General features: G+C 31.8%; 1 protein-coding gene, 2 long non-coding RNA genes and 2 pseudogenes across 3 annotated transcripts; 2 read left to right on the top strand and 3 right to left on the bottom strand.

Annotated features, from left to right (window-relative positions):
- Positions 1-21,321: 21,321 nt before the first annotated feature.
- LOC120173524 lies at positions 21,322-22,048 on the bottom strand. Its single transcript, XR_005521071.1, has 3 exons — positions 21,842-22,048; positions 21,544-21,662; positions 21,322-21,423 (listed from the first exon to the last, which is right to left on the bottom strand). It is a non-coding gene; the product is annotated as an uncharacterized LOC120173524 (long non-coding RNA).
- A 777-nt stretch (positions 22,049-22,825) lies between these two features.
- On the bottom strand, positions 22,826-23,195 carry LOC120173543. Its single transcript, XR_005521075.1, has 2 exons — positions 23,037-23,195; positions 22,826-22,953 (listed from the first exon to the last, which is right to left on the bottom strand). It is a non-coding gene; the product is annotated as an uncharacterized LOC120173543 (long non-coding RNA).
- Positions 23,196-33,544: 10,349 nt separating this feature from the next.
- LOC120173542 (protein KAKU4-like) lies at positions 33,545-39,642 on the top strand. The gene is given in 14 exon segments (XM_039180678.1): positions 33,545-33,916; positions 34,475-34,539; positions 34,742-34,821; positions 35,090-35,154; positions 35,290-35,426; positions 36,349-36,531; positions 37,341-37,527; positions 37,530-37,589; positions 37,732-37,808; positions 37,949-37,985; positions 38,430-38,493; positions 38,668-38,753; positions 39,035-39,137; positions 39,226-39,642. Coding segments are annotated over 14 exon segments (1,749 nt in total). The 5' UTR covers positions 33,545-33,651; the 3' UTR covers positions 39,566-39,642.
- A 359-nt stretch (positions 39,643-40,001) lies between these two features.
- LOC120173504 lies at positions 40,002-41,132 on the top strand (annotated as a pseudogene).
- Positions 41,133-41,376: 244 nt separating this feature from the next.
- Positions 41,377-42,533, bottom strand: LOC120173503 (annotated as a pseudogene).
- Positions 42,534-72,089: the final 29,556 nt, after the last annotated feature.

Below are 72,089 nucleotides of genomic sequence, written 5' to 3'. Positions count from 1 at the left end.
CGCGTAGACCCTCGACTCTTGGCATGCCAACTATACCCCTAGCTCTCATGACACAAGACATGGGCATTATTATCTATGTCATTTCATATTCACATATTCATAACACTTATCTCTTATCGCATGTCTGATCTCTTATAATCATGTAATCACATAGCTCATGTCATTTCTTGTGAAATCATACATATCATGTAAGATATATCAGGCATGTGCACACAAATCACTTCCATATAATTCACATGATTTATTATCCCGTAGATCATATAATATTTTCATACAATTTCACAAATCATTGTCGTATATGGGTATCACATTTTTATTTAATAACATAGATAATGTTATATAGCACTAAAATCCCACAGTTCTTATTTCGTAGCTTATATATATTGTTCTTATATCTTTTTATAGACCTATAAACACTTAGATCATAGTTCCTAATTTATTGTACATAATCATATCATCATTTATATTCATAACCCCTAGCTCATATTTTGTTCTCTTATGCTTACATAGATCCTATAACATATATTGTAGCATACTAACATATATCACTTATATAAATGCATTTATATGCAAATTTCTTATATTCTCTTACTTCAAGTTTACATTACTCTTATAACTTTTTCCTATGACTTCATAGATCTTTACCATGTAATTTTTATATCATAGCTCATCTAAGCACATTAATCTTTCTCCTACAGCTTATCTCTCTTATGATTATCATTATTTATGTACAGATCTCCTAATTGATATTTTATTTTCATATTGTCCTATAAATCAATGCTAGTTAGCTTATCTCACTTTTCATTTAATACTCTAAGTAAATTATAATAGTTTCCATAAACTTGACTTATGTAATTTATGTTTTGTTATTATATCTTCATCTAAACATATATTTACATGTTCATGATCACTTAACTTATTTCCTTTCTATGGTTATCACATACAACATTTACTATTATACATGATTCGTGACCTTATAACTTATTTCACATATTCATACAGCTCATAAGGTTCACATATAGTTACCTATTTTATTTCCAAATAACCCATATCATATAAATTCACACCTCATAACATATAATATGAACAAAGCATATACACATAATACAAACTTAATCATGTTTCCATTCATGCAAACATATAAAATATTCGAAATAGACTTATCACAAGTCTAATTTCCATATAATAATATACACAATCTAATAATATGCACTCACCTTGGCCTCACTAAGTTCCAATCCACTTTTATGATTTCCTTGCTTTCAATCGAATCTTAACTTGAGGATCGTTCCGGACCTTGTTCGTGTTCGATATCTACATAATCATACATTGATACATATCAGTATCCCATTGATATACTCTAATCTATCATTTCTTAGACTAAAAGAAATGTCTATTTCAATTTCCCTTGAAGTGCATCGATGTATTCTACAGTGTATCGATGCATCCCTTAACATGTGCATCGATGCACTCCTTATGCATAAATGCATTAATTGCATTCGATGTTTCCATTTATAAGGGGTGCATCGATGCACTTCCTGTGTATCGATTCACACTGAACAATTTCTGGAAATTTACCCTTGATGCATCGGTGCACATTAAATGTGCATCGATGCATATAACCCAGAATTCATTTTTAAGCCCGAAAATCCACTCAAATCAACTCAAATACTTCATCTTTCATCCCCTTTCATGTTCTTAATTCATATACACATGCTTTAACCAATTTATATCCATATAAGCCTTATTTAACTTCAAAATCTTATCTTCCTTATGAAATTCAAGAATCATACTCAATTTCTAACATGTTCCAAATCCAATTTTTTTACTTCATATCTCTTAATTAGATTGATGACAAGTCAAATTTAACTTCCAATTCAAGTTATGAACTCTATTTCAAGATTTCTTCTGAGAACCTCAAATCTTTAATCCCTCCTAACTCCATCATACTTTGATTTTAAGATAACTTAAGCTTTCCTTAAGCTTAGTTATCATCTAATAATCAAAAACCAATCTTAAATTTAACCAAAAACCCAATAATAAAAAAAACTCACCTTTGGCTCTTGGTTTTCACGCGTGAAGAAAGATGAAGAGAACTCTGGAACTTCTTTTCCCTCTTCCCACGTGGTTTCCTTATCTTATAAGGGAAAATAAAAAATCTTTCATGTAAAATGACCATTTTGCCCTTTAATTACTCTAATAATTACTAATAACTTTTATGATTTATTTCCAAATAAATCATTGAACTAATCCATTGTTCTACTCTAGTCACTAAATTCTAAAACTTTACAATTTGATCACTAACCCGATATTGAGGATGTTACAAATCTCCCCTCCTTTTAAGAAAATTCGTCCTCGAATTTTTACTGAACATATCCATAAGAACATATCTTCTAATGTTCTCATGCTACCTCATTTATTTAATATTTCCTTCTTTTATTCTTTTCAACTATCTTTGTCCATTATATGTTAATCTACTATCACTTATCATATAAACAGTAAATAGTAACTTTAATCCATTTATGTATTTTCTTTCCTTCCATTATGCATTTTCCTTTGACCATTCCTAAAATTTCATATAATGTCACTAATCACATAGACAAAAACATCCATTTTCATCACTTAACCTCGTAAATCCATCTCTAATTACCTTATAACAATAACCAAACTCGTTTTCCATCATCATTTGACCAAGACCGCAATATTAAATCTTCTACAAATATGATTAACATACACTTTAAAGAATATTTTCACATCACCTTGCACACTTTTCGTACTTCTATATCAAACTTATCATCTACACTTCCATATAACCTTCATCATATATGATCCTTTAAACTCAATCCTTTTCATTTCTTTATTCCATTATTCCTTTATTCATTCCAAATTGAAATCTCCTTGTCTACATCATAGTTATCTTATCAGAATACACAACTATATTCAAATCCACATCAAAATTGATTAACTCAACTTTATCTTTTCCTCCAATCTTATAACTCTATTACTTTTACACTGATAGCTAATCAATAATATCTATTCAATCTAGGGCACAAGCCCTAGTCAACCAATCATATACATCCTTTCCAAATGAAATTATCTCAAAATTAGTTTATTTATCTTGTCAATTTCACCTCTATTCTCATACATCCTGAAATTTTCATTGCTCAAACTCAACATTCTGACTTCCTTTGTCTTATAATCTTATCATTGATATACTCATTCTTGAACTCTTCTTATCAATCATCAGCTTTACTCAAATATACAAATCCTTATTTCCTTTACTATATCACCTTACTATGGTCCAAATATACAACTTTATCCAGATCCATTTTATATTTGGTTATCATATCCTGAAAATATCTTATAATCTTATACTTCCAGTACATTCCCATCACATGTTCTTGTTAGCCAACGCTAACTTTTTCCTTCTAGAATGCAAAACATCATCCACATCACTTGATCCATTTAAAATACTTCTTATTCTTCACTTTGTATAATTTCTAGCAAAACTCTGAAGTCATTCCTCCAATTTGATCTTTTAACTTGGAACACAACCAATTCCAACCAAGTTTGTAGTTGAAAATCATAATCTCTATCTCTCTTTGATAGTTCTGATTTATGAAATACTAGTTCCTTTAATCATTCTGAGTTCTCTCCAGAACCTTAACACAATAACCACTTTATGAAAAGGAAACCATTTCAACACCTATAGCACTCCTTTTAATCTAGGCACCAACTCTCTACACATCACTTGTATGCATCATTTTCATTTAAATTAGCTTCACAACCTTTCACTCTACTCATCAAACAATACTCTTGTCCATACACATTACGATTTCCCACTATATCAAACTCATAAACTCTGGCTTCATATACCTTATACACTTGTCGCTGATGCACTTATCCTTGAACTCTTTGGCAATTCTAACCCAATCATTTGATCTTCTTAATGTCCTTATGGTGACACTTGTTCACCATATTCTATCTTATTCACTTTATAACAAAACTTCTCCATATCACTTTTTCGATTCGAAACAGTGAAAACCTTTTATCACTATTCAGATATGATTTAAATTTCTGAAATTAACCTTTAATCTTATAAGACACTTTTTGAGATTTCTGCTCTTCATCCTGCCTGGCCAGAGCAGGTGAATTGCTATCACCATCTGTTGAGTTAATCGATCGACGGAATCGGCTAAGAGGGGGGTGAATTGGCAATTAAAAATTTCGTGGAAGCTTTTGCAGAAAATTGAAAGTAATTGCACAACGATTTACAGTGGTTCGACTTTCTCAAACAAAGTCTACGTCCACTACCTTAGCTATCCACACTAAGGATTTTCCAACAAATTCACTAATTTGTTCTTTCTTTTGAGGCCAAAGAGATAACCTTACAAAATCCCTCAAGAGTATACCCCAACTCTTGAGAACACTTTTTTTCCCAAAGAGAAGATTACAAATTTGCAAACTTACAAGAAAAACCTCACAAGGTAAGATGTTTGCACAATTCTAGAACAAGAAAAGAACACTCAAAGATAATTACAAATGAGCACAAATGGTTGTTCTTGAAAGCAAAATGAATATTGAAAGGAAAATTGGCTTGATTTGCACAAACTTGGTGTTTGATGCTTTCTCTCTTGTTTCTCTATAATTTCTTATTGATCAATGGCTCCAGAACTTGTTTAAATACTCCTTGAATCAAATTCTGAACGTTGGTGATAGATAGTGGAGATAATAGAGCCGTTATTGTGTGAAAACAATTAATTTTCAGGGTGGAGCGTCTCATGCATGATCAAGGATGCATCGGTGCATCAGTGTAAAATTCAAATATTTTGACCGTTGGGACACTTAGTGCATCGGTGCACTAAGGATGCATCGATGCATAAAATGCATTCGATGTTTGAAAAATAGCCTGGTGCATCGATGCATTGCTTGTGCATTGATGCATCAAATGCATTCGATGTTTGAAAATATTTCGAGTGCATCGATGCATGGAGAGTGCATCGGTGCATGAAATGCATTCGATGTTTAATTAAATCATAGGTGCATCGATGCATGGTTTGATGCATCGGTGCATCACCTTGAATAATTGTTTTAAGGCTTGATTTTGGTTCAAAATACTTTGTGAAAATTGTTTCAAAAATAGTTTAAGTACAAATCACAATTTTACACATTTAGTAAGGATTAAAATTGATCTTGAAAAAATTGGAGTAATAATTTGATATTCGATTAATTAAATCGAATATAAATTGTAAAATCATTTGTAAAATCTTAAAATTCATTTAACTTAATTTGTTATATCGAAATATCAAAAATGTTTTCAACACTCTCCCCCTTTTTGATATAACAAAACACTTGAGTAATTTTAAGATTTGTTTAATAATTTATTTTTGAAATCGATTTTGAAAAGTTTACTCCCCCTTACTATAGCACATCTTAATTCTTCTCCCCTTTTTTGTTAAATCAAAAAAGACTCCATAAAACGTTTTAAACAAGAATTCTGAAAAAAAAAACATTAGCCAATTGATTTAATAATAAGTTGCTAAGATCACAATCAAAAGAGAGATTAGCCATTAGTTTTCATAAACAATATTCATAATAAAATGTGAAATGGCATAATTTGGTCATAAATTTCTAATGATGCAAAATTAATAAACAGAAAGCGTTAAAAAGTCAAACCAAATATATATAATAAGTTCAAGCATCCTCAAACAAACATCCAACAACTAATCAAGTTCAAAGTACCAAACAAAGCACAAAAATCAAAAATCAATCCAAGTTTTAAAAACAAGAAAACATGACAAGCAAGTCTACTCTATCGGAGGATCGGGAGGAGGAGGATAATGAGCTCGAAATTCAAGAGTTAGAGCATCCATACGATCACGCATCTCCCTCTGAAACTCAGAAATCGTAGACTCAATGGAGGCAAAACGTAGATCAAACGACTCTAGAAAAGATCGGAAATAAGGTGGCGTTTGATCATCTTGCCGAGCTGGTACTTCCTCGTCAATATCTCTCATAAGCCTTTGAAGCTCTGGATCATCATCAGCGTCAGGAGCTGGAGGAGGAGGAGGACCACGAGAAGAACTAGGAGCAGCTCGCGAAGAACTAGCTCCCAGCGTTTGCTTACCGGGTCGAAAAGACCATAGTCTGGTGTTCTCATCCAATTTCCAATCCGATTTCTTTAAGGATGTGATATTGATTGGGTTTTGGAGCAGGATAGGATTGTCAAGGGAGACATCTAGGCCGAGTTTGATAAACAAATTGCTTAGTAGACAACCATAAGGTAGAGTTTCTACATGCTTTGAGGGAATGATGTTTATGATATCGACAAGCGCGCTAAAGACAATATGTGGAAAATTGATTTTCTTTTTGTTCTTTATACAGTGCATCCACCATAAGTCTGTAGTACGTAGTGTGGAGTACCGACTTGCGGATGGTCTAAACCACCAAGAGATCATTAAGTGAAGAAATCGATCGTGGTGAGACCTAAAGGTACTGACACTAGCATTAGGGAGATATGGATATTCCACATCTTCCTTCTCATTAAATAAACCCTCGTCATCTAAACCAAAATGAGATGCGATAGATTCAGAAGTAATAGTGATATATTGTCCTAAAAGATAGGATCTAATAGCTATAGTACCGCACTGAGTTGTGTTCTGAATACAAACCGCATTGGAATAAAAGATGCGGACAAGTTGGTGAAAGACGATGGGTTGAAGAGAAAAGAGTTTATCAAACTTCCATCGGCGAAGAATTGAGAGGTATTCAAATTCAAGTTTTATCATAGCTTGTAGAGAAGGAATACGCTCTTCCCTAATACGATAGGATTGGAAGGAGTTCATGTACCTAGAGTACAATTCATCCCTACGGTTTTCAGGCATGTTAAAACAAGTACTAATGAGGGATGAAGGAATATTGGATGGATTTTGAGGTCTAGGAGCGGGAGGACAGTTTTGGTGAGACCGACTCGAGGATGACCTAGGACGTTTGGGATTAGACATGGTTAGGGAAATCGGAAAAGAAATATCACCTGTAATTTAAAAACACATGTATGCACAAAAATCAATCCCAAAACTCAAATGAGTCCTCAATAATTCAAGGTTCTCTAACATAATCCTAATGGGCAAAGTTTTGAAAACTATTTTAAAATAATATCATAATATGTATAGTTTTCATGAAAACAAAACAATTAAATCAAAACTATCACTTAATTTTAATTTTTTTTTAAATTCGAAATTTTAATTTTGAAAAATTATGTGTTTTTGATGAAATTCGTTGTAGAAACTAGTTTAGAATCATCATATAACCAATGCCCGATAATTATTTCAAACTAGAACTAATCTAAACGAGTCCTAAGTTCAAAAATTAATAAAATAGAGTTTTTGAAAAATTACCTTGAAAAATTCGGATTGAGGGGAATGTGGAGATGTTTTGAGCGATTTAATGATTGTAGCAGGTTTGTAGGATAAAAATCTTGAAGAATCCGATGATTTCCCGAAGATTTTGAGCAAAAATAGAGATTTGAGGGAGAGGGGACGAACGGTCGTGTGTTTAGTGTTTTAGGTTTTGAGAAAAATGAAGAAGATGAAGTATTTTAACCTAAAATCCGACGGATGCATCGGTGCATGGTATTATGCATCGATGCATATTCAAGGCATGCATCGGTGCATCATGGTGATGCATCGATACACATTCAAAGGGATGCATCGATGCATTGTTAAATGCATCGGTGCATAAAGCACAAAAATGTCAAAAATCCATTTTAAACACTTAAAATGCTAAATAATTTGGCTCTAATAGTATTGGCAACTCATATATCATAAATTAATTATGTTCAATCAAACAAATTAATCTTCAAACTTTATTTGAACATAAAATTATTTTTCACTAAGAATCACAAACTCCCCCTAACTAATAGCAGGAATGCAATCAAAAATTATTATTTATAAGCATTTTTCATTTATTCTTAAAAGTGCTAAAATTATTTTAAACACTAAGTGAAGATAGGTCAGTTAAACCTAATTCTCTCCTAAGTGTCCAAAATCTTTCCTTATCTAAGGGTTTTGTAAAAATGTCTGCTAATTGGTGCAAAGTATCAACAAATTATAGAACTATATCTTCCCTAGTGACATGGTCTCTAATGAAGTGATGTCTAATTTCAATGTGTTTAGTTCTAGAGTGTTGGATGGGATTTTTAGTGAGACAAATAGCACTAGTATTGTCACACTTGATAGGAATAGTGCTTACTTTAATTCCATAGTCAAAAAGTTGTTGTTTCATCCATAAAACTTGTGCACAACAACTACCGGCTGAAATGTATTCCGCTTCAGTGGTAGATAATGCAACACAATTTTGTTTCTTTGAAAACCAAGAAATCAGCATATTTCCAAGGAATTGACAAGTACCGGAGGTGCTTTTCCTATTTAATTTACATCCTCCATAATCTGCATCGGAGAAAGTATGCAAGCTAAAACTAGAGTCTCTAGGATACCAAAGTCCTATACTAGGAGTGTCCTTAAGGTATCTAAAGATTCTCTTAACGGCTAGTAAATGTGATTCTTTAGGACATGATTGAAACCTAGCACACAAGCAAACACTAAACATAATATCCGGTCTACTTGCGGTTAGATAAAGCAATGAGCCAATCATGGATCTATATAATTTAATATCAACACATTTACCTCCTTCATCTAAGTCAAGCTTTGTAGAAGAACTCATTGGAGTGGCATAAGGCTTTCCATTTTCCAATCCAAATTTCTTGAGCATATCCTTAACATACTTAGATTGATTGATGAAGATGCCATCTTTTCTTTGCTTGATTTGGAGTCCCAAGAAATATGAGAGCTCCCCCATCATGCTCATCTCGAACTCACTTTGCATTAGCTTAGAAAATTCTTGGCAAAGAGCATCATTAGTAGAACTAAATTTTATATCATCAACATAAATTTGAACTACTAATAAATCTTTACCTTTTCTCTTTAAAAAAACAGTGTAGTGTCAACCTTTCCTTTTGAAAAACCTTTTTCAATTAAAAAATTTGACAATCTTTCATACCAAGCTCTAGGAGCTTGTTTTAAACCATAAAGAGCTTTTGTCAATTTTAAAACATGATCCGAAAAATTTGAATCTTCAAAACCTGGAGGTTGTTCCACATACACTTCTTCTTTTATAAAACCATTTAAAAATGCACTTTTAACATCCATTTGATATAATTTAAATTCTTTGAAACATGCAAATGCCAATAACATTCTAATTGCTTCCATCCTAACTACGGGAGCGTATGTTTCATCATAGTCTATGCCTTCTTCTTGAGTATAGCCTTGAGCAACAAGTCTAGCCTTGTTCCTCACTATATTACCACTTTCATCAAGTTTATTTCTAAAAACCCATCTAGTACCTACAGTAGATTTATTACTAGGCCTTTCAACTAATGTCCATACTTTACTTCTCTCAAATTGATTTAATTCTTCTTGCATAGCCATAATCCAATGTTCATCTTTTAATGCTTCTTTGATGTTCTTAGGCTCTATGCATGAAATAAATGCAACATAATTAAAAATATTTCTAAGAGAAGATCGAGTAGTTATCCCTTTGGATGGATCACTTATAATTTCACCATCCTTGACATAGTTGTACTCTCTTGGAAAAGATACTTCCCTTTCTTCAATGGTTGGATTCTCGAGGGGATCATGAGTTTCCTCATCTTCGTTTCTTCCTTTGATGATGATTCTTCAACGTCATGTCTAACGTCATTTGCTTGTACAATACCTACATCATCATTAACAGAAGAATCCTTCCTCGGAAGGGGATTATCATCGAAAACAACATGTATAGACTCTTATACAACTAAAGTTCTTTTATTAAATACATGATAAGCTTTAGAATTTAAGGAATAACCCAGAAAAATTCCTTCATCACTTTTAGCATCAAATTTGCCAAGGTTTTCTTTACCGTTGTTTAAAACAAAACATTTACATCCAAAAGGATGAAAATAGCTAATGTTAGGCTTTTTATTTTTGAGAATTTCATATGGAGTTTTCTTTAAAATTGGCCTAATCATTACTCGATTTACAACATAACAAGCGGTATTTGTGGCTTCCGCCCAAAAAATATTTTGGCAAATTATTTTCACAAAGCATGGTTCTAGCTATTTCTTCTAAAGTTCGATTTTTCCTCTCAACAACTCCATTTTGTTGAGGAGTTCTAGGTGCTGAAAAATTGTGGCTAATACCATTAGAATTACAAAAATCAATAAATCCAAGATTTTCAAATTCAGTACCATGATCACTCCTAACACTAGTTATAGAGTAACCTTTTTCATTTTGGATTATTTTTTGAAAATGTGATGAAATTTTCTAATGCTTCATCTTTAGTACTTAAGAATATAACCCAAGTATATCTAGAATAGTCATCTACCAAGACAAATGCATATTGTTTTCCTCCCAAGCTAGTAGTTCTGGTTGGCCCAAAAAGATCTAAATGGATCAATTGTAATACTCTACTAGTTGATACATCATTAATAGATTTAAAAGAAACTCGCTTTTGTTTTCCTTTAGCACATGCATCACAGATTTTATCATTATCAAATTTAAGCTTAGGCAGCCCTCTTACTAGGTCTCCTTGAATTAACCGTTGCAAAACACTCATACTGGCATGTCCTAGTCTCCTATGCCATAACCAACTATCATGCTCATCCTTAGCAACTAGGCATAAAAAGTCATGTCAATAGAATGCAAATGCACCATGTATATGTTTCCTATTTATGACCAATAAGCATAATCGAAATAGATGCAATGCCAATCAATTTTGCAAACTTTTAATTTAAAAGAAAATAAGACATTGTATCTTTTTGTCAAAATCATTATTCAAAAGATTATGCTTTAACCCATTCACATATAAAACATTATGCAATGTTGATTATCAAAATTAAGAGCTTATGCATAAAGTTTTACAAAAGATGTTATGCATTAAAGATTGATATCGATATAAAGAGATATCATTAAAACTTTGAAATTACTTGCATAAACATTAAAACAAAATTTAAGGTCAAAAATCAAATTGTTTGAAAATTGATATCAATGGTTTAAAATGAATATCAATTACGTTAAAATTTTGACCAAGTTTTATTATGATGAACTAAAATTCTGAAAAATAAATATAACTTTAAAATGTTCATCATAACCATATTTTCAACATACATGAGAATAAAACAATTATGCAAAATCAACATTTAAAACCTCATGTATGCACAAACTAAATGAGCAACCAAATAAAATAATAACATTAAGTTTAGAGGTTACCCATCCCTTTTTCATGTGTGGCTAGAGCATCTTGAATATCATCATCTTCATCACCATTGCTCCCACACATCTACAAGAGACATTTAAGTGGATTTTGGTATCCAAATTGCTTTGGATCCTTGAACATTAGTTTCAATGCCTCTTGTTCCTTTTGGAACCCATACTTGTCTAATTTTAAATCGTTTTCCTTTCTTTAAAGGACAAGTATGTTCCTTATGACCATGATAATGACAATGTGGGCATATTGTCATTATTTAATTATTTGAAATGATTTCTTTTTCTTTTTTTAGGCATTCAAGCTTAACTTTCAGATCGAAATTTTCTTTTTCAATATTTTCAAACTTCATTCTTGAAAATTCTAAATCCTTCTTCAGCATTTCATTTTGTTTTTCAAACTCCATTTTGATTTCTAAAAGAAGGTTATTTAATTTGAAATTTTCTTTTTCAAAGTTTTCACATTTTATTTTTGAAAGCTCTAACTCATTTTTCAACATTTCATTTTGATTTTCTAAGTCTGTTTTAGCTTTCAAAATAAACTCATTTTTAGCTATAAATTTAGAAATCAATTTATTGTATTTGGAGTTCATGGTCTCAAACTCCAAAAACAATTTATCATAAGCATCTTGTAACTCATTAAAGGATTTTGAATTTAATTTATTTGTGTTAGAAGATACCTTTGGCTCTGTGAGAGCTAATAGAGACATCACTTTTATTGGTTCTTCTTTTTCCTCGTCTCTATAGATCTCCTCAAGCTTTTCCCACAATTCCTTGGCACTTGAACAAGAAGAAACTCCTTTATATATATTAGGATCAATTGCACAACACAATATGTGCATAGCCTTTGAGTTTTGTTGAGCTTCATTCCATTCTTGAACACTCCACTTCTTTGCCTTCTTAGTAGGAGAGGAATATCCTTTCTTGATTATCATCCAAGCTTCCATATCAAAAGCTTTGATGAATATCATCATACACCTCTTCCAACGATGATAATTTGTTCCACTGAAGTGAGGATGCACGTCGATTGGTGTGGATTCTTCCATGGAGAATGAACCGGAAGTGGACGCCATCTTTATCGATTTAACTCTTCCCGGATCTACTCAAGAGGCGATTAAACCTTCAAATGAGTCAGGCTCTGATACCAATTGTTGAGTTAATCGATCGACGGAATCGGCCAAGAGGGGAGTGAATTGGCAATTAAAAATTTCGTGGAAGCTTTTGTAGAAAATTGAAAGTAATTGCACAGCGATTTACAGTGGTTCGACTTTCTCAAACAAAGTCTACGTCCACTACCTTAGCTATCCACACTAAGGATTTTCCAACAAATTCACTAATTTGTTCTTTCTTTTGAGGCCAAAGAGATAACCTTACAAAATCCCTCAAGAGTATACCCCAACTCTTGAGAACACTCTTTTTCCCAAAGAGAAGATTACAAATTTGCAAACTTACAAGAAAAACCTCACAAGGTAAGATGTTTGCACAATTCTAGAACAAGAAAAGAACACTCAAAGATAATTACAAATGAGCACAAATGGTGTTCTTGAAAGCAAAATGAATATTGAAAGGAAAATTGGCTTGATTTGCACAAACTTGGTGTTTGATGTTTTCTCTCTTGTTTCTCTATAATTTCTTATTGATCAATGGCTCCAGAACTTGTTTAAATACTCCTTGAATCAATTCTGAACGTTGGTGATAGATAGTGGAGATAATAGAGCCGTTATTGTGTGAAAACAATTAATTTTTTGGGTGAAGCGTCTCATGCATCGATGCATGATCAAGGATGCATCGGTGCATCAGTGTAAAATTCAAATATTTTGACCGTTGGGACACTTAGTGCATCGGTGCACTAAGGATGCATCGATGCATAAAATGCATTCGATGTTTGAAAAATAGCCTGGTGCATCGATGCATTGCTTGTGCATCGATGCATCAAATGCATTCGATGTTTGAAAATATTCCGAGTGCATCGATGCATGGAGAGTGCATCGGTGCATGAAATGCATTCGATGTTCAATTAAATCATAGGTGCATCGATGCATGGTTTGATGCATCGGTGCATCACCTTGAATAATTATTTTAAGGCTTGATTTTGGTTCAAAATACTTTGTGAAAATTGTTTCAAAAATAGTTTAAGTACAAATCACAATTTTACACATTTAGTAAGGATTAAAATTGATCTTGAAAAACTTGGAGTAATAATTTGATATTCGATTAATTAAATCGAATATAAATTGTAAAATCATTTGTAAAATCTTAAAATTCATTTAACTTAATTTGTTATATCGAAATATCAAAAATGTTTTCAACACCATCAAATTTGTCAGCTATCAATTCACTTTGTCATATCTTATAATCACATTTCTATTGTATTCTATTAAACTTATTCTATCAGCAAGACATCATATTTCTTACAATTTCATATAAGAAATTTTCGCTATTTTGTTGGCATGTATACATTATACAACACTCTAGACTCTGGATTATGCCTAGAATCGACTAAACCGTAGCTCTGATACCATTAAATGTAACACCCTCAGACCCGTACCCGACCTGATTACGAGTCTGAGGTGTCACATTGACTTTTCATACTTTGACTCTTGACCAAAATTCAAAGAAAATTTAAAAATTCCATTAAAAGCGATTTATCTACATAAATTGATCAAAATAACCAAAATCGATCAGAGCATATTCAACTCAATCACTTAGTACATGCCAACTGTATTCAAATTAAACAAACATATTTAAATCATCTATTTTCTGATCTGAAATTTTGTAAAGGAGATGTTGACATGTCTTGCTCTTCTTCGCTTCTCTTCTTGCTTCTGTAACCTCAATCACACGCTAAGTCTATGACTTAGTGAGGCAACTAAACATATAATGCAAACTTTAACTAATAATCATACATAAACAATTACTACTATCATTCATACACTTCATACACTTTTACAGTTAACAAATACATATATCCACATATGTCATTATTATTCATATCTTTTATCTCAAGTTCCGATGATCTCTTATATTTATATCATTTATCTTGTAAACTTGTTACTATATCATCATGTAAATCAATTATAATCATTCACAGATACTTTAACATGTACTCATATATGTCTTATCATAAAACACATACACAAAAGCAACTATATCATCATCTCCATGCTTATCACTATCATTGATTCTGTAATTACCATTTTTAAAATCATATATCACACATAACATTTCACAAGGAAACAAACATATCATCATATCAAGTTTATTAATATTATCTTTTTATTAGCCCATGTACACATGTGAGAACTATAGATATGTGAGTCTATAGAGGTTGTGCACAAATGTTGTCACCACAGCTCGTATAAATGCACCGAAGTGTCGCTTAGAAATGTATTGTAGTGCCACATAGAATTGCACCGAAGTGCCATATAAAATGTCCCTAAGGACCACGTAGAAATAATCATATACATATACAAAGGATCAAGTATATGTCTCAAAAGACATCACACATGTTCCAAGGAATACATATATGTCTCGAAGGACCGCATAGATCCTCGACTCTTGGCATGCCAACTATACCCTAAGCTCTCATGACACATAACATGGGCATTATTATCTCTGTCATTTCATATTCACACATTCATAACACTTATCTCTTATCGCATGTCTGATCTCTTATAATCATGTAATCACATAGCTCATGTCATTTCTTGTGAAATCATACATATCATGTAAGACATATCAGACATGTACACACAAATCACTTCCATATAATTCACATGATTTATTATCCCGTAGATCATATCACATTTTCATACAATTTCACAAATCATTGTCATATATGGATATCACATTTGTACTTAATAACATAGACAATGTTATATAGCACTAAAATCCCACAGTTCCTATTTCGTAGCTTATATATATTGTTCTTATATCTTTTTATAGACCTATAAATACCTAGATCATAATTCCTAATTTATTGTACATAATCATATCATCATTTATATTCATAACCCCTAGCTCATATTTTGTTCTCTTATGCTTACATAGATCCTATAACATATATTGTAGCATACTAACATATATCACTTATATAAATGCATTTATATATAAATTTTCTTATATTCTCTTAATTCAAGTTTACATTACTCTTATAACCTTTTCCTATGACTTCATAGATCTTTACCATGTAATTTCTATATCATAACTCATCTAAGCACATTAATATTTCTCCTACAGCTTATCTCTCATATGATTATCATTATTTATGTACAGATCTCCTAATTGATATTTTATTTTCATATTGTCCTATAAATCAATGCTAGTTAGTTTATCTTACTTTTCATTTAATACTCTAAGTAAATTATAATAGTTTTCATAAACTTGACTCATGTAATTTATGTTTTGCTATTATATCTTCATCTAAACATATATATACATGTTCATGATCACTTAACTTATTTCCTTTCTATGGTTATCACATACAACATTTACTATTCTATTATACATGATTCGTGACCTTATAACTTATTTCACATATTCATACAACTCATAAGGTTCACATATACGCATAATACAAACTTAATCATGATTCCATTCATGCAAACATATAAAATATTGGAAACAGACTTATCACAAGTCTAATTTCCATATAATAATATACACAATCTAATAATATGCACTCACCTTGGCCTCACTAAGTTCCAATCCACTTTTATGATTTCCTTTCTTTCGATCGAATCTTAACTTGAGGATCGTTCCGGACCTTGTTCGTGTTTGATATATACATAATCATACATTGATACATATCAGTATCCCATTGATATACTCTAATCTATCATTTCTTAGACCAAAAGAAATGTCTATTTCAATTTCCCTTGAAGTGCATCGATGCATTCTACAGTGTATCGATGCATCCCTTAATATGTGCATCGATGCACTCCTTATGCATCGATGCATTAATTGCATTCGATGTTTCCATTTTTAAGGGGTGCATCGATGTACTTCCTGTGGATCAATACACACTGAACAATTTCTGGAAATTACCCTTGATGCATCGATGCACATAACCCAGAATTCATTTTTAAGCCCGAAAATCCACTCAAATAAACTCAAATATTTCATCTTTCATCCCCTTTCATGTTCTTAATTCATATACACATGCTTAAACCAATTTATATCCATATAAGCCATCTTTAACTTCAAAATCTTATCCTCCTTATGAAATTCAAGAATCATACTCAATTTCTAAGATGTTCCAAATCCAATTTTATTACTTTATATCTCTTAATTAGATTGATGACAAGTCAAATTTAACTTCCAATTCAAGTTATGAACTCTATTTCAAGATTTCTTCTAAGAACCTCAAATCTTTAATCCCTCCTAACTCCATCATACTTTGATTTTAAGATAAATTAAGCTTTCCTTAAGCTTAGTTATCATCTAATAATCAAAAACCAATCTTAAATTTAACCAAAAACCCAATAATAATAAAAACTCACCTTTGGCTCTTGGTTTTCACGCGTGAAGGAAGAAGAAAGATGAAGAGAACTCTGGAACTTCTTTTCCCTCTTCCCACGTGGTTTCCTTATCTTATAAGGGAAAATAAAAAATCTTTCATTTAAAATGACCATTTTGCCCTTTACTTAATCTAATAATTACTAACAACTTTTATGATTTATTTCCAAATAAATCATTGAACTAATCCATTTTTCTACTCTAGTCACCAAATTCTGAAACTTTACAATTTGATCAGTAACCCGATATTGAGGATGTTACACTTGTCTTTTGAAGAAAGGAAAACGTTTTAAAATTAGACAAGTATGTGTTCCTAAGGGAACAAGGGACATTGAAACTAACGTCAAAGGATCCAAAGTAATTTGGATACCAAAATCGAAATAAATGTCTCTTGTAGGTGTGTGGGAGCAATGGTGATGAAAATGAAGATATCGAGATGCTCTAGCCACACTTGAAAAGGAATGGGTAATCTCTAAGCTTAAAAGCTTTTTAATTTTGTATATTTGGTTGCTCATTTTGGTTTAAGCATGCATGAGTTTTGATTTTTAATAATTATATTTTTTTTTAATCTCATGTACGTTAAGAGGAAATTGTGATGAACATTTTAAGATTTTAATGATTTTTCATAATTTTTAGTTCATCATAATGAATTTTGGTCAAAATTGATTTTCAATGCTAATGATATTTCTCTAACAATTGATATCAACTTTTTTAAATACTTTGATTTTACAAATTTTAAATTTTTGACCTAAATTTAAATGATTATGCATGTGTTTTAAATGAAAAATATATATCTGTAACAATTGATATCAAAATTTTCAAATGCATAACATTTTTGGAAAACTTTATGCATATGCACTTAATTTCAACAATTGTTATTGCATAAATTATTTTAGACTTGGATACATTGAATTTCATGTGCTACTAACATGTTTGTTATTCTTTGTTTAAATTCAATTTTGTTTAAGTGTCAATATTTTAAAGCTAATTTTTGTTTGGAATGCACTTATTGAGGGGGAGCTTTGATTTTTCAAATGTTTTTAATGTTAAATTACCACTTACTCTCCAATGTTGTTTTAGAGCTTTAAAGATTGAATTATTTTTGATATAACAAAAAGGGGGAGAAGTATGGTTTGAAAAAATTCAATTTCTTAATGAAAAATTGGGAGCTTAACATTTTCATATATTTTTCAACAATTGATATCTTTTTCATTAAATATTTTATTAAGGGGAGTTTTGCCAAAAATAATTTTTCAAATGTTTTTTTATTTCAAAAAGGAGGAGAATGTTGAACTATATTTTAATATAACAATTTATGGAAAAATGATTTTAGACTTGAATTGAATTTATTCAAAGTTTTCAAAAATAATTCAAAGTCCATTTAAGTTGGAATTGAGAATAATTTTTTTATGAATAGTACCATATTATATGAATAGTACCATACTGTATGAATAGTACATATACTGTATGCATAGTACCGATACTGTGTGAACAGTAATGAACAATACCAATATTAAAAACATCGAATGCAAAATGAGTATCGATACTGATACAATAGTATTGATACTGCTACAGTAGAATCAAGCTCAACAGTAAAAAATTCAATTATTACAAAGGTAGTATCGATACTCATTGAAGGAGTACCGATACTACTTGTTCTGGGACGTTTTATTTTGCAGAAAATGAATCCCCAACGGCTCCAAAACATCCCCAACGGTTATATACGACTTCAAACTCATTTCAAGCTATAGAAACAAGCCGAGGACACTTGAAGAATATAGAGAACAACTATTCAAGCAATCAAACACAAAAGAAGAGTTTTTCAATCTTATTTCATATTTCTCTTGTAAATATTTTGTTCTTGTGAGCTTAATTATTGTAAACACCTACCTTAGATTGGTTTTCTTGTTTACATTTTCTTTCATTATAAAGGGGTTTTGGTTCTAGCTTAGCCTGTTAAAAGCTAGGGAAAAGTTCTAGTTTAGCCCGTGAAAAACTAGGGAGTTTGTAAAAGTTATCTCTTTTTCCTGTAAAAAAGAGAGAACAAATTAGTGAATTTGTTGGAAAATCCTTGGTGATGAGCTAAGGTAGTGGATGTAGATTTGGTTGAGAAGTTGAACCACTATAAATCACTGTGCAATTTTCTATCTTTCAATCTCCGACCTGACCCCTTTTGGCGAACCCTTTCGGTTGTCGATTCGAGCTTCCGCAAATCCCAACATGTTTATTAGAATAAACATGAATCCAATTACTAGTTTCATGACCTTGCTTTCCCTCAAAATTTATCCATTTTTTGTTCATGGTTTGCACAGTTATCGAAGATGTCGATCCCGCTTTTTTGATAATTAGGTATGTACCGTTTATCTCTCTTTCTTCCCTTTACAAAGCAAACTGTTGATGAGCTTACCTTAAATTTTCACTGGTTTTGTGACAACCCTATGGCTTTGCTTAAAGGGTTGTGTGAATTTTAACCATTCTTTGGCTCAAATTTTTATAGCAGATACATATTGAACAAGTGAAGCTGAGGATTGATCCTGTGCAAGTGGTGAGCAGTTTGGTAATTGCTGCTGCAGACAGTTTTAATTTCTTGAACATGTAAAAACACCTTTGGAGCTTGTTATGCCTGTATCGTGTAAAACTTAATTTCATGTTGTTACGTTCATTCTGTTGCGAAAATTACTTCATTTAGAATATGTGTATATATTTATTGCTACTATCATCCACATAGCTGTTTTCAAATGATAATAAGCAATGGCAACTTAAAAGATAAGATGATTATGGATGAAGAAGAATTATTGGGGGTTAAAAATTTAAAAAGAATGCATACCTGCAGAATGTTATAACCGTAGAATTCTTCCAAACATCTTCATCAATTTTACAGTGATCATTGGATGTCATATGTTTCCTAACCTGCATGCAAAATCATATTCTAATTAGCATATGAAATTGAAGATGCATTAATAGAGAAAAAAACCTTGCGCTTGAGTTTGTAGCATCCGATGAATTTTGTATTACAGGTTGGTCCAGGCATTTCCCTTTTACTTACTACCGGAATGTATAAAATAATATTCCAATCAATTTCCCACCTCATGGCTTTGCATTCGACCTCTTCTAAAGTTATACGTATAGCGGCATTTTTAAGCGCCGCTAAAAACCTTTGTGGCGCAAAAACAAATGCCGCAAAAAGCGCCACTGAAGGCTATGTTTTTGGTGACTTTTTTTGCAAACACCGCAATTTATCTTTTCTTTTATGGCTTTTTGTCCCAAAAGCACCGCTAAATGTTTTGACATATAGTGACGTTTGTGAATGTAAAACGCTACTATTGACTACGTATATAGTGGCGTTTTCTGTAAAAACGCTGCAAAAGATCTAGAACGAAAAATGCCGGTATTGACTATGTATTTAGTGGCATTTTTTTATATAAACGCCGCAAATCAAAACTAGTTTTGCAAATAGGCCTGTAAACGAACCGAACGCACACGAACGGTGGTATGTTAATATTCTTTCATTTAATAAATAAACGAACATAAACGAACACGAACATAAACGAACAAAATTTTTTTTGTTCATGTTCGTTCATTAAGAAATATATCTTGTTCATGTTCGTTCATTTAATAAATAAACGAACACGAACGAACGAACATAAACGAACACAATAAATGAACATAAACGAACAACACAAACAAAAAAAAAACTTATTCGAACACAACAAACGAATGCAAAAAAAAGTAAACAACAAGAATAAAAATTTAAAATTCATTAATATAACCTGCAACTTTAGAGTTAATTTGTACGAATACGACAAAAACATACATAAATCATAAATAAGCTATATGAACATAATAAAGTCTTAAAGTTAATTTATTCAACAAAACAATTTTCTTGAAATCCAAAGAACTTCAATAATCTTTGTAACATATTCAACTTACCCTTTGTTCGAACATAAATGGACGAACATAAATGAATGAACATAAATGAATGAACATATAATCGAACGTTCACGAACGTGAATGAAGGAACGAGCCCTTTGTTCATGTTTGTTCATTTAATTAAACGAACGCAAAATCTTGTTCATGTTCGTTCATTTAATAAATAAACGCACATAAACAAACTTCCCGCAGCACAGTTTATGAACGGTTCGCTGAACGTTCAGTTCATTTACAGACCTATTTGCAAATGTTATTTTCTACTCTTTTGTTACCCAAATTTAACTTGTAGCATTATCTAATAAACTTGACATCCATAACAACAAACTTGAAATCCATAACAAAAACTTGAAATCCATAATAATAAATTAAACTTCATGAAAAAGAAAACACAAGTTTTGAGCACACAGAAAATAGTAACTTCTACCCAAGAAAGCCTTGAGAAACATTATATATAAAGAAGGGAAATTTATTTATTTTTTTATAAAGAAGAAACACTACATCTAATTGGAGTTTTCCAATAACAGATATACAACATTAGATAAGCTTCTCACAATTCAAAAAAAAAAAAAAAAAAACAATGTGCAGACCCCAGAGGATAACCAAGACTTCCATCCTGGTGTGGAGGTGGAAATTTCTCGCTCTTGCTCTTCGCATTCGCGTGTATTATTAATCGTCGTCTCTGTTTCAACCAAACAATTCCACTAAATCAGTAATCGGTCCTTTGTTTCAGCACCATCTCTAGTACAAAATATCATAAAAGTACAAGGTCTAGAGGGAATAGAGTGGATCTATGACATACATCAAGGTTAGCTTGAAGCTCAGCATTTTGCATCTGGAGCAGGAATTGGCCGCTCAGCTCGATCCCATGCACGAGCTTTCTTCACTTCATCTGCATTAGCTCTTCCCCCAGCTCGCAATCTACAACCATGAAGCTCATCTCGTCTCAGTTACAAAGAGAAAGGTGGGGAAGAGCTATCAGATTCATGAACATATGCGGAGTAAAATAGATTTATGCCAAATGAAATTTTGAAACAAAACCAATGTTCAAATTGGCTTAGAATGTGAATCAGAATTTAATGATATTAAATATCATGTACCTTCTAGCTTCTTCATCCCGTAGCTTAGCATCCATTTCCTTGCAAGGAGGGTATTTTGGAAGGCTGGAAGGATCACAAGCATAAGGCTTGGTCATGAAGAACTGCAGAACACATGAACAGTCACAACGACTCTTTCTGACCATATATAATTCAGACCAATCACTGGTTATCCTACTAAACGAAATTGGATTGACTAAAACTCGAGCATTCTTGACATAAAGGATAGAAGCTAACATCCTTCTAAGCAAAGTTTTTATCTAAATAAACTATATTAAATTGTATCAAATCATTATCGCATTAATTAACTTACCACATTTTTTTAAATATGTGATCATAACAGTTACAGAAAGAATCAACACAAACATTCCTTTATAAGATGCCACAATCATTATTACCCAACTTATTTTTTATGGCATCAACACAACATTAGTCGTTCAATTGAATTTCCCTCTTATTTCCTTGGGAAATAATTTAAAACTAGAGTTTAGGTTAAGACTAGAATTTCAGATCAAACTATTACATTTTTATTAGCATTATTTGGATAGAATAAACAAGTTGCATGGATTCTAATATCAATCACTATTTCTTTTTCTCTCGGATCTAACCATATCAACCAAGCTTGTGTTGTATGTGCACACCTCGTTTAACAACTGGACTTTTTCATTTTTTTCTTTGGATATTCCCTTTCCCCAAAGATGGTTGATCCAACTCTCATATTGCTACTGCCCATTTCAATCTGCAAGGACAATGGCAAAATCCATCAGAAAAACAAAGGCTATATATATTATGTAGCTCCCTTTTAGTTCAACTCTTCTTCCTTCTAGGTACAGGCAAAATTAAATATACTCATATCTGACACGCACCCGAGTTCAACTAACATAGCATGACTTTGTGCACATGTGGCAAAGGCACAAACATAGCACAATGTTTTAGTGCTAAAGTTTAAAGAAAGCCAATTTGTTACAACTCCAATATTTTCCTTTCCTAGATGGTAAAATGAAAATAATCCTTTCAGCAAGCTCAAAGCCACTAGACATTCCCATTGATAGTTCACATTGTTCTTCTGGTATTCCAAGAGCCTTGCAGACCTCACTTCGGCAATTTGCTAATGTCTGGCTATATCAAAGAAATGTCGTAAGAAAAACAATGAAACGATTGAAAAGTACATGTAAAACATGGTAAGAAGTTCAACCACCTTGAAATTCTCAGGTGTTGATGTATAATCAGGCATCTCAATTGTCATTAATCCACAAAATTGAAGGTTCGGGCAATTCAGACTAACATGTTTTGCAAGTTCCACACAAGCTGAAGGCTCAACACCGGATTTCGCTACAACAAAATGGTGCAGGGGAATACTATCAAAACGACTCCCAAGCAATTGATAAAGGCAACTTATTTGTCGGCAAATATACTTGAGCTAATCTAACAGCATATGCAGTCCCAACGAACTAGGTTTTTCTATTTCCAATTGCCATATTGATAGAACATGGTATGGAATTAAGAGCTAAAGGAAAAAGACCAGTTTTATCCAGTATAAAGTCATGACAATAAGCTTGAATGTGCAAACCTAAAGTTACTAGTTTTGGTTTATTTTAGTACCTAAACTTTTAATTTTTTCAAAACCATATTTAACATTTACTTTTGTTTCATTTTGATACGCGGTTGTTAAAAATTTAAAGCGTTTAGTACCTAAACTATCAATTTTGGTCCATTTTAGTTCCTAGACTTTCAAATTTTTTTCAAAACTTAACGTTAAACTTTGAATGAGATACTAAAATGAAACAAAAATTAAACTTTAAATATGGTTTTGAAAAAATTAAAAGTTTAAGATAAAAACTAATAGTTTAGATACTAAATGCGTAATTTCCCCTTACATTTAATGTAACACCCCCAACCCGTATCCGCCCGGATACGAGTCCGAAGTGTCACATTGACTGTTCAAACATTTATTCGTATAAAATAGTGAGTAATTTAAAACTTTGATAACATTTAAATTACTTCAAAACGTTTACAATAGATATCAGAGTTCATACCATTTATATCTTTAGACTACATGCCAACTACACTCTGTAAACAGTACATACATTTTCTGATCTGACATTTGGTAAGGAGAACTGACCTGTCTTGCTCCGCATTACTCTTTATTCTTCTCGAAACCTACGTGTGAAACAATCACACGCTAAGTCGTTGACTTAGTGAGGCAATAATTAAACATATAACAATAAATTCATGAACGTGCATTCATACCATTGAATCATGACATCTCAATATGCATATATCTATTGCATGATAACAATATATATATAATCATGTCATACACACACGCAACATATCTTCTTGTATTACTTTCACTTTTCATTTGTCTTCCAATTGCATTGCCCGTGTATATTATTATCTTTATCAACATCCTTATAATTCAAGCAACACATGACATATCACCCTAAGTATATACATCACATATATCTTATACATTACATTCCATGTTATCTCTTATTAGCCCATGTGCACCTGTGAGAACTGTAGATATGTGAGTCTATTGAGGTTGTGCACCACTATGCTATCACCACAGCTCATATAAATGTCCCGAAGGACCTATCCAGAGGTCACACAGACCCCTGTAACTATCCAGAGGTCATAAAGATCCTCGGTAACTGTCCAGAGGTCATAAAGATCCTCGGTAAACTGTCCATATGTTCCTTAGAACATAGGTATACTGTCCATATGTCTCGAAAGACATAGGTAAAACTGTCCATATGTTCCGTAGAACATAGGTAAACCCTCGACTCTTGGCATGCCAACTATACCCCTAGCTCTCATATCACATAACATGGGCATTATCATTTAACAGTTCACATTACTTGTCATTTCTCTTCTTTCACATACCACATGTATCACGTATTGTCTATTCATATGTCATTTCATATAACATATATCATATGTGCATGTAATCGCATAGATCATATCATATAGCTTCATTCATATCACATATTCATATAAGCTCATAGCTTCTTTCACATATACATGTAATCACTTAGTCTATTTTCATGTAATCCTTTTCACTTCTCATATGATTTTATATTCATATCTCACATAGCTTATATCACCTTGCATTGTTCCATATAAACATAGATGTCATATCTTGTTCGCATATATTTTCCATATAACTCATATATCTCATAGTGCTTTCACATAGCTCACTATCATGTTTTCATATCATATATTTTATAATAGATTCTTATATCATCATTTGTTTCCTTTCCACCTATTCATAATCACATATTCACATCAACCATATAATACATATATACAATAACATGTCAACACATATAAATCATACACATAAATACTTCTATTTATGAATTCATGCATTTTACTATGGAAATAGACTTGTCGCAAGTCTTATTTCCATTTAACATCATATAATACTAATATGCACTCACCTTAGCCTTGTTTGAATTGAATCAATTCTAACCCGTCGATTACTTTGAAGCAAAGTCACGTTTAATATCTACATAAACATAATTTTCAAGATGATTATCAGATGCCCAAGTCTTGAAATTAACCTCTAATACCCTACCAATTTAAGGGATTAATAGTTTAGTCTCTCTTCTTTCTTTCTTTTTTCATTATGGGGGATTCGGTTCCCCCCCTGGGGGTATCGATTCCCCTCTAGCATTCTGGAATTCATATTCGTTTGAGGGGGAATCGATTCCCCTTGAATGGGTACCGATTCCCCTAGCCCAGAAATCCCATTTTGAGCTCGAAAATCACCTTATTTTAGCTTAAACCATCCTATTTCACTTCTTTTAATACTCCTAACTTTAATACACATACTTAAACTTATTTCTATTCACTAATCACTTCTTTAACTTCAAATCTAGTCATTCCTATGCAATTGCAAAAATTATACTAGTTTTGCAACATGTTCAAATTCCTATTCTAACACTTCCTATCCCTTAATTGACTTGATGACAAGTCAAATTCAACTTCTAATTCTCAATATAAACTTTATTTCGATATTTCATTCAAAAACTTCCAATCTTTAAATCCTCATAAACTCTTCATTTTGTTGTTTTAAAGCAAATAAATCTTTCCTTAATCTTACTTAGCATCTAATAATCAAAACTAAACTTAAATTTCAGCACATAATCAGCTCAAGAGAAAACTCACCTTTGCTTAGTCTTCCATGGTTGGAGAAGAAGAAGAAATGAAGAAGAAGATAAAATGCATTCATCTCCCACGTTTTTATCTCCTATTAAAGGGGATAAAAATATCTTTAATGTCAATTGACCATTTGCCCTTTAATTCATTGGATAATTACTAAAACTTTCAGGAAATATCCTCAAATAAATCATTGAACTATTCAAGTATTCTACTTTTATCATCAAATTCTGAAATTTTACAATTTGGTCACTAACCCGTAGTTTGGGATGTTACAAATCTCCCCTCCTTATAAGAAAATTCGTCCTCGAATTTTCACTGCACATCTTAATAGGAACATATCTTCTAATGTTCTTATGTTGCTTCCCTGACTTATTCTTTCTTGTCATCATCAGAAACTTACTTTTCAATCCTTTAGTTTTCCAACTATCTTTTTCGTTTATACATTCATCTTCTGTTGCTTATCATATAAACAATAACCAGTAATACCAATCCATTGTTGTCTTTTCTCTCATTCGATTATGCATTTTTCCTTTGACCTTTCTAAAATTCCATATAATGTCACTCATCACGTTGACAGTAACATCCATCTCATCACTCTATATCATAAATCCATCTATTTCTTCATAACTCTCTAATTACCTTATAACCATACCAAACTTGTATTTCGTCATCATTTGACCAAAACACAACTTTAAATCTTCTTCAATTGTGATTAAACATATACTTTAAGGAGTCAAACAATATTTTTCACATCACCTTGCACACTTTTCGTGTTTCTATATCGAACTTATCATTTACACTTCCATACGAATCCTCACTTCATTCACTATATCACATTTACGAAATCAAAATATACAACTATATCCAATACAATTTCATCACAAAATCTTGTTAGTCAACGCTAACTCTTTCATTCTAAAGTACAAATCCTTATCATCTCCACACTTTTTCTTATACACAATAATATCCCTTTGTTTCAAATTCATAACTCTGATTTCATTCATATAATGTTACTTATCCTGTAGACAGTAACATCAATTCTTATCACTCAACATCAAAAATTCATCAATTGATTTCTTTCCTCATTTCCTAATTAATTCACCGCAATCCAAACTTTTACTCATTCTTTCATCCTTGTATGTATTACGATACACATAATCTCTTTATATAACATTACTTACTTTTCTTACTTCTAATCAAACTTATAATCTTCACTTCCTTATAATCCTTTATCATTTTTAAGCCTTTCATTATCAAAATCTTCTTATAACATAACTAAACTATATCTTTTCATAACTTTGATAATCAACTTTACTTGCACAAAACCTTATTCTTTATCATTCTTATACTTATGTTTTCCCCACTTGTTTCAATAATCACCAGATTTCAATACTCATCTAATCCATTTCAAATACTTTTTCTGCTTCGATTTACATAACTCCTAACAGGGCTTTTAACCCAATTCACAAAGGTTGTCTTTAACCCTGACTTATTATCAATTAACTCATTGATTAATCTTCCAATATCATACCCTACTGCTTTAGTTTGACTGACTCTCATCTAATTCGATTCTCTGACGGAGAATACAACTAATTCATATCTTGTTTACAGTTGAAAACCAGAATCTCTACCATTCTTTGATGGTTCTTAACTCTATAAAGCATTAATTCTCTTAATCATCTGAGAGATTTATTCTCCAATCCTTTCATTCTGAGCTTTCTCTAAAGCTTTAACGTAATTAACCATTTCGTTAAATTAGAATAAATTCGAAACCAATAACACTCTTTTAATTTAATGCGCAAGCCCTAAATAACCAATTACATGTATCATTCCTATCCTTTTTAATCAGAATCATCTAAGTAATAAATCTGCTTAACTTATTAAACTTATACTCATACACATGCACGTATAATTCTCTTGCTTCAAGCTCATATATTCGAGCTTATTTGTTTTATGAACTTATCATTCATGTACTTATTCTTGAACTCTTCTACAAATGATAACCACATCACTTGATCTTTTAACATTCTTATGGTGACATTTGTTCACTATACTTTAGCTTGCCCACATATTAACGAAACTACTCAATTTAACTTCTCCACTTTGGAGAAATGAAAATCTTCTAACATTATCTTCCTACCATTTAATCAATTTTCCACAACAATGGAACATTTCTCAAATTCACCCTTGAACTCGGGTGTTCTCAACTCTTTTCAATACATTCATTCTATGAATTATCGAAGTATAAAATTAGAATATATCATAATATCATTCCACATCATTCCACATTCTCTAATCTTGTATAGGCACGCCCTGAGGTTTTTCGCTCTTCTCCCTGCCTGGCCAGGGCAGGTGAATGCTATTACCTGCAGTCTATTGCCTTGTGCTTCACTTTAGAAGCTCTCATATATTCATGTACTAATATCATTTCTTCTATCACATATAACATGTGCATATGATCATCCAATTCATATAATTTAACATATGTCATTTGCATATGTTCACAGATCATCTATCATATAAACATATATATCTCATAAATCATCATCATGTATTCACTTATCTTATATAACATAACAATTTAACTCTATTTACAAGACAGTATACTCCTTACACTATCATATCAGAATTTTTTTTTTCACTTTATGTTGGCATGTATACTTTTTAAAGCACTTTTGACTTCGGTTTATGCCGAGAATCGGGTAAACCATAGCTCTGATACCATTAAATGTAACACCCCCAACCCGTATCCGACCCGGATACGAGTCCGAAGTGTCACATTGACTGTTCAAACATTTATTCGTATAAAATAGTGAGTAATTTAAAACTTTGATAACATTTAAATTACTTCAAAACGTTTACAATAGATATCAGAGTTCATACCATTTATATCTTTAGACTACATGCCAACTACACTCTGTAAACAGTACATACATTTTCTGATCTGACATTTGGTAAGGAGAACTGACCTGTCTTGCTCCGCATTACTCTTTATTCTTCTCGAAACCTACGTGTGAAACAATCACACGCTAAGTCGTTGACTTAGTGAGGCAATAATTAAACATATAACAATAAATTCATGAACGTGCATTCATACCATTGAATCATGACATCTCAATATGCATGTATCTATTGCATGATAACAATATATATAATCATGTCATACACACACGCAACATATCTTCTTGTATTACTTTCACTTTTCGTTTGTCTTCCAATTGCATTGCCCGTGTATATTATTATCTTTATCAACATCCTTATAATTCAAGCAACACATGACATATCACCCTAAGTATATACATCACATATCTTATACATTACATTCCATGTTATCTCTTATTAGCCCATGTGCACCTGTGAGAACTGTAGATATGTGAGTCTATTGAGGTTGTGCACCACTATGCTGTCACCACAGCTCATATAAATGTCCCGAAGGACCTATCCAGAGGTCACACAGACCCCGGTAACTATCCAGAGGTCATAAAGATCCTCGGTAACTGTCCAGAGGTCATAAAGATCCTCGGTAAACTGTCCATATGTTCCTTAGAACATAGGTATACTGTCCATATGTCTCGAAAGACATAGGTAAAACTGTCCATATGTTCCGTAGAACATAGGTAAACCTCGACTCTTGGCATGCCAACTATACCCTAGCTCTCATATCACATAACATGGGCATTATCATTTAACAGTTCACATTACTTGTCATTTCTCTTTTGTCACATACCACATGTATCACGTATTGTCTATTCATATGTCATTTCATATAACATATATCATATGTGCATGTAATCGCATAGATCATATCATAGCTTCATTCATATCACATATTCATATAAGCTCATAGCTTCTTTCACATATACATGTAATCACTTAGTTTATTTTCATGTAATCCTTTTCACTTCTCATATGATTTTATATTCATATCTCACATAGCTTATATCACCTTGCATTGTTCCATAAACATAGATGTCATATCTTGTTCGTATATATTTTCCATAACTCATATATCTCATAGTGCTTTCACATAGCTCACTATCATGTTTTCATATCATATTTTATAATAGATTCTTATATCATCATTTGTTTCCTTTCCACCTATTCATAATCACATATTCACATCAACCATATAATACATATATACAATAACATGTCAACATATAAATCATACACATAAATACTTCTATTTATGAATTCATGCATTTTACTATGGAAATAGAATTGTCGCAAGTCTTATTTCCATTTAACATCATATAATACTAATATGCACTCACCTTAGCCTTGTTTGAATTGAATCAATTCTAACCCGTTGATTACTTTGAAGCAAAGTCACGTTTAATATCTACATAAACATAATTTTCAAGATGATTATCAGATGCCCAAGTCTTGAAATTAACCTCTAATACCCTACCAATTTAAGGGATTAATAGTTTAGTCTCTCTTCTTTCTTTTTTTTTTTTCATTATGGGGGATTCGGTTCCCCCCCTGGGGGTATCGATTCTCCTCTAGCATTCTGGAATTCATATTCGTTTGAGGGGGAATCGATTCCCCTTGAATGGGTACCGATTCCCCTAGCCCAGAAATCCCATTTTGAGCTCGAAAATCACCTTATTTTAGCTTAAACCATCCTATTCACTTCTTTTAATACTCCTAACTTTAATACACATACTTAAACTTATTTCTATTCACTAATCACTTCTTTAACTTCAAATCTAGTCATTCCTATGCAATTGCAAAAATTATACTAGTTTTGCAACATGTTCAAATTCCTATTCTAACACTTCCTATCCCTTAATTGACTTGATGACAAGTCAAATTCAACTTCTAATTCTCAATATAAACTTTATTTCGATATTTCATTCAAAAACTTCCAATCTTTAAATCCTCATAAACTCTTCATTTTGTTGTTTTAAAGCAAATAAATCTTTCCTTAATCTTACTTAGCATCTAATAATCAAAACTAAACTTAAATTTCAGCACATAATCAGCTCAAGAGAAAACTCACCTTTGCTTAGTCTTCCATGGTTGGAGAAGAAGAAGAAATGAAGAAGAAGATAAAATGCATTCATCTCCCACGTTTTTATCTCCTATTAAAGGGGATAAAAATATCTTTAATGTCAATTGACCATTTTGCCCTTTAATTCATTGGATAATTACTAAAACTTTCAGGAAATATCCTCAAATAAATCATTGAACTATTCAAGTATTCTACTTTTATCATCAAATTCTGAAATTTTACAATTTGGTCACTAACCCGTAGTTTGGGATGTTACATTTAATTATTTAATATTTAAGCTAATGATTAGGTTGATGGTAAAACTCAATTGACATGATAATAATATTTTAAGAATATAATTTAAAAGTTAATTTGAACTTAAATTATAATTTGAGGATATGTAGTGAAATTAAACCTATTTAAAATTTCATTTTTTTGCAAGAATCGAATTATCTTAGTGGTTAAAAAATCATTGTTGTTCTTAGAAGTTACAAATTAGAACAATAACGATTGTAAGAGTGATTGGACATTCATTGTTAAATAATTGAAAATATTTAAAATAGATACTATTTTGTAATCACATTAATTTAATTAAAAGAACTATATTTTTCATATAATTTGAAGGAGAGGAAGAAAGGATAAAGTATATTAAATGTTATTCATTATTAAATTTTAAAAGTTTTATAAAATAATTATTAAATTTAATAAATATGTTATAATTTTTAAAAATTAATAATTTAAAACATATATGAATTTTGATAAGGGTAAATTATGTAGTTCATCACCCACCTATTCTAGTAGTTGTGTTTTGATCACTTAACTATTTTTTTAAATTATAAACAACATTAAGTTTTTGTTTGGTTTTGATCATTCACTATTTTTTAATTATATGAGGTGATTATAAGATAATATATGTTCATAATCTTTTTTAACCATTGACAATGTACATAACTTTTTTTAACCACTTGATGAGTTCATCACTCGTTAAAAAAAATAACTTCTGGCATGACAATTTTTTTTAATTTTTTAATGGTGATACATTAACATCACTATTAACTGCAAAGCGACTAAAATACCATTGACCACTTAACTATAGCCCATTTTTATTTTGACCACCATTTTTGTATTCTTGTCAATCAAACCACCCAACTATTTAAATGCATTCAATTAGGTCACTAACCGTTAACAGTTAACGGAAGTACTGACGTGACAATTAATAAAATTGGTATAATTTTAAATTAATTCAATATATTTAATCCTCTAATTATATGATGAATCGTGTCACAATATCATTGGAGAATTTTTATCAATATTATTGGATAATTTTATTAATTTAATTTATATTTTAATTTAAATATTTTTTCTCCAATTAGATAGTGGCAAGTGGCACCATATGATGGAAGGAAAATAAATTGAAACAACATTGTGCTTAGAGGAGAAGGGAGAATCAAAACCTGGACTTCTTTGATTAAAATCAAGGGCCTTAACCATTATCCCAAACTGATTTTTGGTATAATACTTACATCAACTAATATTTATCTTATAATATACTAAAAGCCGAATAATGAAATTTAAGCAACACTAAAACAACTTGGTTCGAATAAATTAATATTTTAAAATAGTTAAAAAATATACTTATAAAATAACTATAAGTCGAATATAAACAATGTATTTTCTGGGTGGGTCGAATATTCTTTTAACTATAAGTCGAATATTAATTTTATACTTATAAAATAATTATAAATCGAATATAAGTATATTTTTTAACTATTTTAAAATATTAATTTATTCGAATCAAGTCAGGACGAGTCGAATATAAACAATATATTTTCTGTGTGGGTCGGGTTTAATATAAACAATATATTTTAAAATATTAATTTATTCGAATCAAGTCGTTTTAGTGTTGCTTCAATTTTCTTTGTTTGACCTTCATTATATTATAAGATAGATATTAGTTTATGTAAGCATTATATCAAAAATCAGTCTTGGAGCTGCGGTTAAGGCCCTTGATTTTCATCCAAGAAGTCCTATGTTTAATTCTCCCACCCCCTTCAAGCATAATATTGTTTCAATTTATTTTGTTTCCATCAGATTATGACATGTGTCATCATATAATTAGAGGATTAAATATATTGACTTAATTTAAAATTATGACCAATTTGATAGATTGTGTAAGTAATAAGGACTCAATGTAAATTATATCAATTTTTTTAACTGTCACGTCAATACTTTGGTTAACTGTTAATGGTTAGTGACCTGATTGATATATTTAAATAATTAAATAATCTGATTAACAAGAATTAAAAAATAGTGATTAAAATAAAAAAATAAAAAAAATAATGGTTAAAATGAAAATGGTTAAGTGGTCAATAATATTGTTTATTAGATATATTATTATTTATTGTTTTGAAAAAAAAAATAGTTAGATGAGGAAAATAAAATAAGTTGAGAATAGATTGAAGACTAAGTACGATAGTCTAAATTTTTGATAAAATATATCATCCTCCGTATATAAATCCGCTGCCTCTACTGCTCTTTGTTTTATGGTTGGGAAAAAGACAGAATATTGACACACCCTTAAACTGGTTTTCAACCTCTTTGCAATTGTAACCAGCGACTAACCCACTTCCTCCCTTTACCACCTTCCCAAATGGCCTCGGTTTCAGGAGCTGACCAACGCCGACCACCCAGATCCGGTGGAAAGATGCTGCGTCCTCGGCGAACCATGTCACGCACGACGCCTTACGACCGACCCAGATTGTTCAATTCAACTCAGCAAAACCCTAATTGGATCTCCAAGCATTTATTTTCCCCTACTCGCGCTGTTGTCTCCGGTGCCACCAGAGTACTTTCCTCTGTTTTTGGCCTCGAATCCTCCTCCTCCTCTTCGTCTTCAGACCGTGATTCAACTTCAGGTTCCACATGCAACTTTTTTTTTGCTCACTTAAAAATATGTATTTTTCGAAATCCGTCTCTCCCCTTTCATTTCCTCCCTCTTTTTCGTTAAATGATATTTGTTTTGATAGTAATAGCTTAAACTCAACGTTTTCGATTGACGGATTTCTACAATCAAAGCATGCATCTTTGTTGTTAGCTTTTAATTCCATACCAAAATAAGGAGCCTAGAATGTTGATTACAGCTACAGCCTGCAGGCAGTGCTTTATTACTAGCAATGTTAATATTGTGCTTCCCTTTGGCATAGTACTTGCTTTGTGGTTCAACTGTTTTAAGCTACTTGTTTTTAGTGAGGTTACATATTATCATCTCGATTCTTGAGGCTTCCATTATTTCTCATGCTTCTTTACTGGGCCCTAACCTTTTAGTGGATAATTAAAGCATATTTCTTTTCGGTACAGATATAAAAAATCCGTGTTGTTTCAGTGTTATGCTTCTGAAAGGCTACTTGCTCAGGCAGTAGTCCACATATTGCATCCGTATTTATTGATAGATTTTTATTTTAATTTTGGTACAGATGACACTGGTGGTACAAATGATGGTCAGGATGTCTCGAGTCAAGGGCTTAATAACATAGAACATGTAAGTTTTCCACCTATGTTTTTTGTAATTCTGCAAAAGAAAAAACCAAAACATTTAAAATAACTTTTTGGTGTTACTGGTAAATTTGGAGCTGATTTGATATATTCATCTTCCTGTCTTTGTTTATTTTCCATGTCTTTATATTAGTGATGATTATAATAATCTTAGAGGATTCCTTAGTTGTTCCTTTGTGGGCCACCAGGGTGAGCCCCAACCTTTTGCAGGAAAGATTGAAACCAAGCGTCTTATAGAGCAACTTCTCATGCAGGAGTCATTCTCAAGGCAAGTAAAAAAACTTATTTTCTTATTTGGATTTTTTTTCCTGCTTTAATCCTTTTCTTTCTCCCTCCTTTAGTTGTCCTGTTTATAAAATATTTGGTCAACACACAGTAATACATCTGTAGTATGTCATTTACAGCATTTGGTTCTTTGGCAAACTTTCCATGGCATTTTTAATTGGATGTGTGTTTCAGCCATTATCCCTCATTATATCTCTAGTTAAGCATGAACTTCTAGTTTTGAACTTCTGAATGGATGCTATTTTGACCAGGGAAGAGTGTGATAAACTAACAAATATTATTAAATCAAGAGTTGTGGATTCTCCAGTGACCAGAGGTATGTGGCTTGAAAGGCTAAATGAAATGGCTGACAGAGCAGGTGGAAGTTATTTGGCTTTCACAAATTGGGAGTACAGATTTTAAGAATGAACTTCTCAACACCTATAGCAGACTGACTGTTTCTTATTTCCAGATGTCAACAATCATGATCTTTGTGGCACAGCTGTTATAGAGGCAAAAAAATGGTTAGAGGAGAAGAAGTCAGGATCAAATTCTAAGTCAGAATTGCACCACGGCACCTCTGCGCAGAAGTTTTTGACATTGGCACATGTTTGTAACTCCTTTCTCTATGATGCTTGTGGGTTGTTTTTTACTCTCTCTGTGAATTATTTTCTTAGAAGGAGCAAGTGTATGTGGAATTCTTTAACTAAGAACTTTATATTGGGAAAGGGGTAGATGAAAAGGCTAGATAATCGCTATGATACTTCCTGTTTCGTCAATGATTCTAGTTTTGACATAGTCTTTGTGATTGATCCTTTGCCTCATATAACTTATGCTGAATGTTTTACTTCTTCCCTTCTTCCTTTGGTTCTGTGCCATCTCCTTTCTGCTTTCCTGAGCTTCCTTTATGCTGTCTTCATTTAACTTTTAAGCTGATATTTTTTTTCATATATTTCCTCCATGTCTTGTACAGCTTATGTTACAGCTTATATTAAATTCTTTTTTTTTTATTTCCCTTATCTAGTTGTCCCTTTGTTTCTATGTTGTCATTTTTTATGAAGATTGAAACCATGCTGTACGTCTTATCAAATATCAACATATATATATATATATATATAGAGAGAGAGAGAGAGAGAGAGAGATCATGCTTCTTTTTTTTTTTTTTTTACTTATATGGAAGATTTTATGCAGAAAGAATCTGACATATACCTTAAAGACAAGTTGAATGTGAGCGGTAAATGAATAGAAGCTACCCATTGTCCTCCCACTTATGATTGATGATTTGATTCTTGTAGATGCCAGTTTGCTTATAATGGTTCCATTGTGCAGTAATTTGGTTTCAAAGTTTACTTGCATGTTAAGGCAGGGTGAAAGTGGTGTCATTTCTCTTGTGCATGATTTTGGAGGATTACTGTTGTAAACACCTCCATTATTCAAAGGAACTTATGATGAATGGCATGCTGATATCTAAATATTCTGTTAGTGTGAAAATTTTGTCAATCTCTAAGTTTGTAAGCTTTTGTTGCTGCAGAGCATTGAAGGTGAAGCAGGATCACCTTTGGACATGGCCAAAACATACATGAGAACTCATCCTCCATGGGCATCACCAGCCCTGAACGATATTGAATTTAGATCACAACGACCATTTGGAGTGCCACTTTTCAAGGAAGAAACACCATATTCAATTGGGGGCAAGTACTTGTCCTCATCCAAGGTCCTCTTATATGCTTATTCCTTTGTTGATTGGATGTAATGATCCATATGTGGGTGTTATAGTCATTAAGATTGCAGATCTTTAAATTTCTTATGATATTATTGTTGAATTGCTTTCCTGGTTGAGCCCATGGTTAGCTCTTTTTTATTTAAAAAATATATTGCAATTAAGGGTTGTCAAGGGCACAAGGTGCTGTCTAGTTGTGTGACCTCAGGCGCAAGGCTCAGAAAAAGTGCTAGCCTGCATGAAGTAAAGTGCACTTTTTTGTGTGTATATATTTATATATACATATATATATTGAAATATATATAAAGTTTGTTTACAAAACATGCAATTGCTTTATTGGTTTATATGGATAATTTCTTTACCATCAATGTCTGCTTTGAATACTATCAAATATTGAGAAGTATAGAGTTTGATATCCCTTTCTTACTAGGAAAGACATATTTATGCCTATCGCACTTGTTGCACCAGTTGCCTATCCTTGCAAAAAAGCATGCCTAGTTGTACCAGAAATATAAATGAGCCTAACCTGAAAGAGTCTGAGGTGCATTTACTCCCTTTGACCCTAGTGCTGAGGTACAGGTGGCACGTGCATGGTTTTAACTGCACTGTTGCAATCATACCAGATAGAAATAACATCACAGTTTTCTTTGACCTGATGCTTCGTTTATTAGGTCAAACGTATGCTTGCTCATACTCTTCTATATGACTAATGTGCATGGGGGTGTAAGTGTGATTGTCTCTGCAGTATGTTCTTCCTTTGGTTATGATTTAATTTGCTTCTTATACATTTTATATGGATGCAGTTGAAAAGGGATTCTCCTGCCACTGATTCATGGAACATCCAAGAGGAAATACGAAAAGTGAGATCTAAGGCAACTGAAGAAATGCTGAGGACTCTATCATCCCCAAAAATTGACTGGTCTTCGTTTGCGTTAGAACAGAAAAGTGCTCCTGATTCTTTAGCTGCAAAAAACTTGGGCCCTGCTGAGGAAATAACCCAGATAGCTCTAAAAAATCAGTGGAGGCATCTGAAGTTTTGGCTACTATACCAGGTGCAGTATAACTTGTGGGACGGAAGCTTGAATAATTTCAGACATTTTTTTCTGATAGTCTTTTGTACTTGAAAATTTTGGCAAGTCTGTTTAGTTTCTAGGCAGTGATATTCTAAGACATTGCATCTTTTTCTCATTTCAGCTTCACAGATTCCAGAAGATGCATTAAACAGTGATGCTTTATCAATCCCAGCAACTCTTGGTTGTGAAGATTATCAGGTATATTAATGGTTGAACAGGAAGCTTTACATAGTGCTGGTTGAATTTTTTTAATTGTTCTTAGGGTAGATTATGATATGTTGATATTTCACTTTATTTGTCAAGCACTTATATTTGGCTCTCTCTCTCTTTTTGCAAAGGGTATGGAAGCTGTTCAAAGTACTGAGAGAAAAAGAGGTATTCGTGCATCCTTTTTATCTTTTGTTGTCAAATTTCCCTTGAACAAATGTAGTGCCTATATATGTACTGCATTATAAATATTATTTATTAATTTGAGGAATGGCAGTTATGTCTCTAATTAATATACTCGATACATGTAGCCTACCTTGCCTAATTTTTTTCCCATGAAAAAGTTACGAATGGTGATTTGATTACATGGTGTTTCCGTCTTTGTAGTGTCCTGACTAGGTTATTTTTTGGTAACTAAGGTTTGTCTCAATCTCAAAAGAAAGTACTTTTATTTTCTAAAGTTTCTCTTAGTCTAATGAATTCTGGATCGAGGTCTTCATTGTGGAGAAGACACTCTCTTCCGTTCTTTTCTCTTTTTGGTAGTCTGTATCATCTGCTAAATCTTTTACCTCTGTCAGAAGTTTTCTAAGTGAGTTTTCTGGGATGGCTCAGGTGAGACACTAGATGAAGGACAGAAACTTCAATCAACGGTAGATATCAAAACTGCTTCAAATAGGTTGGTATCATTCCCATTAAAGAATCCCCCTTGCACAAAAAAACAAGCGAAAGAAAATAATTGTCAGCAGTGATGTTAAAGAGGTTTTATTGTTAATTGTGAAGTTCCTCATTTGTCTCTTTATGACGAGGTCAATGCTTTTCTTATTCTAACTTTTCACCTTTTATGCCACAGTGATGTCGCTGCTGATGTCGATCATTTTAAGGAAACCAATGGGTCTATCCTGCAGTTTGGTTCTACTACCGAAGGAACTGTACAGAGTAAGAAACAACGTATTCACTGTTAATGTTTTCCTACTTTCATACCAAGGTCTGTCGCTATCCACCTTAAGGCCTCGAAGTATTGCCTCATGAACACAGCTATAAATTGTATTGGTACCTATGATTGAAACCGAGTGTTAACAATTTGGAAGATTAAATAACTTAAAGTCTCTGCTGTAAAGATTCCTTTTTTGTTCGAGTGTTCATGTGCACAATTAGGACAGGTGGATTGTTTAATTCTTGATTACACGAGTTTTTTTATCCCTAAACATAATCTGTAGACTCACAAATGGAAGACAACCGTGTGACATTAAAAGAAGTTGCCAAAACAGGCTGTGCTGCTGCTGCTGCATCTACTGCCAATGGATTGCCTTCAGGATTCAGGTGATACTCCTAGCCTAAATAGTGTAGTTCTGACATTGTTTGATGATTTTTCTTTTAAAAAAAATTGTTAAGTTCTTCATCATTTCAGTATGTCAGCTGAAGCGGATAAAGAACCAAAAAAAGGACCAATAAATGAAGAAGATGATACAGTTGGTTCCAGGGATGAGAATGCAGGAAGCGCGGATGTGAAGGACAAGACTAAGCCGTTGAGTGAGGCTTCCCTAGAAGTTTTGGTTGCAGTATCCAATTCCCAGAACAATTCAAGCATGCAACGTGAAGGTGAAGGTGAAGATGAAGGTTCGCTGGAGCAGTTGAATACACCAAAGTCAAAACGCAGCATGGCAGGCAATAGCAACGCTGGCATGGAGAAGCAGCAGGGAAAGAAAGTGAGCCGAAACACGAGGAGAACAAGGGGACGGGTCAGATGAAATATATGCTGTACTAATGTTATGCCTGTAGCTTAGTGTAAAATGACGTTTAAACTAGAAGGATAATAATATGGGATGACCATATTATTTTTGTACAACTATACACTCAGTGCGGTGGTAACCCCCTTGTTTGTAACTACCCCCTGTTGTCAAGATGGAGATTATTTAGGTATGTCAGTTAGTCAGTGGTGTTCAGTTCAACTTCAGGAATTATTTTTTTATTTTCAGTCATTGTAAACCAAATCGTGAATCTCTAGGAGTACCACTCGTTATTGACCTTTTTCTTTTCTTGTCTCGGACAAACCTGTTTTATCATATATGATTAGATATTGGTGTAAAAGATCCGTTTATAACATGTTTTCTACTCTTGTATTGATTTCGGCCATTAATGAACACTCACATTAAATGACACCAACAGAAATATTTTACAAGTAGAATGAAAGGTCAATCGTAAGAACAGTTGAACAGTTTAGTGCAACCGGCAGTAATGGTCTTGACATCCGGGCTAGGACTAGGTGACTTTTCGAATTTGATCACTCTCCACTCCTATGCCTGCTATAAAATGACCTTAGCACTGGCCATTGGGCAACTTGGGAGTTTGAGAACAATATCTTGACAGTGGAAACATCAGACCCTTTATTCGACTACGACAACACTCAAGCCAAGCTCAAGTAGGAGAAGCTTCGGGGCAATGATCACCACTACTTCAAGCGCATTAAGATCTCTTCCCTTGCTCTCCTCAAGATGATTGTCCATGCCCTTTAGATAAGACGGGCTGATGCAAGGCAAGACTGATGCCGACTCCATCATTGTAATAGACGCCTTTCCGCCAGTTGAAGGCCTTCGAAACTCGGGTTAACACTCATGCTGATGCCTCTGAGTATATGGTAGATTATTCGCAGACCAATAAACTGGTTTTCTGGTCTTCTCTTGTTTCAATCCCATCCCCCCATGGATTTTTCATGTTTTGAATATGGTTTTGCTGTACAACTAGTGTTCTTGATACCCTAAATTAGGCCAGTCTCTGTAGTTCACTTACTACTGATAACTATGTAAAACTCTCCCAGACAAGTGGAGTTAATAATTATGGACGAAAACCGAGTAAGTGGTTGTTTTATGAGAATAGTTTCACCATTAAGAGATAATCCTTATTTTGCAGTCCAAAAGGAAAATCGTGTTTCACCTCAATGTGCCTTCAAACGTGTATTCGTGTTATATGGATTTGTTTCAGTAGTAGCTGTTATTGTTATTTTGTCTCATGTTAAGGGTGTCTAACGCCATTGGAAGTTGAAACCATAATAACATTGTCAATGAAAAATCATTTCTCATAAGAGGTATTGTTGTTTGTTTCACAGGTTGGAGAATGTAGTTGGATGGTACCGTTCTCTCAACCTAGGTATGGATGCTGGCTGTCTGGTACTGATGTTTCAACCCCAATGCTCAATCAGCAGTCCTGGCAGTTGTAATTGATCCAACCAGGACTGTTTCTGCTGGCAAAGTTGAGATTGGAGCTTTCGGGACTTACCCTCAACGATATAAGCCTCCTGATGACCCTATCTCTGACTGACTATCATTCCATTAATTTTTTTTTGTAATCTTTCAAATGCCTTCCTGGTTGTATAGTTTATAACTCCTGTTCCCTTACAACGTTTATTTCATACGCAAATTTCATTTATCTGTTATACATGAAAAGTAAGGTGTATATTAGTACTATGCAAGACAAGAACATGAATGAATGATTAGATTAGGATCTCCTCCATAATCTTTCTTAACAACAAAACGCTTCAACATTGAAAAATGATGCAAACCATTTAGAAAATCTTGTTTACAACAGAGCAATCATTCCTGATTTCACCATGTTTTCCCGTCTTGACCCCTATCCGCCCTAGCTTTGTTATGGCAACTACAAAAGCCTCTTCAAATGCAGTATTGTTGGATGCAAATAGGTTAACAATATTTCTTGACCTTGCATCAGTGAACAAAATCTGATCAGAGGTGAAAAGACCCTTTCCTTGTTGAAGATTGATGTAGTACATATTATCAAATGTTTGGGGTGACCGGTTCCATCTGAATGGCCATTCAGAGGTCAACCTTCTCCGGGCACATATGTTGGAGCTGCCTTGCATAGGGTGGATTAAGCGCAGGATCGATTCTGCTCTTGCTTTTAAACTTGTAAATTCGTTTGGAGAATTGGCTGCAGTGTGAGAACCCAATTGTATGTGCTCCTAGAAGAATGTGATCATCAGTCCAAACCAGTATTATATATTGGCTAATTGATGTGATTGAAAGGTGGAGCAACTTGGTTTTGTGAGTAGTACCCGAGAGCGCAACCAGATCTGTAAGAGTGAGACCATGTAAGCCAAACATGGCCTTGAGCTTGTCTAACTTGAAATCGGGATGAGGGAGATGATGGCGTACGCTGGCTCTTGTTGAGATCTTTCCATCTAGTCTTCCCAATTCTACTGCATAAGATGGGCCTCCAGTCTGCAAAAAGCGCACAAATTTGATTATTACGCACAACAATCGAGCAAAGTAGCAGCTTTAACAATAGCAATGACATCCCTAGTAGCCAGGGCTAAGATATCATCATTGTTTCGGCAGTTAGGCACACTATCAACGTCGGCCTTGGCTTTTATCAGTGTCAAATCCATCCCCAGCTAACGAAGATCATCCGGATTATCCTTCTCTACACGATTGTTCCATGAAGCTAGCATCACCGAAGCATCACACCCCTGCACAAATATAAACAGATATGTACGTAATTGCTGTCTCAATCTGCCTAACAAGAAACATAGTGGCTAAGGAAAAGGCAAACCGGGACGAAACAATCATGAAAGAACAGTCTAAGAGTTGCTGGAGCTGTAACAAATGTCTGCTCCAACTTGGCTTTTACTGCAGATCTGACGATTGATTCAACATCAGGACAGGAGTTGCGATAGTAATCCAAGTTTTCAGAATCGGACCGGTTAGCGAACCGGTCATGCTACCAATTTACTGGTTCAACCGGTCGAACCGGTCCGACCGGTCGGAAAAACCGGACGACGTCATAATTATTTAAAAAATTAAATAAAAATACCAAAAATATTTAATAAAAAACAATTTTTTATATCACAAGTCATATTCAAAGCAAGTCATAACATATATAAGTTAAAAATCATAAAATCAAGTGAAACAAATAATTCAAATTAACTACAATAATATTTAAGGTAAAACATATTAAATAATAAATATAATTATATAATTATAATTAAAATAAATTTGGGGTTAAAAAAATCATAAAAAATTATAACTATAATTATATAATTATTCTTTTACTTCAATCAAACTCGAATTTTAGGCTTCAATCGAGCTTCTAATTTTTTTTGAGTTCAAGCCTTTTTGAGTTCAAGTTTCAATATTATATTTCGAGTTTGAGTTGAACTTGATACTTTTTAGCTTGTGAGTTTGAGTTGAGTTGAGCTTACTTTTAAAGTTTTCAAGTTCGAGTCGAGCTCAGCAATACTCGAGTTCGACTTGGCTCGTTAACAAACGACGACGGTTTTTTCAGGTTTTCAGCCGGTCGGTTCGAACGGTTCAGCGGTTCTGACCGTTCACTAATAGCAGTTCAACCGATTTAGATTGAACCGGACTAAACAACGATTCCCTGTTGAACCGGCCGATCCGGTCCGGTTTTCAAAACAGAGATCCACTCTGATTTTATCATGGCTCAGACTCAGAGTAAGGTGGAGAAACAGGACAAGTAGAAAAAAGAGACTGGAAGACTTCATTGTTACATTCTTAAGTCTATTTCATTTTCTGTGTTAATATAGTGCAGAGATGGACTGAATGGTAACGGTAGTGGTATGGTCCCTTGATTAGGTGCAAATTCTGACAAGGACACTATAGGGTATGGGAGGGAAGGAGGCTTTTTAATTAAATAATTAGCATTAAGAAACCATTTTGGTTTGGTTTAGTGGGGGCTCATACCCTCATATTTCATTCTGTTGTTGTCCCCTTGTGGACAAGTGACAGTGAGTTGAGTGTTTTTTTATTTTTTATTTCTTTATACATTTAAAGATTAATCCAACAACATAAGCTTAGACAATTTAGTTTTAGTACGTGTACCACTACATATTCCCGTTTACCAAACAGAGATTTATTGGACAGACAATTGCAAAACTAAAAACTAAAAATATAAAACAGAAATCATGAACCAATGAATGATTCACAAGTTCCGTCCAAATCCTATACTAATTCCAATAATTTGAGGCAGATTCAACAAAATCTCTGCACGCCGCATTATAGTCTTGAATCAAACATCAAGGAAGCTGTCTCAATCATCAACAACAATCCTTATTTTATATTCATATAATTGCCATAAACGATGACATATAGTAATAGCAGTGATCTTCTCTCCATTTGACTTAACAGTAGATGAAATGAACACCACTCATAACACTTGTGTTTCTCTCAAGAGTCAAAACTCAAAGTCAGAATTTTGTCAACGTAAAAGACAACAGATTACAACACAGCCTTTTATTGTTCCTTAAAAAAAGAAACTTTTATTGTTATTACTACTACTGCACAAACATAAATTCTAATTGCAATGAGCCTATGATGTTTTTTAGACAAAGAAAACTAAAATAGCAGCAGAGGGAGATAGCTAAATCAAGTCCAAGTCAACCAACCCCAAATATTATTTTTTTATTATTCAAAATAAAAGAGCTGAGTGATCTCTCAGTAATTGGTCAACCAAGGCCAGCCCACATCATTCCCTCCAATTCCCCTGCTTTACATTGATCTCTTTTCTTCTGCTTCAACTTCAATTCTCCAAATCCCAATTTTATTAATTTATTTATTTTTGGGAGGAAGAATCTGCCACTCCCACTGCATAATCAGTTTATATGTTCAATCTTAAAAAATGAATATGAAGCTAAGGCTCCACCACCAGTGAAATCTTTGGTTCAGACTGTGAAGTTGTCCTGCTAAAGAAGATGAACATCAGCGAGCTGGATCGTGTCCAAATACGGACATATGGTCAAACTCAAATGGTGTTTTGCCAGTGTCGGTCTGGAATACGGGATAGGCCTATTCCGTTGGGGCAAACGGAAAGATTGTTGTTTCGGTTTGGAAGGAAGAAAGTGTCTTTATATTGGGGATTTGTATCCATGTGACCATCAGAGAGCAGTGCAGCATCTTCTAGCAGTTGCGGAGCAGCCTGAAACTGAAAGAGATGGTTTGGCATATTCAACAGGATGTAGTAAAGATGGTTTGGAAAGTTTGTTGTTTGCATTCCTTTGAAGAATGAGTTCCCTGCCAAAACTTGTTTATCATGAAGCTATGATCGGTTCGATGTTGATCACTTAAGCTCCCAGTTCCCGATTACTGATATGAACCAGACGGCCGAGTTGGATAAATCTCAGCCCTTTGCAAGATGAAATTATGGGTTTGAGTGTGAGACTGTGAGCAGGATGCCTCTTATTAGAAAATAATACAAATCATTATTCACTAACAAATAATAATGAAATGATAAAGACAATTAAAATAATATACTCTGTCGCGGTATGGAAGCCATTGACTTAGAAGTAATTTCGTTTGGATTGGTGTACTTCTGAAAGTGAACGTTTCCCCCGAAGGTTAACACGGTCTTTCAAATTTTGTACATTTGAAGTAAGAAAGTGGAACACATTTGTGATGCTCTTCAACAGGAATTTTTTCAGAAAGGAAATACCGAAACCATTAACTGTATATCCAATTAGGGAGAGGGACTATCCCTTCTATAGGAGTGGTAGATTGGTAAAATTTTCAATTGACATTTATCCACTCCAACCAATACCTAAAAAAGGTAGCCAACTCCCTAAAAATAACCTTAGTATTTGCATTAATAACAACCCCCACTAATGCAAAAAGTAGAGGATTTCGAATATAAGAGAAGAGCAACAATGAAATTAGTCACTTAAGTACTAGTGAACGTATCTGGCATGAACCTACTTACCTTAGAGGTTAAAGAAATCATTGTTGTACCTAGAGGTCATGGGTTCGAGCACTAGCGATTGCAGCAGGGTGATTGAGCGTTCATTGTCAAATGGTTGAGAGTATTTAAAACAAATATTACTTTGTAATCACCATAGCTTAATAAAAAAAATAACACATATGGAAGTAATACATAGAGGAATAAGCAATTATTCTCTTAACAAGCGAGTGAATCTGGAACTTGTTAAAATAAGAGTAAACTCACAACACACGACTAACTTCTTCACCAAATGAGTTCCGCGATAGATAAAAAGATTTAGCCAAATATACATCGGGATGCTGGTAACTACTCTAGAAAGATCACCCAAAATCTTTCATAGAAGGTGGATAATCTTTCACACTTACATATGTAATTTCATCAAGTCTATCTTAATACAGACCACCCAAGTCAGGGATTTGAAATAAGAGCATTTACCTTATAATTTTTAAACTTCAATGAATTCATCAAGTCTATCTCACAAGAACCACCAAAATCCTAGGATATGAATTCATCAAGAACATTTAATAGTTCATCATTTCAATTTGGTAAGTTCATCATTTTTGTCTCAAAAGGATTACTCAAAACTTAAATTATGAATTCATTAAGAGCATAAAATTCAACATCTTAATTGGTGAATCTATCAGGTTCATCTCACTGGGAGCACCCAAATCTTGGGTTATGAAGTCATTAAGATTGTACGGCTCATCCATTCACGTTAATGGATTCATCAAGTTCTTCCCACTAGAACCACTCGAAACCTGGGCTATGAATCCATTAAGAGCAAAAGCTCAACCTTAGGCATGTATATTGTTCTCCATAAGGATAAATAAAAGATTACACTATGAGTCTTTTCATAACCTCGTTTGAGTACATTGAACTTAGAAGATTAAGCTGGGTATCCATCATGAATTTTCTCTTTAAGGATTCTTAACAAAATATATTCATAAGGCATTCACCCTATTGTTTGGCTAATCCAAGACTTATCACTAAATGCTTCACAGTAGAATCGCTAAAATAAATGTTTACAAGCTTCCACAAAAACTACTATACTTTAGATAAACACATATCAACTAAAAGAAGTTTGCAGATTCATTCAATTTTAAGAATCATTCGCATACATATAAATTATAAATTTACATGATTCATAATATAGTGCATGAAATAAATAATTTAGTTTAGATACCCCATATACTATAACATTTATAGGGTAGATAATTTTCAATTACCCCCATATTCTCTAACCTCAAGGTGTCTAAATTAATATCATAAAAGACATGTAAACAATATTCTACTTCAACTTTACTCAAGTAAAATAGAGTAAATTGATGTCAAATTTTTAAATATAAAATCACATGGATAGACTATCACTTCTTATTTTTCAATTATAAGAGTATAATAATAGACTTTTAATAGATAATTTTTTTTAGTAGCATTGTTTATCACATTAATCAAATATTAACTTTAAAGAGACCATTAATAGTTCAACTGCTATGACCAAAAGTTTTACCTTAATAAGATTATTAATTTTCACTTTTTAACTTCTTCTCTAAGATAAAAAGAGTGTAAACTTGTCATAGTATTTTATGAATTAAAAAAGTATGCATATAAATGAATAATGCATCATGTAGTTCTTGGAAAAAAGAGAGGAGATGCACTAGGCCCACTTAAATACCAAGTATTTTCTAGAACTAATCTTAGACATGCACTCTTATTCTGTCACACTATTTTCAATTAACCATCTATGTTAGGCTCATCGATCAATCGAAACCGCCAAAAGGGGGTGAATTGGCCTTTAAAAATCTTTGGTGTGGAAGCAATAAAAGATAAGAATTAGACACAAGATTTATGGTGGGGTAATTGAAATAAATATTATAGTATATGGGGTAATTGAAATAAATAATGAGTTGCTAGCTGTTCATGATCGTTGAGGATAAGTTATAGCTGTTAGAAGCTTTAAAAACGTGCAATTAAGGCCATCTGCATATGAAGTTTTAAAACTTTTGTGAAAATTTTGAAACTCAAACTCACTGTAATTGAAAGTTTCGAAACTTTGATGAAAGTTTTGAAAATCTCAATTAAAAATATGACCGTTGAAGAAAATTGAGTCGTTAAAATTGTTTCAGGGGCAAAGTTTCGAAACTTTATCAAAAGTTTTCGAAACTCACTACTCACGAACAATACTCGTATATGAACAATGTCATGAATAGTATTTTTCATATTTTAAAAGCTTTAAACACATTTTAAACAACTCAAAAACATTTCATATATATAAAACAATTTAGAAAACATATTTTTCAAGTTATTTTGGACTTTGAATTATTTTTTAATTATTTGATTAAGTCCAAAATCAATTTTACAAAATTTTTTATATCAAAATATAATTTCAACAATCTTCCCATTTTTTATATAACAAAACTTCTTTGAAAAATCGTTTTTGAAAAGCTCCCTTTTAGAAAAAAAATTTAAAATTTCACTTACTTCTCCCCCTTTATGTTGTATAAAAAACAATTCAACAATGGAGAATAAGTGTAATATCCCAAAATTTTAGCTATTGACCAAAATGAAATTTTTTAAAGTTTTATGATCAAAGTATAAACTTTGGAAAAATTTAGGAACTAAAGTGTAATTTTTAAAAGTTATGTATATTAGTACCATAAATGAACAATTTACCTCAAAAATGATATTTTCATGTCTTTAAGATTTTTCATACGAAGTTTGTATTAAAATATTTAAAGCGATAATGTTTGGGAAAAAATTGGATAATCAAATCAAATCGGATTTTTGAGATATTTAGAAGGATGATAGAGGAAGATTAATAATTTCATTTACATGTCTCAATATGGAAGGATTTAACTTGGACCATTGGATTTAAGTTGATTTTCCATGTTAAACGGAGATTGTTGGATGAAAAATAACAAGATTGGAAAAGTACAAGGGCAAAGTTGGAAGTTATTAATGTGTTCGTTTATTTTTGACCATATGACGAATAAAATGGACATGTGACTTCATAATTTACATGAGAATATAAAGGTAAAATTATCATTTCATATTAAAATGAAATTTTGATTCATTTTAATAAATAAAGGATAAATGACATAGATTTTTAATTAGAATTCTCATAAAATTTCTTCATCCTCTCCAAGTTGCTTCTCTGAACCTCTAAGCTAAGGAAGAAATATTTTATTTTTTATTTTCAATCCATTTTATTTTGAATTTGGATGAAAGCATGAAATAAAAAATTGTTCTATATGAAATTCTTTATTATTTGGTACCATTTGTTCATGCTTCTATGCTTGAAACCTTAGTTTCATGAATTGGGTAGATGAAGGGGAGGTTTGATTTTGATGTTTTAAGGTTGGATTTTGATGTAGTTGATGTTTTTAATTCATTTCCATGCTTATATGATAATTTAAAACCATTAGAAATGATTAGAGAAGTATTGAACCAAAACTAGGGTTGTTATATGAAATTGAATTTGGATTGATTTTAATATGGAATTGATTGTATATGCATGGAAATTATGTTTAGAGGTTGAATTCCTTGTTGACTCAAATTGAAAATCATGTATTTAGTGACCTTTTATATTCGGTCATGGTGAAGAAAAATAGGAAAAAATATGAAAAAAATATAAAATGGTTAGAAATAATGAATGAATGATTCTACAAGTTTTAGAATGTTGTTTGGAACAATTTGGAAACTTGTAAAGGTTTGGGGTGTTAGAGTATACCCAAAGACCAATCATATGATTATTGTAATAATACATTTATTTACCGATTTTATTGAATAAAGGATTGCCACTATTACTTTCAGTTATATGTATGTGTTTAACATAAACTGAAAGATAATAAAGTCCATATAATAACATTATTAAACGATCCTTAGTCAAGTACTATTATGGGCATGAACAATAATAATAAGCTTAAGATTAACATGTTATTGATTGATGACAACGAGTTGTCATTGACATAGAGTCAGAATTGATACATGATTATATTGTTAGAGAACAATGTATTGGATTGACCCATCATGAGCATATGTCTTGGATTATTATGTAACACTCATAACATTGCTCATGGTGATGACTATATGTATGATCCTCAGACTTGAGATCAATGTCATCCCAGCATATATTATTGTATGTTTTGATATAGTTAAACATGCTCCGTAACTGGTTGCGCTATAAAGATTGTTATTGAATATATCTCGATATATGTAGTGGGGTGTGTATGATTAAGATATAATTTGTCCTTCCTATATAATAAGAAGCATATCACAGGCCACTTGATTGAGTGAGACTAGAAATGCATTGCTATGCTTGAATAAGTTGATATGAGATATCACAAATTATTCGTTAATTATAGTTTACTCTAGATATCAAGAAACAATAGATGGGCTATACAAGTGTGACTATTCCAAGACTTGTGCCTATTCTAGATATAAAGGACAAAAAGATGTAATACATAAAAGAGTTAATCACGAAGATGATATGTCGAATTATAATTTCTTGTAACTTAGGTGACAATGATATATTGCTAGATGTCACTCATTATATGTAATATTAGAATTGTTCTAATAATTACTACTAACGTTACAAGAACCTACAGGGTCGCACCCTAGGATTGAAATGAGCAAAGATATACAATTTGTTGTATGTTACTAAAATATATCTAGAGTTAATATATGTATATTTGATATACATATGATTTTAATTATCCCGAATATAGTAAGTAAACATTAAAAGAATGTAATTTTGATTACAACTCTTTTAATTAATATTTAATTTGGAATAATTAAATAAGGTTTTAAATAAACATTAAAGATTGTAATTTAGATTATAAGTCTTTAATGTATATTTAATTCAAAATAATTAAAAAAGATTATTTATTAATTCAAAATAAATTAAAATCCCTAAGATGTTAGGGTAATTGATATATTTAAGTGAGGTAAGGTCTAGCTGTCGTTTTTACTTCAGCCGTTTTTCTCAAAACTGATTTTGGGAAAAGAAAATTTTGCTCTCAATCGGGTAAACTAAGTAGAGACCGAGACGTGTTTTTGTGGAGGCTTACAATTCAAACCGTTCGTGATCACCACTAGTTGCTGTTGTCTTTTCTGTTTTTCAAGGAACCCATTGTAAGTATTCGCATCCTTTACTCCCGATTTCGGTTTTGCGTACTTGGATCACTGGTGAGATCGTCATGTTTTGTTTCCGCTGCACCGTGGGGTGCGCCGACGGTCCCAACATGGGGACCTTATCATAAATAGTGGAAAATATTGGATTGAGATGAAAATTTATTAAAAGTTGATGTACTATGCTTTAATGAAATGTTAGAATGCTTGAATATGTTGTTAGAAGCTTGAATTTGATGTGAAGTGGTAAGGGACCATTTTTAATAAATTGAAAATATTGAGATGAATTCTAAAAGAAGTTATTTTAGTGGTTAAATTGCGAGATTAAAAATGGTTATGTGATATATTTTTTGAATTGGACATTGAGAGAATTAAAGTTGTATTTTGAAGTATTGGAGTTAACAATGATTTTATGAAATGGAATTAATATCGCAAGAATTTTTAGGAATATATTTCCTATTGTACGCCTCTGTTAGTAAGATACTAACATGTACTTTGAAATGTATATATTTTGTAAATGATATTTGTATATATCATGATCGAAATCGAGAACAAAGTAAGATAAAATCTAAGGAAAAAGTGCAAAAGTGAGGTTTATATTGTTTAATAAAGTGTGTAAACTAAGTATACCTGGTGAGTGCATTCTTACTTAAATTATATATATGATACGGGGAAGACTTGTAATGAGTCAACCTTAAATGATTTGAAAAGAAAATGATTTGAATCGTGTTTTGATATATTTTTATACTATTTTTTAAATGATATTTAAATGATTTTGGGTATGAACTGCTCAATGCATAGTTATATTATATTTTGATATATTAGTATCTATGGATACTTTAATATTGAATGGTATATTAATTTGAGAAATACCCATTTTATGTGCATTAAGAGTTATTGGTATAATTGGCATGCCATGAGGTGGAGTATTAGTATGTAGCACAATATAGTACATGGTAGATAACGTACTTTCAGGATACATTATATTACACAAAATAGTACATGGTACAATGTATTCCTTATTAATACACTATTATTATATGGTAGTACAATGTGCTACATGCGTATACTTAATATAGACTCACATTCGATGCATTCTTATTCATAATACATTGGGTTATGATTTGAATATGTGAAATGTACATGTTATATGATTTAAATGACAACAAATATTTTATTGAATACTTTGATTTGGCATAGTATGCATATATGAAAAATGACGCTTTTCATGATATATGATGAAAGAATGACTTTAATAAGTCAATTTTATATGTTTATATATCATTTATATGATATTGACAATATTTTGATTATTATAAAATTTTTATAAATTGAAATGTTTTACTTTAGTTTATGTATGCCTTACTAAGTGTATACTTAGCGTGTGATATTTTTACACGTAGGAAAAGGAGACTGAATTGAGTACAGAGCTTAGCTCAGTATCATTTATCGAAGATTACTTACCGGAATCAATAGTTGTAACATCCCTATCTCGTATACATACCCGAATACGAATTAGAGATGTCACATCAACCATTGGAAAACATTTTTATATTAAAAAATCGATAAAGTTTTGTTCCTTTAAAATTTCTAAATTTACCATTTATAACAAAACTAATAAATCACGTAAAATCATAATATAATATTTTAACATCCAATTAAAGTATGATTTTAGAAAACAACTAGGCAGTTCAATATTGTTTCATATCATAAACAAAATTGACTAAAAATTGTCTAATTTAAAATCAAACCAATTAGTATTTAAAACATATTCTAGTAAAATAATATTCACTCATACTACTAACTATACCTAATGTTATCCATATTAAGACATTATTAATTTAATATTACAAAACTATTTTATAACTATCATATCAGAGCATCTAGAATATTTATAATATACATGCCACTAAATAAGTTAAAATAACATAAAAAGATGTTCTTACTGATACTGAATGTAGATCTGATTCCACAAAAGTGATGCTCACTACGCTCTTCACTTTGCAGATTTTTCCTTTCCTTTACCTACGCGTGAAACAATCACACGTTAAGTATTCACTTAGTGAGGCATATAAAAACTAAAGTAAGATATTTCAACATAAAAATATCATAATTAATCAAAGTATGATATTTATAGTAAAAAAATATATGAACATATAAAATTGACTTATTAAAACCATTTTCATTTATCCATTTCATTTCGATCAACAACCCAATGTATAAAAAATGAGAATGCATGATACACGAGTCATATAAACGAGTGTATTGTATGCATTTTAACTACCTGTTAATAAATTGCACATTTAGTGTCTTGTGAATCAATTGCACCATAGGTGCCTTATAACCGGTTAAAAAATATAGTGCCATATGGGTGTACAAATAATATAGAACACAACAACTAATATGTTTACTAGAGTCCATAATGATGGAAAAACATGATTCTTTCGACTAATGTGTCTACTCGAACCTATTAGAAGAACAAAGTCTCAAAGATTTAAAGCATTCTTATTCGATAAGTATAATATGAATGAATTCTTTAATGATCCTAATATTTCTCCCTTTGATGTTTCAGATTTGAGGTTGAATCTTTTTGAAGAGAAGGAGGATAGTACATGCATCACAAGGCTCACATCAAAGGAAGATGGACTAACGCTTTTAATTGATCCACATGACCAAGCCTTGGAAAGGAAGAACATAATAGAAGTAGACTTCCGATGACTTTTTGAAGGGGATCATGATATTATTTGGTCAACATGTCTCTGACATTACGTCCGAATATCTCTTAGATTTCCAACGGTTCTTGAACTGTATCAATCCAATATGGGAAACTCCATATACAATCATTTTAGTGAAGACAATGCATGTAAAATTCCTATACAGGATTAATATGAGATTTTGTAAATATTACGAATTTTCAATATTTTTATTGATTATTGCAATATAATTTAATATAGGATGATGCATTATATTTTAGAATTAGATTTATTATTTTATAAGTAACTAAGATCGAGTTAAAATATTATTCTTAGTTTATTATTATTTTTTATTCATTAGCTATATATGGCATTTAGAACTCCTCTCCTATATAAAGGATGCTTCATTCAACTTTGTAAACAAATATTTTCTTAAATACAATACATTGAAAGTTTTCTCTTTTGCAAGTGGTGATACTTATGCATTTGAAGCTTCTTTCCACTGAGTTCTTTTCAAGTTCTTGAGAGAGAGATCTTCACACTCCGGTTTGCCTTTTCATTGTGATTAGGAGGGTTGGTTAGAGTCGTATTATTAACTTTTTCGTTTCATTACGACTACGAGGGCTCGATAGGATATTTATCAATCTATATTCATCTTCCACAAATGCATTATCCTTTTCTTCCATTATTCCCGCCCACCTCCATTTGTTAAGTTTAATCTTTCTATTACATACTTTATCTTTATCGTTCTTTCAATTACCCTTGTTTATTCTTGAATTTATCTTATCTATATCTTTTATTAACCTTGATTCCATTGTCTTAATCCTTGTTTATTTGTCTTAATTTCTAATTTCCAAAAACCATATTCCAAATACCAACATCCATTGCCACTTCCCATAATAGCCTACTTTTTCTCTCTCATTCTTTGATCGAGTCTAGAGCTTTATAGGTTTGATTCTTCAACAATAGCAACAATTCATTCATCCCCTGCCGCATCTCTATCAATTAGTATCATATTTGCGAAGATTCTTGGAGAGAATCAGTTGGTATAAGATTTGGGATGATTCTTGGAAAGAATCAAGTGAATTTTCTTCTCCTTGCATGACTACTTCATTAAGGTACCCCAACGAAGCTAGTTTATTAATATTTATCATTTTCAGGGCATTTTTATAATTTAGTTTCAATTCATTCTTGTTAGTTTTGTGTTTTCATTGAAAAAAAGATAAAAAAAAGGAAATAAAAAGGCAAAAAGAAGAAGAAGAAAAAGCCAAAAAAATCCAAAAATTGAAAACGAAGGAATTTGGAGCTAATTTTTTACATGAAAATTGTACATTCTAAAAGAGATCTCTAATTCAAAATCCAAGTCAATTAGAAATCAATGGATCCCTTTGATCCATCGTTTAAGATTGTTTAACAGATTTGAGTAATGGTCCTTGATGAATTTTCATAGAATTTGCTTCGAGGTTGCAACTACATCCATTGAAAGATACCACAAAAATATTCATATTTTTTGGAGATCGAAAACCCCTTCATAAACATTACTCAATTTGATTATACATTTAATCAACAAATTTGGGGACTTGTCATTGGCAAATTTCTAGAGAATTCTACATAGGGAATTTTGTGCCAAAATTTTCTAATTGTAACTACATCCACTGAGGAACATTAAATTTTGTTTAGAGTTTTTAGAGATCGGAAACCGCTAAAAAAGTTGCTCAGGTTGATCCAACGATTCAAGTTTTTTTGGGGTTTAGATTTTCCAACTTTTCTTTGTTCCTCTATCATATAACACATTTTCTCCTTTTGCTAGTATGACTAAAAGAGTTTGCATACTTCTTCTTACATTATCATTTAGAGTCATACATTTTTTTGACCTCTTATAGCTTTAAGTAATTTTACTCTTTGCTAGTGATTGAACTCCGATTTGGACATTGAAAAGATTTTTTTGTGAGAGAGTTTTAAAGAGTACAAGATCAACTTGCTTGCCTATTAGAGTATTCATTTATTGAAGTGATTTGTGAGGTGATTTGTGAGGTTTCGTATTTTCTTTGATTTTTCTTTTCTACTTAAAATTATTCTTTGAGTGTTAAATTTTAGTATGAAAGAAGATGTAAAAGAATCCTAGGCATTTCGAGGTATTATGAATGCCATTACTCAACAAATGAACATGCTTAATGGACTTTAACAATGAATGGATGAACTTAATTGAATTCATCAATGACAAGCACATCAAAACGTTGATGATTAATCGAGACAAATTGAAAACTACAGACACAAAATCATACAACATAGATGTGCACAACCGAGATTTAAAATGCCAAATATTTTTGTTAAACCGAAGATCACAATTCCAAGATTTGAAGGAGCATCCGATCCAAATTACTACATTGACTGGGAAGTGGAGTCAACATCATATTCTCCTACGGTAATTGTTCCATGGAAGAACAAGTACTATTAATCACCTCATAATTTATAGGTTATGCTCTCGCATGATGGAGGCAAACAAAACAAAAATTTCTAGCAATCAATTCATGATACGCACTAAAATAAGTTATAAGAAAGAATTTTCTCCTAAAAGACTACATTCGAGGAGTCAATCAATGATTTCACCGAATTCGACAAGACATACTTTCAGTAGAAGACTACTACAAGGAAATGGCATCCTTAATGAATCATACAAACATACATGAAGCAGAAGGATATATAGTGAAAAGATTTGTCACTAGCTTGCATCCAAACATGGTTAATCTTCTTTACTTACATGGTTATAAAAGCCTTGAAGATACACTGAAGAAAGCAATGAAAATCAAATCACAACTTCAAAGGAAGTATTATTTCAGAGACACTTACCAAGGTACTTCATCTACTAACCAAAGTAATTCATTTACTTCCACTTCTTCTTCTACTCCACATTCTACCACGGATACTGAATCAGACAATGCCATCGATGAATATGATGCTAGCATAATTGTAATAGAAAATACCAATCTTCAGTCACTTAGCCTTTCACCATTGGAATCAAAAGATGAACTTGAAAGTCACATGATGAAATTTTGTGAGGAGGGTGGGAAAACACAAAAATAAAATGACACTAAAAAAGAGAAAAACAAAAGAGGTCACAACCCATAAAAGCCAAGAAAATGATCCATGAGAGGTGAGTGAACTTAATTGTGAGAAGAAAAGAGTGAATCAAAATCTATGTGTGAGCACAAAATAATTGAGAGAGAACCTTCTCCCCAAAAAGCCTTGCATTCTTGTTTGCTTTAAGGAATCAATTGTTTCGATTTTTAACATTAACAAGGATTTTTTTAGTGTTTTTATTTTTCTCTTACATGATTTTCGAGAAGTGTTAGGTGATCCACCTCACGAATTACCACCGAAAAGAGGAAAACAACACCAAACTGATCTAATTCAAGGTTCCATCATATCCCGTCAAACAAATAATCTTGGAGGAACCAAAGAGTTAGATTTACTTTAAAAAGGCTACATCCAAGAAAGCCTTAGTTATTGTTCCATCTTATTGGCGAAACATGATTTAAACCACTCCATAGGTAAATATGTTTTTATCTATATTGATGATATTCTTATATTCTTTTTTTTCTATTGACTAGATTCAAATACTTGAAGTTTGGCAACAAAACATACTTTAGAAAAAGGTTATCATCCATAGTAACCATAAATTCTTTAAATGGTTAAAAGACCAAGGTAAGAAAAACATAATAGAAGATTCACTATCCCGATGGTACACTTTTACCTCTCAAACACATACTACTATTAGGAGAATTGAACATATGAAAGATGTATATCATTATGAATAGGAGATTTCTGATAAATCTACCCATTTTTATAAAAACAATTTAATGAGTTCTATTTTGTAGATGGGTTTTCTTTTAAAGTAAACAAGTTTTGTATTTCACAAAGCTCCTCATGAGAATTATTAGTTCTTGAATCACACTTAGGAGACTTTATGGATTACTTTCACCAACCACTTGACACGGTTTTAAACACTCATTCTCACCACACATGAGTGAAACCATAGAGAAAACATACGAATCAGTTAGACAAAGATAGCAGAGTTTGGCACCATATTGAATTTCAACACAAACCCCATGTTACAAGATTGATGTACAAAATAGAATTTCAAAACAAGAAGAAATCGATTCCAAGGAAGAAACCTCAACTAAAGTGCATAAAGACACATCACATTGATCTAGGTAAGTATTTTACAATTTTTCCTTTTCACACGTCTAAATCTCTTTCTCTTGGATTTTTAGATTCGTGGATGAATCCTTTTAAGGAGATGGGGAATGATATATACACCAAAGTCTATAATGATGAAAACACGTGCTTCTTTGGACTAATATTTCTACTCGAACCTATTAGAAGAATAAAGTCTCGAAGATTCAAAGCATACCTATTTGGTATGTATAATATGAATGAATGCTTTAAAGATCCTAATATTTCTCCCTTCGATGTTTTAAATTCGAGGTTAATTTTTTTTGAAGAGAGAGAGGATGATACATGCATCACAAGGCTCACACCAAAGGAAGATGGACTATTTCTTTCAATTGATCCATATGACCAAGACTTGGAAAAGAAGAACATAATAGCAGCAGACTTGTAATGACTTTTTGAATGGGATCCTAATATTATTTGGTCGACATATCTTGTGGAGTTACGAATGGATGCCACTTAGTTTTCCAATGGTTTTTGAATCACATCAATCTAATATGGGGAACCCAATATAAATTTATTTAAGTGAAGACAATGCTTGTAGAAATTTCTATATGAGATTGATACGAGATTTTGTAAATATTACGAATTTTCAATATTTTATTGATTATTTGCAATCTAATTTAATATAGGATGATGAATTATCTTTTAGGATCATATTTATTAATTTATCAGGAATTAAGATTGAGTTAAAACTTTATTCTTAGTTTATTATTATCATTTTATTCATTAGCTATTTATGACTTTTAGAACTCCTCTCCTATATAAAAGAGGCTTTATTCAACTTTGTAAAAAGATCTTGTCTTGAATACTATACATTGAGAGTTTTCTCTTTTGCAAGTGATGATACTTGTGCCTGCAAAGCTTCTTTCCATTGAGCTCTTTTCAAGTTCTTGAGAGAGAGATCTTCACACTTCGGTTTGCCTCTTTATTGTGATTAAGATGGTTGATTAGAGTCGTATTATCGAGTTTCTCTTTTTATTATGACTAGGAGGGTTTGATAGGACATTTATCCATCTATCTTCATCTTTCACAAATCCATTATCCCTTTCCTCCATTATTGTTCCCACCTCCATTGGGTAAGTTTAATTTTTCCATTACATACTTTATCTTTATTGTTCTTTCAATTAACCTTGTTTATTCTTGTCTTTATTTTATCCATATCTTTATTAGCCTTGTTTCCATGTCTTAATCCTTATTTCTTTGACTCAATTTCCAACAACCATAATCCAAATACCAACATCCTTTGCCACCACCCATTACATCCTATCCTTTCCCTCTTGTTCTTTGATCGAGTCTAGAGCATTCAAGGTTTTATTCTTCAACAAGAGAAACAATTTATTCATCTGCTACCATATCTCTATCAGTAACACTATATCTATGACCAGGAATACATTGCACTAGCATTATATATGTGCAGGCAACATATCACATATGTGCATAAAATGCATCTTGTTTCTTTTTATAATGTACATGAACGTACCTATGTAAGATCAATCGATAAACACTCCACCTCATGGCATGCAACTGTACAAAAAAAATCTCAATGTATATACAATGTGCTTTTTAAAAAATTCATATACTATTCACTTATCAAAGTGTCATATATCTATGCATTGAGCAGTTTATACGCTCAAATCATTTATAAACATAAAACCATTTCAATTAAAAAAATTCAGAAATAAACTATAATATAATTCAAACATTTTATTTTTAGTTATTCAAGGTTGACTCGTCGCAAGTAATCCTCATATCGTGTGTGTATATATATATATAATAAGTAAAATGAACTCACCTTAAAGCCTCACTATCAAACCTTTAATGTAGATAAATCTTCACTATCGTACTTTTTCCTTCATTTTTGGCTCGTTATGATTTTGTTTTTCTTTACGATCTATATGAGAATCACTTTACAAAAATAAACATTTCAAAGAACAATTAGTAGCTTTAGTAACATGATAGGTGCATATTAGCATAAAAATTGTTAGAAATGCAATTAGTGCATATTCGATACTAATTCGCTTTCACATGATCAGTGCTAACTTAAACTCCTTCATATGGACCAATGAATCTCAGACTCAATTTTTCTTTTTTTTCCAAACCGTAGGACCTTATTCTGCAGTGATACTTTAAGAAATACTTTATCGTTGACCTGAAATTCAATTTCTTTTTTATTTAAGTCTAAATAAGTTTTTTATCGATCGACTGCTACCTTGAGATTATCTTGCATAGTATTTACTTTTTCTTCCACTTCTTCAATTACATCAGTGACCACTATGTCTTGATCTTTTACCTCATACCAATTCAGTGATGTTCGACATTTTCTTCTATACAAAACTTTATAAGGAGTCATTTTAGTACTTGGATAATAGTTGTAAGCGAATTCTACTAAGGGTAAGTACTTCTCCCAAGATCCTTCAAAATCAATTACTTAAGCCCTTAGCATATCCTCCAAAATCTAGATTGTTCATTCTGATTGCCCATTCATCAGAGGATGAAAAGTTGTGTTGAAATTAAGTCTAGTACCCCAAGGCTTTATGCAAGGACTTCCAGAATCTTGAAGTGAACCTTGGATCTCTGTTAGACTCAATCGAGATAGGCACTCTGTGCAATCACACAATTTCCTTAATGTATAGTTCATCATACTTATCCAAAGAGTAATCAGCTTGAATCGAGATAAAGTGTGTTGAATTTTTCAATCAATCCATGACCACCCATACTGAATCTTTCTTGTTGGGTGTCAAAGGTAGCCCTATCACGAAGTCCATCGTCACTTGTCCCTATTTCCATTGAGAAATAGAAATTGGTTGCAGTAGCCCAGAAGGTACTTGATGCTCCATTTTGACTCGTTGACATGTTAGAATTTAGAAACAAACTCATTTATAGCTCTTTTCATGCCTAACCATCAATACTGTCTCTTCAATTTGTTATACATTTTATTTCCGTTAGGATGCATCATCAATGGACTATAATGAGCCTAAGAGAATATTTCTTTATTCAATCCTTCATCATTCATAATAAAGATCCATCCTCGGTAGTATAAACATCCATCAAACTTAACTTTAAAATATTTTCTTCATCTTTTTTTACATGCTCGATCCTTGACATACTCTTTTCTTCCTTCCTTATAAGATCCTTGATTTGATCCAACAAGGCATGCTTTAACTTTAATTTATCAATTAATTTACCATCTTCTATCATCGATAATCAAGCATCCAAAGCTCTCAATGTTAAAAAGTCTTTCAACTTAACGTGTTAGCTACCACGTTAGCCTTTCTCGGATGGTAATAAAAAAACACATCACAATCTTTAAGAAGCTCAATCCACCTTCTTTTCCTCAAATTCAACTCCTTTTTGGTCATCAAATACTTCAGACTCTTGTGATAAATATATATGTAGCATTGCTCACCATATATGTATTGGTGCCAAAAATTTTAAAGTGAATATCATCGTTGCGAACTCTAGATCATGAGTAGGATAATTCCTCTCATGCATCTTGAGTTGTCTTGAAGCATAGGCAACCTTTTTTACTTCTTGCATCAATACACATCTTAACATATTATGAGACGTGTCACTATATATCATATAATCTTTTTCGGATTCTGATTGTACTAGCATTTAAGCTTCTGTTAAGATTTTCTTTAAAGTCTCAAAACTTTCTTGGCACTTTTTCAGTCCAGATAAATGATACATCTTTCTATAGTAGCTTGGTTAGAGGGGAAGCAATCATCGAGAAATTCTTCACGAACCTTCGATAATATCCAACAAGTCCCAAGAAACTTAAAACTTCAGAAATATTCTTAGGAGTTTTCAACTCCACTATAGCCTGGAGTTTATTGGGATCAACTCTTATTCCTTCTGCGGAAATCATATGGCCATGAAAAGCAACTTCATATAACCAAATTTCTCACATTGACAACTTTGCTTATAACTTTTTATCCTGAAGAGTTTTAAGTACAATGCGAAGATGCTTAGCATGGTCTTCATTTTACTTGCAATAGACCAAATTATCGTCTATAAATAACACTATGAACTGGTTGAGGTACGGTTGAAATACCCTCTCCATCAGGTCCATAAATGTTGTAAGGGGATTTGTTAATCCAATTGGCATCACCAAAAACTCATAATGGTCATATCGGGTTCTAAAATCTATTTTAGGAATATCTTCCTATTTGATATTTAATTGATTATAACCAGATCTAAGATCAATCTTAGAAAACACTAATGCACCTTTTAACTGATCAAATAGGTCATCAATTATTGGAAGGGGATACTTATTTTTGACCCTCATATTATTCAGTTGACAATAATCTATGCATAATCGCATAGATCCTTTATTCTTTTTTTTTTCATTAATAGCACTGGTACACCCCAAGATGAAACACTCGGTCTAATAAAACCTCGATCAAGAAACTTTTACAACTTTTCCTTTAATTCTCTAAGCTCATTTGGAGCCATAAAGTACGAGGCCATGGAAATAGGTGCAGTACCCGAAAATACCTTTATCTTAAATTCTACCTCTCGATTTGGGGGCAATCTTGAGAACTCATCTAGAAACACATCTGGATGCTCTTGGACAGTCATAATATCTTCCAACTTAACCTTTGAAACCCGAGTATCCACGAAATTAACCAAGAAAGCTTGGCATCCTTGCAACAACAATTTATTGGCAGATACCACTGATATCACATTATATAATATATTCACTCTTTAACTGATATCTAGAATTTTAGGACCTTTCGGATCCTTCAAAATTAATCACTTGAAGCGACAATCCACTATGTCATAATATGGAGATAGCAAATCCATGCCCCAAATTATATAAAACTCCTTGAAAGGTACTTACATCAAGTTTGCTGCAAACTTGATGCCTTGAACTTTTATCAGATAATTTCTACATATCTGATTTACCCTCGCGCTCTGACCTAGAGGGTTTGTCGTAACTATATCACTTGAGATGGATTCTAACGGGACAACTCTTTCTCAAATAAACTTTACTAATATACGAGCATGTAGAATCAGGATCAATTAAAATAAATACTGATTCATCATAAAGATATAACATACCTGCAATGATCTCTGGATCATACTGATTCTCATAAGTCCTGATGTTGTAAACTATGGTTGATGGACGTATTTAAGGTTGTAAAGTAGATTTCGATGCCCCTTTTGGTTTGCCTCTGACTCTGCCTCTCTGTGATATTGATACATATCTCTCAATCTGAATTGGCCCTCCAGTTGACATAGGACAATCTTACTTAAAATGACCACTCTCCCCACATCGAAAGCATGCTCTAGAGATAAATCAGCAGACTCCTGAATGTGATCTACCACAAGTCTCACATAATCGGAATTGAGTCTGAGATGATCTGTATGTACCAACTGCAAACATCTAAGACTGCTTGGATATTCCGACATCAGATCCTCTACAACCGAATGCACCAAACTTAGATCTGTTCTAATATCAGGGACTGAAACCTCTACCATATTTGGACTAGAATAAAGATGAAGATGTTTATGATATTTTAGTTGTCTGAACTTTCTGTTCTACAAACTTCTCATTATGGTTATTTACAAAGCTTTGGCTCTGTTTACCACCTCCTAGAATGTGGACAGATCCAATGCCAGCATAAACTCCTTCAATCTCAGACGTAAGCCTTCAATAAACCATTCATAGCGATCATTTTCACTGGGTACCAACTCTGTTACAAACCGGCTCAATTTATTAAACTCACACTCATACTCATAAACTATTTGGTTGCATTGCTTTAAGCTAAAAATTATTGCTTCATTTTCCTGATAAACTGATCCGCGACATATTTATTCTTGAATTCTTTCAGGAAGAACTACCAAGTAACTTGTTCGAGAGGTACATGAATAATCGTATTGGTCCACCATATACGTGCCTAGCCTCAAAGTAATGACACAACTCTGTCTAATTTCTCTGGATCCATGTAGTGAAATCCATCCAACATGACTTTCACATCATTTAGCCATAGATTCGCTGCTACCAGACCCTCATCAGCATCTCCCTTGAATTATAGAGCCCAAAAATTCTATAATTCCTTTGCAATTGACATTCGAGGAGGTAGAGGAGAAGGTGGAGGGGGAGACGACTAATTACATGTTAAAATAACATCTAACATCTAAAAAAATGTTCCTTGATCTCTTGTACACACACTCCTTACTGTGCCGATGCTCCTTGCTGTTTAGACTGAGTGGGAGGTTCATTATTCACTTCATTAATCCCAAAATTGGTTCCTACCAAAATGTCCTAATTGATCGCGTGACATGAACCCTCGATTTTCAACATCTAAGACAGACCATTTCAAGCATACGTTAGTAAGAAGAAGCATCAATAATCAAATCCTATAACCATACCAGATTAGTAACATTAACATCATAGTGGCATGTAAAAACTTTTTAACACACAATAACTTTAGTTTAGGCCAGGAATCGACTAAACTTGTAGCTCTAATACCAATAAATTTAACACCCTTATCCCATATACGTACCCAAATACAAATTAGAGATGTCACATCTACCATTTGAAAATATTTTCCTATTCAAAAATTGATAAAATTTTGTTCCCTTAAAATTTTTAAATTTAACATTTATAACAAAACAAATAAATCGTGTAAAATTATAATATAATATTTTAACATCCAATTCATGTCTGATTTCAGGCAACAACTAGGCAGTTCAATATTATTTCATATCATAAACAAAACTGCCTAATTTAATATCCAACCAATTAGTATTTAAAACATAATTTAGTAAAATATTATTCATTCGTACTACTAATTATACCTAATATTATCCATATTAACACAATATTAATTTAATATTATAAAACAATTTTATAACTATCATATTAAAGCAACTAGAACATCTATAATATACATGCCACTAAATAAGTCAAAGTAATATCAAAAGATGTTCTTATTGATACTGAATGTATATTCGATTCTATAAAAGTGATGCTCACTATGCTCCTCACTCTGTAGATTTTTTCCTTTCATTTACCTACGCGTGAAACAATCACACGCTAAGTATTCTCTTAGTGAGGCATATAAAAACCAAAGACATTTCAACATAAAAATATCATAATTAATCAAAGTATGATACTTATCATATAAAAATATATGAACATATAAAATTGACTTATTAAAACCATTTTTATTTACAAATAACCTGTAAATCTTCTTTTTACTTATCAATTATACATATAATTTCCATTTCATTTCGAATGAACATCCCAATTTATAATAAATAAGAATGCATGGTATGCGAGTCATATAAACAAGTATATTGTATGCAATATAAATGCCTATGAAAAAGTTCCACATTTAATACCCTATGAATCTATTACACCATAGGTGCCTTATAACCGGTTTGCAAATAAAGTGCCGTATGGGTGTACATGTACTGTAGTTCATAACAAAACTATACCTATGACCAAGAATACATTACACTAGCATTATACATGTGCATATAACATATCACATGTGTTCCATAAAATGTATCTTGTTTCTTTCTTTAATCTACACGAATATACCTATGTAAGATCGACCGATAAACACTCCACTTCATGCTATGCCATTGTACCTACAAATCTCAATACACATACAATAGACTTTTTAACAACTTCATATACTATTCACTTATAAAAGTGTCATATATTGATGCATTGGGCAGTTTATACCCTAAAACCATTTATAAGCATAAAATAATTTCAATTAAAACTTTATGGAAATATACCATAATATAATTTAAACCTTTTATTTTTAGTTATTTGAGGTTGACTCGTTGCAAGTCATCCTTATATCGTATATATATAAAATAAGTAAAAAGCACTCACCTTAAAGCCTAACTATCAAACAATTAATGTTGATAAATCTTCACTCTCGTACTTTTTTCTCCTATTTTGACTCGTTCTAATTTTTTATTGTCGCGATCTACACAAGAATCAATTTACACAAAATACACATTTCAAAGCACATGTTTGTACCTTTACTAACATGATAGATGCATATTAGCATAAAAATTTCTAGGAATGAAATTAATGCATATTCAATACTAATTCCCTTTCCCATGATCAATGCTAACTTAAAATCCTTCAAAATAACACTTTAAGTCCCTGAAATATTCAATAGTTCACAAGACTTTTCAACATTTTACATTTAACCACTAATAAGAATTTCTTTAAGAATCATCCCAAAATTTCACATTTATTCAAAATGATCCCATGTCATTTCACCTTAAATTCAATACTAATCACTAATCTCAAACATTCCAACAATATTTTAAACTAATATATTAACATTTTCATAATTTTTATTTAGTTTTGTAATTTCCCAATATTTATGATTTGGTCCCTAAACTTATACAAACATCCGAATTGGTCCAAATCATATTTGAAAGCATGAAAAACCATTCATACATCTATATTGGCCCTTAGGAAATTTTTACACATTTTTGCATATTTTGTCTCTTTAGCTGAACCTAACTTGTGTTCTTAGGCATGGTTTACACTTTGATTCAAGCATGAATTCAAGATCATAACATTAATTCCATATAAAAATAATCAAAATTCAAAAATTTCTCATGAACCCTAAGGTGGCCAAATATATCTTCTTGTATTTATAATATTTTCAATTAAGTTTCATGCTTGGAAATGATTCTACAACATCCATAAAATCAAAAACTAACTTTGAATCATTGTTATTCAATCTCTTCTTCATCCACCCTTTTCATGAAATCAAAGATCTAAGAAAGAAAACATGAACAATTTTTGCCAAATGATAGAGAATTTGATGTAGATCAATTCCATATTTCATGCTTTAATCCAAAAACTAAGTAAATTTGCTTAAAATTGAAAATGAAAGCTTTCTCACCTTTAACAACGGTGTTATGGATCACAAGGATGAATATGAGCAAATTTTTCTTGATTCTTCCATAGAAATATCTTAAGACACTTGTTATAACACTAATTAAAAAAAAATTAAAAATTCATTTAATGTGAATTTACCTTCTACCATTTAAAAATTATGATTATTGCCAAATTACCAGCTACATCATGCTTTCATCACCCTTACATCATCAAAGTCAAACAAAGAGAAAGAATTTCTCATCTTCCAACTTTGCCCATGAACTATTCCAAAAGTTACAATACTATAATTTTAATCTAACAATCCCAATTTAAATTAAAAAAATCAAATTAAATCCAATGATCCATGTTTAAATCTACGAATTAAAAATATGATAATAACATTATTAATGTCATAATATCATCCTTCAAAGTTTTCTAAATTTCTAATTCGATCTGATTATCCGTATATTTTACCAAACTTTATCGCTTTACAGCTTTTAATACAAGCTTTGGATAAAAAAATTGAAACCCTTGAAAATACCATTCTTGGGGTGAACTATTCATTTACAGGGTAAAAAATACATACCTTTTTGAAATTACACTTTAGTCCCAAAACTTTTTTAATTTTTTACTTTAGCCATTAAACTTTTAAAATTTACATTTTGGTTGCTAGTCCAAAATTTTGGATATTACAATAATGACATCTTATTGTTTTTATTATTTTCTAGTTGGCATGCATATGTGTAATAAGTGTTAGTATTATTTTATTTGGCTAGATTTAATTTGGTAAAAAATGCTTTGATACATTTAAATATTTTAGTGGTTTATAATAATTTATATGTTTGAATTTTAGTAAGTAATATAGGGTTATGGACATGGAATTTGGTTTTATATTTTGATAAAGTTATATTTTAATTGCATAAAGATGAATTTTTATTTAGGTAGTTTTAGGCAGTTTCACTTAGAATATAATACAATATTGAACTGTCATATTGCTTCCTAAAATCAAACTTGTTTTGAATGTTAATATATTAAATTTTGAATTTACGCGATTAAATAGTTTTCACGATTGATGTTAAAATTGATGATTTTAAAAGAAACAAAATTTTATCGATTTTTGAATAAGAAATGTTTTAAATGTTTGATGTGACATCTCTGACTCGTATTCGAGGTCGGATATGGGAAAAGGAGTGTTACATTTAATGGTATCATAGTTGCAAATTTAGTTGATTCTAAACCTAAATCGAGTCTGTTTTGAGTCAAAAGTGTATACATGCGACTAGGATGTCATTGTTACTGATATGGTGTTTATAAGATTGATGCCACTCCTTACTAATGAAAGTTGATAAGTATATGTATTAGATGTCTGAAACAAAAGGATCGTTTTCGAGCAACTGGTCAAGATCTTCATGATAAAGCTAGTAGTGGGAGCAAAGAGGTTAATAAAAATCCTCTTACTAAGTCTGATCATGGTGGTGCGTCGACACAACAAGGAGTGTTAGTTCCAACATTATCATTTGATAATTCTAAAAAGAAGGTTGCACTTGATCATAATAAACTAGAGAGGTAGTATATTATCCTAGAAAGAGAGTCATTATTGTGAGAGATTTCCTTCCATTTTATGGAATGTGTTAAGTGGCTTTCCTCTTTCAAAAAACAAGGATATTATTCTAGAGAAGTCTGCTTTTATGTATTAAGATTTTGAAGATGACCCTGAGATCATTACAGGTACGTTTTATCTTTTAGATAAACTTATGTTTATTTTGATTGATCTTAGTTCTACACATTCACATATAAGTACTAGATTGATTAAAGAAAGAGGATTCCATTAAGAACCAATTTCCAATGATATATTAGTGACTAACCCTTTAGTCCAGAGTGTGAGGGTGAGTCGTATTTGGAGAAACTACCCGATAAAGATGTGAAGAGTTAAGTTTCTAGTGAATCTAATGAAATTGCCCTTTGAAGAAATAAAGGTAATTATGAGTATGGGTTGGTTGTTCCATCTACCATGTCATAGTGAACTATTTCTTAAAGTGATTAATTTTGAAAGACTCAAAAGGTTTCGAGATTATAGTGGGCAGTAAAATGGTAAATTCACCGTCTAATGTGATTTCAGTAGTAATTGCTAAAAAGCTATTGTTGCAAGGTTGTTAAGATATCTTAGTTCAATAAGTAGATACTCAAGCTTCAAAAATTAAGTTTAATGATATTATTATAGTTCGAGAGTATCCAGATGTATTTTTTGATGAATTACCTGGATTGCCTCTAGATTTAGAGGTGGAATTTAAAATAGAGTTGCTATAAGGTATTACACTTATTTCTATGGCCTTGTATAGAATGGCTCCGACCGAGCTTTGAGAACTAAAGGTATAATTACAAGAATTGTTAGATCGAGATTTTATAAGGCCGAGCATGTCATATTAAGAAGAACCAATGATTATTTTTGGAAAAGAAAGACTAGTCGATGCGATTATGCATAAATTATCATTACTTAAATGAAGTGATAGTGAATAATAGATATCCTCTCCCAAGGATTGATGAACTATTTGATTAGTTAAAAGGCACATCATTGTTTTCTAAGATTGATATTTAATTTGGATGTCATTAGTTAATGATCAAAGAAGAATATATTCCTAAGACTGCTTATAGGACTTGATATGGACATTATTAGTTAGTGGCAGTTTGTATTAATGATAATTTGGTCTATTATGAGACTAAGGAAGAACATTATGTGTATTTTCACATAGTTTTTCAGACTCTACAACAGAAAAAGTTATGATAAGGTGTCAATTGTGAAATTTGGTTGTCTAAAATTGCTTTTCTCAGCCATATAGTTTCAGCAGAGGAAATAAGAGTAGATACTAAGAAAGTACAACCTATTGTTGAGTGGAGAACTTTAAATAATGTTTCTAAAGTTCGGAGTTTCTTATGACTTGCTGGTCATTATCGAAAAGTTTATAAAGAAATTCTCGATGATTACCTCCCCCCTTACTAAGTTTTTAATATCCAAAAATTTGGTTAGTGACAAAGATGTAAATTTTGAAAGTTTAGTGGTTAAAGTATAAACTTAGGAAAAGTTTAAGGACCAAAGTGTAATTTTTTAAAAAATTAGTTTGGCACCGTAATGAATAGTTTACCCCAAGAACGATATTTTCATGGGTTTCATATTTTTGATCTTAAATTTTTATTAAAAGCTATAAAGCGATAAAGTTCGGGAAAAATTTGGATAATCGGATCGAATCAAATTTTAGAGATATTTTGAAGGATGATAGAGAATGGTTAATAATTTCATTCCATATTTTAAATTAGTAGAATTTAATATGGAGCATTTGATTGAAGTTGATTTTCCATGTTAAAATTGAGACCGTTGGATGAAAAATGGAAAGATTGTGATTTTGGAAATGTACAGGGAAAAAGTTGGAAGATATCGAAGTGTTGGTTCATTTTTGACCATTGAATGAATAAAATGTATATGTTGCATGGCTTTTTACATGATATTTTAAGGGCAACTTGGTCATTTGGTTTTAAATTAATTTTAATTTATTTTAGCTTATTAAATGATAAATGACCTTAAATGAAAGAATAGAAAAATCATGAAATTTCAAAAATTTATTTTCAATTCTCCTTTCTGCCATGAGCTCTCCATAAGGTAAGAGAAACTTTTCTTTTTGATTTTTCAAGCTAATTTAGTTGTATTTTGGATGAAAGCATGAAAAAGAAAAATTTTCTACATGAGATTCTCTATTATTTGGTAGCATTTGTTCATGCTTTCCATGCTTGAAACCTTGAATTCTTGAATTGGGTGGGTGATGGGGAAGTTAGATTTTGATGTTTTCAGGTTGGATTGTGATGTTGATTTATTTCCATGCTTGTATGATGATTGAAAACAATTATAAACGGTTAAATCAAGGTTTGGCCATTTAGGGTTTTATGGAAAGTTAAAGTTTTAATTGAAATTGATATGAGATTTGATTGTGATGGCTTGGAAATGATTTTTAGAAGTTGAATTCATGCTTGAATCAAGATGGAAAACAAGGCTAAAGTGACCTTTGGTATTCGATCTAAACGAAAATATTAAGGAAAAATTATACAAGGGTTAGAAATGATGAATGAATGATTCTACAAGTTTTAGAATGTTTTTTGGACCAATTTCGAAGTTAGTAAAGTGTTGGGTACCAAATCGCATATTATGGAATTTGTGGGATTGATTAGAAATTGATGTGTAATGTTTAAATGGAATGTTAAAATGCTCAAAATATGTTATTAAATGCTTGAATTTAAAATTAAATGGTGAGGAACCATTTTAAATAAATTGGAAACGTTGGGATGAATTCTAAAATAATTCATTTTAATGGTTAGATTGTAGAAGTTTAATGGATTATGTGAGCTTTTGGTTGATATGATTATTATGAGGATTGAATTTTTATTTTAAAGTGTTGTGGTTAGTATTGATGTTATGAAATATAATTAGTATCGAATAAGTATCGAAATAATTTTTAGGAAGTTATTTCGTATTGTGTGCCTATGTTAGTAACGTACTAACATGTACTTTGAAATGTATATTTTTCATAAACGAGATTCATATAGATCGTGATCCAAATCGAGAACAAAGCAAGCTAAAAGCTAAGGAAAAAAGTGAAATAGTGAATATTATATCAATAAATAAAGTGTACAAGCTAAGTATACCAGGTGAGTGCATTCTTACTTATATTATTATATGTAAGATATAAGGAAGACTTGCGATGAGTCAACCTTGAATGATTTGGAATGAAAATGATTTGGATCGTATTAATATATGTTTTTCATAATGTTTTACTAGATTGTATTTGAATGATTTCTGGTATGAATTGCCCAGTATGTTGTTATATGTTATTTTGATATATATGTATCTATGAATACTTCTGATAAATTAATGATATACGATTTTGATATAAAGCCCATTTTATGTGCATTGAGAGTCTTAGGTATAATTGGCATGCCATGAGGTGGACTGGTTATTTGATACATATTTGTACATTCTACATGGCACTTCATATGCATTCTCTGTGGCACTATATATGCATTATGAGTTTCATGATGTTTAGACATTGCAATATACCATATCTGATTATTGGTACAATGATGCTGTGTTCTATAGTACTTGTACATCTACGTGACACCAATAGTGTTTTTTAATGAAATTTATCTAAGTGACAATCAAACTACATATTGCACATGTTGATTGGTTCAATGGAAAGTAAATCTTTCATTGAGTATTTTGATTTGGTTACATGTGATATACATATGATTTTTTGTTTTACATGTTATTTGATAAGTTAAAGACTTTGATAGGTATGTTTTACATGCTTATGTGTTATTATATGATACTTACAATATTATGATTTATATGATATTTCATATTCCTATATGCCTTAATTTATTTATGATAATGCCTCACTAAGTGTATACGTGATGATTTTCACTCATAGGAAATAGGAGATCGAGTGAAGTAAGGAGCTTAGCTTGACATCACTCATTGAGGACTACTTATCGGTATCAGTAATGAAATCCTACCATTGATTTGGTTTTCTATTTGACATGTATATGTGTATAAGTGTTAGTAAT

This window comes from Hibiscus syriacus, unplaced genomic scaffold, assembly GCF_006381635.1.
Source record: "Hibiscus syriacus cultivar Baekdansim isolate YM2019G1 unplaced genomic scaffold, ASM638163v2 tig00111954_pilon, whole genome shotgun sequence".
In the NCBI taxonomy this organism is placed as follows: domain Eukaryota; kingdom Viridiplantae; phylum Streptophyta; class Magnoliopsida; order Malvales; family Malvaceae; genus Hibiscus; species Hibiscus syriacus.
The sequence above is the reverse complement of the archived record's forward strand: the minus strand, read 5'-3'. Positions and strand labels throughout refer to the sequence as shown.